The sequence below is a fragment of the Thunnus thynnus genome, chromosome 8 (assembly GCF_963924715.1).
Source record: "Thunnus thynnus chromosome 8, fThuThy2.1, whole genome shotgun sequence".
Lineage (NCBI taxonomy): Eukaryota > Metazoa > Chordata > Actinopteri > Scombriformes > Scombridae > Thunnus > Thunnus thynnus.
This window is the reverse complement of record NC_089524.1, coordinates 2,617,071-2,689,159: the sequence shown is the minus strand read 5'-3', so window position 1 is coordinate 2,689,159 and position 72,089 is coordinate 2,617,071. Positions and strand designations below refer to the sequence as shown.

General features: G+C 39.9%; 1 protein-coding gene across 1 annotated transcript; it reads right to left on the bottom strand.

Moving 5' to 3' along the window:
- Positions 1-14,893: 14,893 nt before the first annotated feature.
- pde4dip (phosphodiesterase 4D interacting protein) lies at positions 14,894-58,521 on the bottom strand. The gene is made up of 36 exons (XM_067596121.1): positions 56,047-58,521; positions 54,269-54,406; positions 54,004-54,123; positions 53,566-53,658; positions 52,657-52,866; positions 52,400-52,558; positions 52,187-52,282; positions 51,296-51,433; positions 50,991-51,170; positions 49,968-50,162; positions 49,628-49,882; positions 48,184-48,355; positions 45,109-45,221; positions 44,468-44,634; positions 43,919-44,243; positions 42,500-42,680; positions 42,226-42,342; positions 41,070-41,544; positions 38,213-38,448; positions 38,012-38,060; positions 28,744-29,009; positions 28,046-28,204; positions 27,678-27,881; positions 26,044-26,346; positions 25,447-25,578; positions 24,864-24,983; positions 24,572-24,761; positions 22,564-22,688; positions 22,311-22,445; positions 22,047-22,151; positions 20,990-21,177; positions 20,687-20,818; positions 20,256-20,394; positions 18,783-18,829; positions 18,518-18,629; positions 14,894-17,183 (listed from the first exon to the last, which is right to left on the bottom strand). The coding sequence occupies exons 1-36, from the start codon at positions 57,316-57,318 to the stop codon at positions 17,023-17,025; spliced, it is 7,209 nt and encodes a 2,402-aa protein (XP_067452222.1). The 5' UTR covers positions 57,319-58,521; the 3' UTR covers positions 14,894-17,022.
- Between the last annotated feature and the right edge of the window lie 13,568 nt (positions 58,522-72,089).

Here is a 72,089-nt window from a genome sequence, read left to right as displayed (position 1 = left end):
TAAGGCTATGTGCTTTACGACGCTGTTACTTTCTCACTTTATTACTTTATTACCCTCTCTCTGTCAAATTCCTACTAGGACATACTGTCCTGGCATGTAAGAGTAAAGAGAGAATCATCACTCTGTGTGTTAATTCTTCAGAGAACTTCAAGGAAATTCTTCTACATGTAAAGCTGACCTTTAAATAAACAAAGCTATCTCCGTCCAGACAGTGATGAAGGCTCCTGTGTAGTCGGTGTACATGCAAAAGGAAAATCATCATTCCAAAGGAAAGAGAATAAACATTTCAAGCTGTTATGAGCTTCAGTAGATCTGTAAAATATCACACAAGCTGAACGAATGAATTAATTTTTATTCAGTTTTAATCTGTAAGACAGACATTACAGGAATGTGGAGCAGGTGAAGACAGTACATCTGAACATCTGAACATGATTACATTTCATCCTTATTTCATTGTCTTAAAAACATACTTAAAGCTGAAGTGCAGGACTTTAATCTCCCCGTTCTGACAGTGACAGTAAAGAGAGATGCTTGGCTGTGATTGGCTGACACAGATATGCAGCAGCTCTCATATGAGCGCAGAGAGAGCCTGTAAAAACTGATGTTTTGACGGCCAACTGGCCGGGATTTGTCCCAGTATGCCTAATGGCCAGTACGCCAGTGGCCATAACCTACTGTTGCGGCTGTAAAATGGTGGATAAATGGTTTTGAGTGTCACACAAGCCCTGAAGATGACTCGTTTCACTATCAGAATTTGATCCATTTGGTCTGATAACAGTTGGAAAGTTTAGAAGAGCCGAATGGCCAACATGGGAATGTCACATCCAACATGAGATTTAAAAACTCCACATAATGTGAAATACAGAAATTTATCTGGCAGTGATCTGCTTTATCAGCACTGTTTGAACTGGTTTGGCTTGAATTTAACAGAAGTTCTGCACTGCAGGTTTAAAAAGTAGGAAATATGAAAAAAGTGAGGAATAACTTGTTCAGTCGTCATCCTTGATGTTGTTTTCACCACCTTCCTCCATCAAGACCTGAGTTGTTCCATCTGGACGGATCGTCTGCATGTTGAACCTGTGAACACAGGAGAATTATTGATGAGCTACTTATTGAATCAAAGTCAGACAATATTAAATGTAAACTAGACAAACTTACAGGGACAAAGAAAAAAGCCTTTTGACAAATCCACTGTAGGAAAACATTATTGTAACAATATCTACTTTATATAATTGATAGTGTTAACATAACAGGAACATTCAGTTTAAAGTTCGATCAATGAAACACATTTGGATCATGACGTGTGGTGTTAAAGGAGTTTTCTAATTCATCTGTTCAGGGCTGTGGAGGAACGTCAGACAAATAAAAAGGTGGATTTGTAGGGAGAGACATAAAGCAGAGATACTGCAGCATGCTGGTGGTCTAAAAGCAACAAGTTAGTTATTGTAGTTAGTTGCTGAGTTGGTCGCTTATCAATACGTTCTGCAGTTGCAGCTAAAATAAAAAAATGACAGACATGATACACACTGTTTATGTTGAAGGTAACTAACACTTTACAATGATTTCATTATATTGATTCTGATTCTTTAGCATCAAAGAATCCAGTGACAGCTGTCTGTACATCTACAGCTACACTGCAAACAGCAGCTGCTAATAGTTCATTCAGCATCATTTTAATGGTGCCAATATACTAAAATGAAAACAAATAAAAGGCTTTAAAAAAAACAAAAAAAAACAGGAGGCTCAAGTTGTAACCCACAGCATAACTCCATAACATTATACTTTTTAACTCCCTCAAAGCATTATGGGAACTGTAGTTCCAAAAACGTCAGACTTTGAAAACCCAAACTTTAGGCTTTATGTGCATTGACCAAAACATTAATTAATATTATTTCCTCATTAAATTGCTGGATTTTTCATCACCTTGTCTAAAGGACGAGTTCACAGTTTTTCAAGTGTCTTAAAAGCAACAGTCAGGAGCCAAAATGAACATTAAAGCTGTTTTTCTTGCTGTAATCATTCCTCCTGTTCATACTGACCATTAGAAGATCCCTTCATAATGACCTTACAATGGAAGTGATGGAGGACAAAATCCACAGTCCTCCTTCTGTGCAAAAATGTATTTAAAAGTTTATCTGAAGCTAATATGAAGCTTCGGCGTCCAAATGAGTCAAATCAAGCAGATATCTTTCAACGTTACAGTCTTTTTAGTGACAAAGTCCCTCTTTTTGTTACTATACTTCCACCTGCAGCTCAACAGGGAAACACTGTCCGAGGAAACACAAAGAGGGAATTTGATGCTAAAAAGACTGTAAATGTGTCAGATATCCACTTGATATGACTAACTCAGACTGCTGAAGCTGAATAGAAGCTTCACACAGACTTTTAAATGACTGTGTGGACACACTGTGGATTTTATCCTCCATCACTTCCATTGAAAGCACATTTAAAGGATCTTTTAATATCCAGTATGAACAGGAGGAATGATTACAGCGAGGAAAAACCTCTTTCAGTGTTCATATGGACACATGACTGCTGTTTTATGATAAACTTGAACATATGTTTTAAGACATTTATGTTGGACTAACATTACATATCTGGAACTAAAGATGGTGCCAGTTTTGGGGTCTGAATGACAAACATGAAAAAAGAAAAGATGTATACTGACAATAATGTAATAACATTCTTGTTTTGCCTTTCAGGCAATTTGTTTTCTAAATATTTCTTTGTGTGTTTTATGTAGTGTAGTGCTTTCTACTGTTCAGTCAGATTGCATCACTTCCTGTGTAGACTGGAAGTAGAAAGTTGGTCTAGTTGAAGGCGTTCTTCCCAACAGAAGCATTGCTTGTAAGTTGCTCCTATGTATACTTAACAATTTCCTTCAGATATTAACAAGTATTTTTGCTAATGTTAGAAGTGTAAGGTTTATTTTGCCACCTAACTGCCAACCATTCAGCCTAGTTGTGAGTGATACCTGCTCACATGTGACAGTTGTATTGTGCACATCTGCGGAGTAATTATTTATACTGTATTATAAATCTACTGTGTTATTGATTTTAATATATCAAAATATCACTGACTGCAACTTTCAACACCTACTCATTCAGCTCGTTTTGAGTTTGTGAGCGTTTGCGATATTTGTAGCCAACCACCCCTGCTATGATGATGAAGATGAGGATGAACACAACGACGATGGCAGCGATGACTCCATCAGGCAGCTGTCCTGAGTGAACACAGAGGGAACAACAAACAGTGAGAGATGAGGGGAACAGCACTACAAAGCAAGTTCAACATACCGGGGATAACTTTGTCTGGCTTCACTGAACCATTCAGATAACTATGAAGCCGGTTAAGAGACAGCAAAAAGTCATATTCAACCAAGTGGAATGTAAACGAGCCTGTAATCATACAACAGAATAAGAAGATGTAGAAACACTAGAAATAATTTCCACATATTAAAAGTAGACTATGGCCTAAAATACATGTAGGAATTATTATATATGACTGAGGTATAGAGGGAGTATTATTTACTGTTCAGTTGGATGATGAAGATACCATCTGAATATGTCACATGAAGAAAAAAAACTTAAAAAGTTATGTCAGACTGTTTCTGCTACTGATGCAAAGAATGTAAAAGTAGTTATGACTGATGAGGTCTATCAAACCCAAAAGTTGCATTTATAATCATGGAGCCATTTAACAGTGTTGATTATTTCTTTTAATAAAAGACAATCTGTGTTTGTTTTAATTTCCAGTTATCATCACACAGTCATCTAATGTTATTCTGAGCTGCAGTGATGGAATCAGAGTGTAAAATCATCCACATTGTCAGCTTCACTCCGGGGATAAAATAAACTTTGTACTGTTAAAATGCAGCTAAAATCATCAGTATGTGATTAGTATCGTTAACGATCTCTTTGTTTGTTAGAAGCTCTGTTTTAAAACCAGAGTGGAAATAGAAAGTCTGAAACAATAAAATTCTTCTACTGATCTATAAAAATATATATATCGCTCTTTCACTTCATTGTAAACTCAGGACTTTTGTCCATGTCGGGATCTTGTAGGAATGATGACTCCAGTGATCTGGTTGTTCAGTGGTCGGAGTGTTAGCAGGTTGTGATCTGATGACCGTTCAGCATAAGTTACCATGGTGATGTACCCCCCGTAAGAAGTGAACCAGCGTCATATGACTGAAAACCCAGTTAAACCTGAAGTTACCTCGCTAACCCCAAATCCTGCTTTGCAGTACAGGCCTCAGAGCTCAGACACTAAACACAAAATGTAAATAAAACCTTTGAGAGGTTTTTAGATGTTATCTGGAGTGAAGAAGATGAAGATGAGAACTTGTTGTAGCTGTAATATATGAAGACTGGGACTCTAGTGTTTCCCTGAATTATTTAATTCAATTCAGTTTTATTTATATAGCGCCAAATTACACCAAAACTCATCTCAGGACACTTTTCACATAGAGCAGGTCCAGACGTACTCCTTTATCTACAAAGACCCAACATTCCTCCACCAGCAGCACTTGGTGCCAAAAGCAAGAAAAAACTCCCCCTTAACAGGAAGAAACCTCAAAAAGAAAAATTACTGATCCATTATGTTACAATAAGGAGTAACCGCTGCTAAAGTTTCACATCATTCATATCAACGGGCTATTATGATTTTCACCCTGTGAGAGCACGACAACACCCTACGTTACCATGGACATGGACAGACATCTATGTGAAAGGTAGTTATAAGAGTAGCGTAGCTCAGTTAAGGAACAGGGCAGTGTGTAATGTGTGTGCGTAGCAAGTGTATATTTGAGCGAGTGGCAGTAAAGTGGCAACGCAGTTGCCAGAAGAAAACGTTGGCATTGACAGTTTCTGCAAACCACAGAAACGTTGAATATCTACGTTTCAACACGTGAATTATCTATCATATCAACATTTCTACAAACGTAGCATTTTAACATTTCTACCTGTTGAATAATGATGTTTTATGATGTGACAACACTGTGGTTAAGGTCTGGTTAGGTTTAGGCACAAAGACCACTTGGTTAGGGTTAGGGGAAAGATCATGGTTTGGGTTCAAATAAAAATAAAAAATAGAATAAAAACGGCCGATGTCGCACTAAAAAAAAATCCATTTTTCTCGCCAGAAAAACAGCTGCAAATGTCCTGACGTCTCGCTAAAAAACACCCGCGTCTATCGGTTGAAACAGGAAGCGGACATTGGTCTCGAACCGTGTTCTCTGTAGATTTCCAACTTGCTGCCAAGAAACTTAAAAACCATCCACGTGCTCCTCCTCCTCCTATACAGGAAAGATCAACTCATATAGATCACATGTGAACTACGTCACTGTAGAAATGTTGATATAATACGTTTTGTTGACATTTTCATATGATACGTTTTGTTGAAATGTTAATATGCTACGTATTTCAGGTGTTGAAACGTAGATATTCAGCGTTTCTGTGGTTTGCAGAAACGTACAGTGTCAACGTTTTATTCTGGCGACCAGGCTGATGAGAAGCAGATGAGCAGGAAGTTGTCAGTCTGGCAGTAAATGTACAGCACAGACTGCAGTGTGTCAGTTAATAAATGCTGCAGCTTCTCAAGACCAAGAAAATACTCGTCTAATGAAGGGTGTTAGCCCCGAAGTTAGCTACAACACGTTAGCCATATCTGACCAGGCTTACTTCGTATTATAGCAGATTAATGTGGAAACAGGAAGAAAAACATATTTTTGAGTGGAGGAGAACTTTAAGTGGACCTGAATATTTCCCCCACTACTGTCTGTCACACATCCTTGTTACCTGACAAGAAAACTGTTCAAGAATAATAAATATAAATGACACTTACCATCAGAGAGATCAGTCAGTTTTGGGCATTCTGTAATAAAAAAGAGCTCATAGTTAGTAAGGAAATAGTAAAATAAGGCAGAAATCTGAAAGATAAAACAGGAACACAGGAGAGAAAGTAAACTAAAACCAGAAATTTAGTCAGAAGCCATAAAAGTAACAAGAACTGACCACAGAGACACTTTACAGATAGTTTTCTCTCTGCCAGCAGCAGCGCAGCTCATCATGTTATCACTGCTGTGAGGCTGCAGTGAACAAAGTGCTGGTTGGCTTTTTACTCACACAGGTTTTATTGCACTTTTATTGCACATTTCATCTGGTTTGCTGTTCATCTTATACTGAACAGACACTAAGACATTTCACTGCGGTCAAGTCAGCCGCCACTCCGGAGTCAAACTAGCCGCCACGTAATTTCCTACAGCACGTACGCTTCTGTTATTACGGTACTGAGGCTTTTCTGCTGGGAGGACACAAGTTACTTTACATTCGACCAATAATGTTACAGTTTGATTCAAACAGTGAATTGAAAAAATGCACTATTTACTTCACTTGTTCACCAAGGAGGTTATGACGGGGAGAATTCACTGTGGAATTAAAATCTACAGTCTTGACTTTACAATATAGATTAGCAATGTCTCATATTCGGCATATCATGAAAAGGAACCTGTCTGTTTCCAATCAGTGATTCCACTTCTCTACATCCTACAGGACCACAGCTAGATGCACAACTTCTTCCAGAACATTTCACTGGCAAATTTCACGATAAAGGCCCATTGAAAATATTATATACCAAAATATGTTCAAAAACTTATTTTAAAAAAATCTCTCTTGTTTCCAGTAAATGATTCCACTCCTCACACACCCTACAGGACCCCGGCTAGCTGCACAAAAATATCCAGAACATTTCACTGGCGAATACCCAGAGTGGCGGCTGACTTGACCGCAGTGACATTTTTTACTGGAATAAAACTTTCAGGCTTCTTACCGCTCTCTGAGATTTTGATGTTGCCATCACCCTCCATCACCATTTCAACACCAGCTTTCAGGTTACGGCAGACAGCGTAGACTTTCTGCTCCAGACAGACCAGGCAGCTGCCGTCCTGAGGGGGAGAGATGGAGGAACAGAGGGGGAGAGAGTTCTGACCATCTCTCATCCACAGATTGCCTTTATTAATGTTGAAATCGTACAGCTGATCGGCGTTCACGGCACGTGGATCAGATGAGTTGAAACAACTGAACTCCATCTGGACAAACAGGATGAAAAACAAAAGAGAAGTTAACCATAATTTTTCATTTGACATTTTAACATTTACAATACTTAACTATGTCAGTTTTTATTTATTAAGTAGTCAACATGTTACTAAACTCATGTTTGGTAAATCAATTATGCTTTAACACAATTATGTTTATATAACACAATTTCTATCTTACAACAATAAAATGGATGTTGAGAGGTGGTTAGTACCCCACAACTCCTCCTGCCTGGCCAGAGAGTCAGTGACTCAAAGTTCCCCAGTGCCTTTTTCCATGTCTAAACACAGAACAGCAAACAGACCAACTGCTGCATCACATCACAGCACCAGTTTGATATTCCAGTGAATAGATACACTCAGACCAGTCGACTACTCTGTTACAGTTAGTCTAATAAAACACTGATTATTCTAAACTGTTTATAAAATCACATCTTCAAACAATTTATTATAATGGATGAACGCCACAAAGATTATATTATTATTAATCATGTTTAATAACATATTAAACATTATTGCAGATTATATTATTATTGACCAACATGTGTCTTAGATTAAATGTCAAACCTGAAGTGATTTTAACATGTTTCTCCTCCTAACTGTCCCACCTGACAAGAAACATTTCTCTCTGCAAACTGCATCACTTTCAAATGTTTTTTTTTAAACCAGAAGCTTCAGTTTTAAGTTAAACAAGGAGACATTTTTACTCACCTTTTGTATGATAGTTGTTGACCAAACTTCTCCACTGTGCCGGATCTTGCTGTGTGACGTTATTTATACAGCAGCAGTGGAATGAAGGGAGGAGCTGCCCCTCTTACTTCATTTGGCGTCTTATCCTCATCAAAGATCTTTTAATCCATGAATCCGTCACGGCACCAACAGCATTTTACACCGCGCACTGGATGGATGGGAGGGAGGGAGCCCTATATATAAAATGATGTACAACAGTGGCTTTTCACATTGATTCATGGTTAATCAATGACTCTTGGTTAAGGTATAATCAGTGATTCTAACCTAATACACTTTTTGTCAAATTCAGTGATGATCTCCTCACAGTCCTCTAGCTGTCTGTTCTGTGTGTGTGCGGTGTTCATACACAGCCCCAGCTCTGTAAATAGGTATATGAATGGAACGCACCAGGACACACACAGCAGCAGGGTACATTGTGATGGTGCACAGGATAAGGGGAACTCAGGCGGAGAGTGTGGATAGACTGTTGCGTTCACATTAGATGATTTTTTTTTTTTTGCCGTTCGTGATACGAGTGTGAGAGGAACCTAAGAGGTTAAGATATTGCTTTCTCCAGAATGGCTGACTATACCGTTAACGATAGTCATGGATCATAGCGCTCACACATGGAAAGACTGAGAATGACAATGATAGGAGTGTAATGTTTCTTTTACTTTTCTCCCTCAAAGTTTAAGTTTTCTGTTCATGGGTTCTGTCTGTTGCTGGCACCTTGTTCTCTTTTCCTGTCTGCACCCTGTAGGTCAGAGGTTTTCTAAGTGGGAGGTGGGCCTCCAAACAATTTCAGAGGAGGCTCAGTAAATGGAAGTGAAAAAATATTACATTAGTTATCAAAAGCAGATCACGTAGAGTAGCCTAAATGTGTGATTTGGTTAAAGAGATAGTTAAGTAGTTTTGGGGAATTTTATTGTTTTTCTTTCTTTCCTAGAGTCAGAAACTAATAAATACCTTTAGACAAACATTTTTTATGTATTTGGTGTAGTATGAAGTTATGTCAAACAGCAATATCAGGCTGTCTTGGCTCAACAGGTGAGTGTTTATGGGATCAATTAACATAATCATGATCCCAAAGGCGCCTTTTTCCTAAGCTTTGTCTGAGGAGAGGTCCACAGTCAGACTTTAAGAACCCCTGCTGGAGGGGTATGTAGTTTTAATTAATGATTGTCTTTTTCAGTTGTATGAAGCAGATAATCTGCAGAATATAACTGTGCATGAAATACTTGCTGTGTGTTTCATCAGGCTGCACGTTCCTCAGTGGTGGAGTCTCCTCCCTGCAGAAAGGAGGAGTTTCAGGACATTTAAGACACATAAAAAAAATTGTGAATCTGTCCTTTAAGTAAGTAAAATTTATTGATATAGTGCTTTTCATAGACATTAATTACAAAGTGTTTTACATGAGCATGATGCAACATACAAAAGAAAGAAATCCTAACAAATGAGGTGACCTTAAAAAGTGCAAAAGTAAAAAACACCATAGTAAAAAAACAAACTACATACAGCTAGCTCCCACCGACCGTTGATAAAGGCTCCTGTGTAGTCGGTGTACATGCAAAAGGAAAATCATCATTCCAAAGAAAAGAGAATAAACATTTTCAGGTGTTATGAGCTTCAGTAGATCTGTAAAATATCACACTAGCTGAATGAATATCCAGCATTTCACTGCACTGATAAAAAGAGCAGTGAAATGCTGGGTATTCCTTCAACTTGTGTGAATCACTGAATCACTGCTGTTTGCAAAATAATTTATCGCACATCATTTGCATACATGCAGCAGTCAAACAGACAAAAAAAAGATACAGTGTAGATTAGTTAGAAAAGTTATTTATTAGCATTAACCCTGATAACAAGTCAGGTAAAGCAATATTTTAGTGGTTTTAGGGAATGTACTGATATAACACATATTCTTTGTTGCGTCCATTTTGTTTCCACATTACAACTTTAAAGCTCATGAACGCACCGAAGTGAGAATAACGACTTCCCAAATTCAGGGAAATGGGACCAGCAGCACCGCTGTGAATCTGTCCATTATGTTATCGGGTTCATTCAAACAGTGCAACAGCCTGTCATCTGGTTTCTCTGTGCTCCTCTCATTGATGACTTCCTTTGTCATTTTTGTGAGATGCTGCTCTGACAGTGTTTTTTGTTATCATTCATACTGACATGTGCAACACATGCTTATTTTAAAAAAAGATAAGTTCAAAACTGAAGGTAGCTATAATAAAGGCTGTAAATCCACCTTAAAAATGTTGGAAACTGTCTCCCAATACATTATTAGACCACAACTTGAAATTGCATATGTAGCATCCATGCTTTTTTCCTTGTGAAGGTGTCGTTTGTAGATCTAATTTTTCTTCTCTAAATATTAAGACCCCAACAGTCAGTCTATGTTCAACAAAATACAGGTCGAAGGGAACAAAGAGCAAAAAGCAGAGATAATATAAGAGGGACCTCAATATGAGTAAAGCTTTGCAATGGTTTACAAATGTTTTTTTTGGGTTTTTTTAGCAATAGGTGAGAGATGTGTGAAAGACTGGGATTTGAAGACTCAACAGTTCAACCAAGGCTACACTGGCTGCTGGCTCCATGACCTTACGAAGCAGTGTAAATAAACTATAAAAAAATGTACGGAATGAATAACAGAACTGCGGTGCACAATTGCTAAATTCCAGGGGAATACACAGCGCAACAATGGGTGCATCCCAAGTCTCTTAAATTGCATCCACGTTTCCCTCACTTGTGTCTTTTCCTTGCGTCTTAGTACCTCCCACCGTGGATGCAGGAGAGACGCAAGGAAACCAAGCGAGGAGAGAGGAAACAAGGAAATTTGTTTTAACAGACATGAGACGTCCTCTCCTCTGAAGCGTCATGTGAAGCAACGTCCGTGTCTGATGACAGTGACAGCTGATCACAGCTGGATCAGCTGTCAGTACAGCAGTAACAGCATTAGAAACTTCTGATGGAGTTTGTGTCTGTACACATGTGCACTGTGCTAATACTAATAAAGGTTCAAAGCTAGAGGAGCTGTTTCCTCTCTGCAGCTTGTTACCTATTTGACAAACACCTAAATAAAAACCTGCATTCTGCATTTATACTGTGTCCTGCTCAGAGGCACAGGAACCATTTCTACTCGCAGAATGCATTTATACTATTTATTGATTATTTGCATCTGTAATTTTTGATAATCCTGATAGTGAATTCATCATCCAATAACCCAGAATATGATCAGGGTGTCTTCTGAACACTGGAAAATATGTATTTGGCTAAATGTTTCAGGGCAAATGGAAATGATTTAACTCACATCAAACCCCACGCTGAGGAATTTTCACCCTCACATGTGACTGAATGGAAATGACGATAAATGATGTGAAATATAAATGTGTTGAACTGTCATTATGGATCAAATTAAAGTCAGGAAGAGTCTGTCTGTCAGCAAGAAACAGTTTAATGGAGGAAATAACATCATGGGAAAGAAAAATCTTTCTTATAAATGAAGAAAGTTGTTTATGGTAAGTATTTTAATCATGGTAATTACTATTTGAAGTTTGCACCCCCCAGCCTCTTCCTGAGTTGTTTTGCATCACAGGCACAGCCTTCACATACAGCCTGCATGGTTATTGGAAGGTTCTGGGCCTCAACATCCCCATGGTCATACCCAGCCTCACCACCCTGCAGGAGGGCGTTCTCAGCCAGGGGAAAGCCAAGTGGAGTTTAAGGAACTGCTTCTGGGTGATACACTGCATGACCCAGGCCTACTTTCTGTTTACAAGGTGTGTGCACTAGCTCACTCATTATATATATCAGTGGCTAAACCGCACTGTCACGTTGGAACTATTGCATGACAAAGGGCTAGGTAGAGAGAGCGCGATGAAAACTGGAGGACATGTCAACACTAACGCACCTCAGAAGCGCTGTTTGTAAGAATTTTGGATTTTACTCGATCAATGGCAAAATTATTGATAAAGATAAGGCTGTTTGCTGACTTTGTATGAAGCAACTACTTTACAGTAATATTACCACAACAACAAATGGAGTCACCTGTTAGCTTCTCACCCAAGCAAGGCTAAAGAATCAGAGCACCAGCAGCTACACAACCTCGCCCAACTTCCTATTTTTTGCCTATAAATGACATAATATAATGTTCTATATAATTTGAACAAATTCCATAGCACAGTGAATTCATTCGAACTTTGTTTTGGGAAAAAGTGACAGCCATAGCGCGTATGCTGCACAGGAGATGGACCTGCTTTTCCGCTGCTCTGTTCGTTTAAGCTTCAAGTCTATGTTCTCCCAACCCTGGGTGTCAGTGAAGCATGGATATACATACTTTGACTGCTTTGTAAATAAATTATATTTTCACAATAAAGAAATCCATACATAATTATGTTAAACTAATTTTGCCCATCTGCACCAAGATTTCAGTTTCTACTGATAGGCTAGATGATCAGTAATTTAGAGAATTTTCACTGTATTGATGATAGGGATTTAATCATGTTATTTTATATATAATGTGTATATTTGTTGTTTGGTTTTTTATTTTAAACTGTATATTCTGTATAATTCAATCATTATATTGCAAGTCAAAAACTGAAAATCACTCTCTTGCCTAAAGCTTGTGCAAAATACTGCACCAGAGTTTTAACTGGTTCCAAATGTAGAGACTACTACATCACTCCAAATTACGCATCCCAACACAGGATACCAGTCAGTTTTACATATGGTTTTAAGATTTTGTTGATCACATTTAAAGTACAGCTTTAAATTATCTAGTACAGCTTAATTTCAGACCATCTAAACCCGTAATGTCCCTGCACTAAAAGAGGCAAAGTTTGATCATGCTCAATTTCTGTTCAAGTGGCAAACTGCACTCCTTAAGAACGGTGGCCTCATGGCTCCCCTCTGCCGCTGCTGTGAGGGTCGGAGGCAAAGTTGCCATTGAAAAAAATACAGACAACAACGTTGACACCTGTTGGTGTGCAGGTACTTTTAAGAGCATGATACATATCTTCTCCTTTTGTATTCTCAGGACAAGGCTTGCTGAGGCTCATTGCAGAGGATCACAGCCATAGTGGCATCTGTAGCCAACTGATATAATGTTTGTAAAATTTGGTCTAAAATATTTTAATTTTGTCGCCCTGTGTCAGTTTTAATGTTTTATTTTGTAAGTAAACATGTGTTCTTCCTGTCTCAGGTTTCAACTTTACTGACCTACAAACTGATCACATTTTAAATAAAATGAAGAAATAAAGTGTTAAAAAAACACATAATTTGGATCAGTTTTTATTTATATTCAGTACCTGCCTGTGTGTGTGTGTGTGTGTGTGTGTGTGTGTGTGTGTGTGTCTTTACTTTTACTTTGTGCATGCTTTATATTTTTACCACTTTCTGAGCAGTGATGGAAGAAGTACTCAGATCCTTAACTGCAGTAAAAGTACCAAAACAGCAATGTAAAAATACTCCATTACCAGTAAAAGTCCTGCATGAAAAATCCTAGGTCCTCGCACTTCTGGCGCGTACGCTCCAGCTCCTTGGTCAGCAAAGTGATGGCATCAGAGTTGCCACTGGCGATGGCCTTCACTTCCTTCACGGTGCTTTCCTGCTCTCTACTTGCCGCCTGGAGGGCTCGGACAGCGGAAGTTGTCTCTTCGTGAAGTTTATTAGTGTCGTCGATGGTCTTTAATAGTTCAATTTTAAACGTGTTAATGTCCATCTGGACGCCCCGAATGGCCTCAAGGATGCTGCTGGTTTCGAGCTTCCCTGTCAGGCTGCTCTGTTCCTGGGCCTCTCTTCCAGCCATGCTGGAGCTCGGTGCTGGAGGGACGACTCCTTTCTCGCGTCTTGTTCAGACAGCAAAGTGGAAGTAATCCGTTCAACTTTGTAACAAGTAAGATGAAATAAATTTGTTTAAAGAAAGACGTGCTCTGGGCGATCCTACCGCCGACAATACTGTTCTCAAATGGCGTCTAACCTGACGCGCCAGGTAGTGTACGTGAGCCCAACCCGGAAGTCCAAGTTTTTTTTAATTGTATAAAATTCAAATACAAACTTTTATTGCATTTTTCAATAATACAAAACCTACATTGGTGTTGATACAGTACTAAAGACAAAATCAAAGGAATCCTGAATATGAAAAGGCTGACATAAGTTTCTTCTTTTCAAAAGAAGAAGTTGTTGTTTTTTGCTTTAGATCACAGAAGTTACAAAATGAATATGGAGTAATAAATAATGGCAGAACTTATAAATGTGTGTTAGGGCAGCGGTTCCCAAAGTGAGGGTTAGAAATGCTCTCAAGAGAGTCCCAAGAGAATTGTGTGGGAAACCAAAGCATATATATATATACATATACATATATAATATTGTTTTTTATTCTTGTAAAATACTGGATACTTGTTCAAGCTTATAAAAATCCTTCAAATGAAACTATCTGAGAAGGAAAGATCTTTTTTTTTTGGTTGGTCTGCTTACAACTCATCTCCATACTGAGGCCCTAACCTGTGACGAAGGGTCATGAGCAAACATTACTTAATTTACGGGGTCACAAGCAAAAAATTGTAGGAACCACTATTTCTGTAACATTGTGGGAGGCAGTTAAATATGGATGGACAAAACAAGAATCCTGAGAATTATTTAAAGGATAAGTTTAAATTTTCAGGTTTTTAAAAGTTGATGTGAAGCTTCTATTCAGCTTCAGCAGTCTGAGTTAGTCATATCAAGTGGATATCTGACACATTTACAGTCTTTTTAGCATCAAATTCCCTCTTTGTGTTTCCTCGGACAGTGTTTCGTATAGTATAGTATACATATTCCCAGACTTATTATCTTTGTTTTTAGGGACAAACAGTCAACAGACTGCTGCCGAATAACATGTGATTTACAATATAAGATCATTTGAAATGCTTGTCTCTGTATAAATCTCTAAATTTTTTATAAACACATTATAATAACTAATAAGTGTATCATTATTTGCAGGCTGCATTTTACTCAATTCCAGAGAAACAAAACGAAAGAAAAAGGAAAACACAGTCGATCCAAAGAAGACAACAAACAAGACAGACGTTGTTTTGTCCCCTTTTTATTGAAAAGGTTCTTTACTTTTTACCCCAAAACATTTTTAATAAAGAGAACATGCATAAAAATACAGCTGGCCTTTGTCTAAAGACCATCTCTTCTCTCACGGCAACAAAAAAACTTGCATTGATGTTCACACTCCCTTTAATATGTACATACATGAGACGTGGTTCCTAAAAACCACACAGACACTAAGAAAAGAAGTTTGACCTTTGACCTGTGGGGAATTACACACAAAAAAAAATATTATAATTTTTACACCTGATTTGACAACCTCACTTTGGTTGATCTTATTGCTTTATAAATATATCATTACAGTGATCTTTATGCTGTTACTTTACCTTTTTTTTCTTATGTAATATATAAAACTTTGAGTCATATTAAGCCAAAAAGGAGCATTTGGGCCGTTAAAACTGTGCTTCAGATTGATTGTCAATAACAGGACATATTCATCAAAAGTAAGTTTGTTTTAGTAAGAGCTAAAAACAGATGACATGGCACTTTAATAACCTAATAAAGCAACCGTAAAGGCTAGTATTGCACAGTAACCCAAAAATTGCATATTTCAGTAAAAGTATTAGAGGGCAGTGACTCCATAGTTCATGCACAAAGGGGGCGACAGGCAACCTACTGTACAGAGAAATAGATAAAAAGCAACAACTAAGGGATAAGCCAGTGTAAAAGACCCCAATTTCAGAAAAGTTCATTTCCACAGTGAGCGTCAAACAAATCCTGCAGAACTTTTGAGGAAACCATCCTTACATACAGATGTTCATCTTTTGAATAATTTTTTAAAATATGATTGTCATCTTGAGGGAAATTCAAACATAAAAAGATTAAAAAAAAAAAAAAAACATTTAAAGGATAAAAAATAATAAAAGTGTGGTCCATCTGTTTACAAAAATGAAATGTTATCTCTTTTGGACCGTGCACTAAAAATTCACTTCTGTCCAGATTATCAGACAGGTCATTGAAGGCATCGCACAGACTGCAGAGCAACATGTGCTTGTTTCTATTAACACTGGTTTTACTGAGATGCTGCACACGGCAGCTTAGTCAGAAGGCTTTCCGACGCTACAGATCTGTGTTTTCAGCAGGAAAAAAAAAACAAAAACAAAAAAAACTGGGTTGGACCCATATTATTTAAATATCTGCAAAGAACTGACTCCATCTTTAAAGCAGTTATAGTCAGGAGTTTGAGAATAAGAAGCTAAAATTTAGAATAAATGCAAGAGAACATCGTCCACCAGCCACCGGTAGTTCTGTTTTCTTTCTTATAATATCAGTAGTTGGCCATTTTTATGACATTATTAGTACAATTAGGACAAAACAAAAACATATCTACTGTACCGTCAGAGAGTATGGCTTTGTTTCCACAAGCTGCTCAAACCACATGCATCTATTCTATCGATCTTTCTACACGCTAACAGCAAACAGGAGCCTCAACAGAGGCTGAGAGGAAGCACTTTGCAGTTTGGTTTTGGCTTTTTCGAAGCCCCCCCCCCCACCACACACCCCCCCTTTTTTTCCTGCTGGCATCAAGTGGATTTTTGTTGCTTGAATCCCTGCTGAAGTACAAGACTAAAGTTGGATTCTGACTGGGAGCTTCTGATTCTTGAGTTAGTTATTCAGACAGGGACTAGAATATTTTATAAAAAGCACAAAGACGGTTTTAAACCCAGTTTAAGATTTGTGAAAAACGAAAACCGTTACTGTTTTTATCTGCCTAGAGGGTCTACATCTGAAACTGCTGTTAGACTAAACCGACACTGAGAGCTCAAAGACTTTAAAAAACAGTTTCATATCTGTTAAACTTTGACATTATTTGTGAGGATGGAAAAAAAAAAGGAAAAGCTAAATCAGAAGCTCTGAATCGTAAAACTAACTTCAGCCAAACTGGTCTCGTATGAACAAAGGGAAACACTTCGGTTGACGGTCTCGACTTCACATCGCTTTCCGACTTTATACCGTTATAATATAACAAAGACAATCATCCACATTCATAAACCAGCAGAAGAAGACACATTCATTTACACTCCGAACCAGTAAGAGAGCCAGAACTTGCAGCGTTTCCTGTCTGAACAGGAGATGACGGTGAGGATGGCGAGGCTGGTGCACTACAGGAGGGCTGCCTGGAGGGGGCGCAGGTGGTGTGCTGGTCCCAGGACAGCAGAGGAGGAAGAGGAGGAGGAGGAGGAGGAAGAAGAGGGAGTCCGGGGCGTCATGATACCCCAACCAGGAGAGAAGGCGAGTTCACAGAAGCCTCCTGTGATTTCACCTGAAACACAAAGCAGAATTATGTTGTTTCTGCAGAAACGACTTCATCAGCTGGTCCCTCAAACCGTGAATTTGTACCCTTAAATGACTCAATTAATCCCTCAAATTAACACAGTTATCAGCTTCATTGTGTTCAACCTCGTCTCCTCCAGTCGGCACTTCATTTAATATCACCTCAACGTGTTTTATGGCTTGTTTAGACATTTATTCCACTTCATACAAAGTCAGCCTGAAGATTCAGCAGTTCACTTTCATGCAGAGTGAGAAGACAAAACAGACAAAAGAGAGAGGCGACACGATGAGTGTTTACTCATGGAAACAAATTAAGGATGTGAGTCATTAGAATGATTTTCACTTCAGGTGGTTTTGGCGGTTTTGGTGGTTTTGGCTTTGCTTTCTCAGTTAAATAAACGTTCACATAACCACTTGCAGTCTTACCGTAAAAAAATATTTATTGTGTGAAGATACTCTGTAGAGTTTCTTTTAAATGAACACAGTTCTGTTCTTCTGCATCCAGTTTTATCTATCGGCAGGAATATGAATCATGTCAGCACCGTCCTCGTGTGTATTCTAGTAGAGTACAAGATCAGGGCTGCAACTGTCAGACGACTATTTCTCAATTAATTGATTCATCGTTTTGTTCTCAAAGTCTAAGTTAACATATTCAAAAGGGTTTTATTAATCGAAAACCAAAAAATATTCAGTTTCTTATCATATGTGACAAACAAAAGCATCAGAAAGTCACATCTGAGACGCTGGAACAAGTGAAATTTTTGGCATTTTTGATTTATCTCTTATCAAAATACCTGCTTCGTTGCATCTTTACACAAGATACAAACAAAACACGAACCCACACTGCTCACACAGTGTTACTGGTGGTCAGAAAACTCCACAGGTTACCTTTAAAGTCCAACTGAAGCTACAAAAGTGACTCTGAGTCATGTCAATGTCATTTTCAGGTCTTTGCAGATACACGAGAGACGCTCAGTTAGCCTCCGAGTCTCTGATGTTAGTGTTTGACAAGCACAATGTGAACAAACTGCTCTGGTAACTGTAGCTTACGAGTCAAGGACAGAAAGCTTTTCACCGGCGGTGTGGAGGATTAAGGAACAAAGAACTCTTTTTGTCCATGTTTGTAGATACGAAGGAGACTAGAAAGCTGAGCTCCTTTTCTGTATGAGGCTGCTGTCTGGCTACGATACAACACTGACGGTTAAGTTTAAAACAAATATTTAGTCTACATGCAAACACATCTCTTAATACCAAGACACAAGTAGCTTCAACACGTTATTGAGACTCTAAAATCGAGCACAGCAAAGCCAGGGGGGAGCGTACCTTTACCAGGCCAGGGGTGTGAGGAAGAGGGAGAGGAAAAAGAGAAGGAGGAGGAAGGAGGAGGAAGAGAGGAAGAAGCATGACGAAGGGAAGAAATCCTGAGCTCGTTCTCCTGAGGTGACTCAGCGAGAGTCAGAGGAGAGAAACAGGAGGAGAGAGACGGTGTTAAAGAGAGGAAACGAGGATTTACGCTGTTTTTCCTTCTGTTCAGTTAAATCTAAAGTCGCTGGAAGAGATTTATTATGTGTCGGGCGTATGAACCCACCTGCAGGTTTGTCTTGGCTTTCTTCAAGACGTCTCTGGTTCTCGACACTGTAAGCAAACACACACACACACACACAGAGAATGTAGATTATCCTTTATTCATTCATCAGTGTAAGAATCTCTGCTCTGGGTTAGATTAAAAAAAAACTAGAAAAGAGTGGGAGGAAGAGGAAGGGAAAGACGGTGAAACAGATGTAGATGATGATGATGATAATAACTATTGGAACTACTGCAGTAAAACTTGAGCCAGAAAGATTTACAGCAACAGAAAAGATTCCTTAGTTTTATTTTGGAGCATACAGAAGCTCTTTTTACAACATCAGCCATTCTCAGTGTTTGCCAATATTAATAAGCTTCAGGTTGTTCAGATTATTTGTTGTTATTTCAGTATTTTTAGCACCAGACACCAGAACAGTCCTCAGCTTCAGCCTGCATTTTAAAAGAACTTCAAACACCGATGTAGAGTTGCTAATAGAGATGCTAATTCTGTTAAACCTGCAGTGCAGAACTTTTACATATAAATGAACGTCTGTTACTGATAAATCTCTCTGTATTTCACAGTATACATATATATTTTAATCTGGTGTCGGGTTTGACGTGCCCACACTGGCTGGATGAATGCATACTGAGCGTGTGCACCAGAGACTTCCACCGACCGGCTAACGGCTGCTAACGTCCAGTTAGCACTCTGCTAACCTGAATGGGGATGAAATAATTGAATTGTGCGGCTCTTCTAGACTTTCCAAATGTTATCGGACTGAATGGATCAAATTCTAATGGCGAAATGATTCATTTAACGTCCAAAACAATTTATCCACCGTTTCACAGCCGCAACAGTAGCGACGGAGCAGGCTACAGCGGAGCGTTTCACGTAAACGCGTGTTGACAGTGTTTTTAATAATTACTCTCACTGCCAAAATATGTAAGAAATCCCTCATTGTCATCTCTACTTTGAACAATATTGTAGATTCTGGTTTGCATAGATCAGCACGTGGATACTTTGCTCCTGAAATATGATGTTATGATGATGAAAATGTGATAAAATTACAGCAAATGTCAAATAAAAAGCTAATTTAGATTCAGTTATTAATGCATTACTTAATATAAAATGACCAATAAATAGATTTCATTTTTCCTGCTTTTGAATCATTAAAATTAACAAATTAAAGGGATTAAAAATGACTTTTTATAATATGTTGTGACGATGAAATGTGCCACATGATAAGCGTTTTTGGCTCCGCCTGCACATCTCATACGATTATATGAATATTTCCTTCCACTTATGAGTTTTTATCTGAATTTTTATACTTTATCTTCTATTTGATATTATACAAATAAACAAAACAAACATTTAAAGATCAGCTGTGACTGAGAGATTTAAAAAAATGCGTTTTGTTTTTTTTATTGGTGGTTATGTTTTAATTTACTAAATGTTATATATATATAAGTATACATATATATAAGACTGACTCACGTTGGTTGACTATAAAGTGCTCCATGCTATCTTTGGTGCGGTTGGAGCTCTTCACTCTCTCCATGGCGTCCCTCAGAGCCTCCTCTTTCTCTGACAGCTTCAGACGAAGAGAAACGACCTCTTCCCTCAGAGACTGATCCTAAAACACGCAAAGCTAGTGAGTGTCACATTATATCCACAAATACAGACGCCAAAAATCCAAAACACAAGTGATTCTTGGCCCGCAGTGAGTCAGCTCTTACTTCCTGGATCTACATTTGGCTGCCAAGAACTACATATAGCCAGTGTCTCATAGTGAAAAATGAAGTGACTTTACGAACTTGCAGAAACACAAAGATTAATCACAAAGAGAGAACTATTTCTAATGTTAAATGTTAAATACTGGTGGTCTACTCCTGGATCTTTGAGGTTTTCCATCTGGTTTCTCTGACCTGTTTGGTTTCCTCAGAGTTGGGCAGAGCTGCTCTCCAGAACATCCGCAGCAGCGAGTCGGCCTCCTCCAGGATCTGTCTCAGGGTTTTAGTGTCGACCAGCAGCTTCCTGACAGAACCGGAGTCTGACGGCTGAGACACATAAAACACACGCAGTAGAAATGTTAACCCAATGAGATAGCATTAAATATAATAAAAATAAGTAGGGGCTTTTCGTCATGTGACACATTACTGGCTGGCTGCTTCACACACGTGTCTGGATTTGGACACTTTGATGGTGTTTTCGGTCCCTGAACCTCTCACCTGATGACGGCTGAACTCCTGCGAGGCGTTCAGGGAACAGACGGCGGTCTCCATCCTGCGGAGGAGAGCGCCGCCCTCCAGGATCTGCTGCTGCAGAGCCTTGAAGTCATCCACGTGGCCGACAGCGTGGCGGCCATGACGGTTAGCAAAGGAACCGTCCGGAGCCTGCCCCTGCAGCGCAGAGGCTGCTGGGAAGGGAAACAAGGGAATTAAGCATATATTATTATTTATTCATTTATTGCATTTTTTCATTAATTATACTGTATGTATTTAAATATGTAATTATTATTTTTAATGTTATATATGTACTGTATGTGTACATATATATGTGTATTTGGTATTTTATTCTGATCTTTCTTCTTTTTATGCCTCATCTATGCCTGTAAAGTGCTTTATAAATAAACATTATTATTATTATATAGGGGTAGAAGACAGGAGGGAGGTTCCACATGAGTTAATGTTATCTCTCTAAAAAGATAAATAGAAACCTAAAATAGTTAATAGATAAAATAGATATAATAGATAAAAATACCATATTCTTAATAAAAGATAAACAGAAGATTGCAGGATATGAAGTGTGTGGATAAGGTGTAAATTGTCAAATAAAAGCTGGTATTCAAATAATAGTCATGAACAAATAACAGCCTGTTATTATTGCTAATTAAAGCTGGATAAAAAACATTGAGGGAAGCTAAAAAAACTAACAGCTCACATTTTAATTAGACTATTACGGTAGCTCCACACCAAACGAAAAAAACGTTAAACTAGAAGCAACTGGAATTAATTTGTGTAAACAAACTATAAAATATAGTTATAAAACAGGGGAAGTTGGTTATAAATGACAATTAGAAATAAAGATTTCCCTTAAATATACATGTTTCTCTATTAAAATAAAGGGCCTCTGTCCAAGAATTACCCATAGACACTGTGCTAAATTCATCCTGAGACATGTAGAGACAAAGGGTGTATAACCAGAGAATCTGATAAATGGACGACCGCGGATGAGACGGACGTTACAAGTGTAGCGTCCGGCGGTAAAGACGACTGTTTTTCTCACCTTGATCGACAGCTCTGGTGTCTCCTGCATGTTTGTGTGCGGCGTGCAGCGGAGACGAAGGACTGACGAGTCCCGTATCTCTCACAGGCGGAGAAGGAACGTTGTCTGTGGAGACGAGTTTCCGTTAGTGCTGCGCTGCGGACGTTCTCACTCTTATTCTTTACTTGACTTTATTAAGGACGCAGCTCATTGGGGCTCCATAGAACAATAAAATACAATGAAAAATAAATAATATTCCCGGTGTTATATCCCAGACATACTGACCGTTGAAGAGCTGCCTCCTGGATCGAGGCTGCGTCTCCACCTGTCCGCTCAGCTGCTGCTCCAGCTGAATGTGGAGCTCTCTGGGGTCAAAGGTCGCGGTGTTGTGACCCGGCTGAGCGCTGTCGCTGGCCTGACCTGCTTAGAAACAAACAAAAAAACCTCCAATTCAAGATATTTTTTTTCCCCGGGATGTTTGTCACTGATCTCCGTTTAAACGACAGGAAAACAGCTGAGTGATGCAGCAGTGTGTTACCTGACGGTGTGTTTGCGGTGACTCCGCACACTCTGTGATACATCTGCAGCTCACACTGCAGAGAGCAAACCAGACTGCGACTCTCACACAGCTGCTGCTGGAGGACGCTCACCTCATGCTGCAGCCTGTCAACACACACATACACATCAGATCACAAGTTATTTAGGCTGTTATTGTTGTATCTGTCTCTGTTTATATGAAGCAACTGATCAAAAATGTCTGATGACCGTAACAGATATAATAAACTCCCTGACCCCCTAACATTAACCTTACAGCCAGGCAGAGGATGTATGCATTAAGCCAGATTTTACACCGACTTGGTCGCCCCCTCTGACTTTCTGCTAGATCGTCATTTAACGTGCAGTCTGAGGTCACGACGCCTGATTAACTGCCTGAACCATCAACAGTCTGGCTCTCGGATGATCAGTTGGATTTCTGGCATGTCTGAAAGTTTGGTCGGCTGTCTTGCGGCATGATACACGGTCTGATTTCCCAACACGCCTGCTGTTTGTTCTGATATTATTGGAGTAAACACTAGTATGTGTTGTGGCTAAAACTGTCAGACTCATATTGCCCATTGTCTCATATACCCTAACCCTAACCCTGTATCTTTCAGCCCTCTGCAACTCCACATTTGTCTTTTTTTTTTTAAATTACTCTCTGTTGTGACGACCACTCAGCTCCACTAGGTGCTCTTGCGTTCTGTTTGCTGGTTTTCCTTTTTTACTCTTGCAGGATCCGGGGCAGGGCGGAGGATCGTCATCGCCATCATGAGCCACACCTGGGTCCATGTGTGGTCGTGACTATAAAGCTTGGCCGTCTACAGAGGGTGCATCCAAAGTCTCTTAAATTGCATCCACGTTTCCCTCACTTGCGTCTTTTCCTTGGGTCTTACTCCCTCCCAACCGTGGATGCAGGAGAGACGCAAGGAAACCGAGCGAGGAGAGAGGAAACGAGGAAATTTGTTTTAAGAGAACGAGATGTTCTACTCCTCTAAAGCTGATCCAGCTGTGATCAGCTGTCAGTCGGCTTTGACAGCTGTAGAAATAGTTTATACTATTTATTGTTTATTTGCATCTGTAATTTTTGATAATCCTGATAGTGAATTCATCATTCAATAAGCCAGAATATGATCAGGGTGTCTTCTGAACACTGGAAAATATGTATTTGGCTAAATGTTTCAGGGCAAATGGAAATGATTTAACTGTTTCTCTCTCCTCCTTCATCACATCTTGTCCTCCTTTTTTCCCACATTTTTTCCCACTCTCATATATCATTTTGTGAAAATAAACATTTATCCTAAATTACAAAACTAATCTGGTTTCCCATATTTTGTTGCAGCCTATGAGTCAGGCTCATAGTAAAACTGCCAATATATCTTATAACATTGTTTGAATAAACTTTATTGGAATTGTTTACTGGATAAAACTGAGCTGAGTTAATTTGTTTGTTTAAAGTGAGCAGATTCATGTGCACTGAAAGCAAGATTAAACTTGTCAACTGTGAAATAAAAACACAGTGTCGTCAAGTGTGTCTGAAGAGCAGTTTGGTCATAAAAGTGATCTGTTGCACCTGTAACTGCATCCAACAGTGATTCACGTCTACGTGACTGCAGCGAGTTTAACCACCGGAGGGCACCAAAGCAACATTTTAACCTTTAACTCTTTTAATCTTAACCGTCGAGCAAAGTCTCCTCACTTTGCAAAAATGTCTTCATGTTACAAAAATGTTTTAAATAAGAAAACAAATTCAGACAAAATGACTATAATTAGTTGTTTTTTATTTAATGCTTATAGGAGAGATCTTTGAATAAGCTTTTAGTTTCAAATCATATTTTTGAATGTGTGAACCAATACTTTATATAAAATGATCTATAAATAGATTTCATGTGTTTCTAGTCTATGATGAACAAATTCTTGCAAAATGTCACTTTCTAAAAACTTTCCAAAACTTTATTCACTCTCAAGGTTTCAAAGTGCAACACACACGCACGCAGAGAAACACACACCTGTTGATGGTTTCCTGGTTCCTCAGTCTGTCCTGTTTCAGCTGTGTGGTCTCCTGACTGTGAGCGTCAGCATCAGCTTGCAGCTTCCTGCTTTGCTCCGCCCACCTCTCCGCCTCAAGCTCCGCCTCTTTCAGCCGGGCTCGCTCCAGCAGCGCCGCCTCCCTCAGCTGCTCCGCCTCCTTACTGCCCTCTGTAAGGGGGACCAATGAGAGCACAGAGCTGAGCGGATATTTTTTTTTTACCTTAACGTCTTGTCTTGGTTCTGACTCAGTCCGTGAACATCAGATCGTACCTCTCGCGGTTTGCTTCAGCTGGTTCTGCAGACTGACGTTCTCCTCCTTCAGCAGCCGGATCTCACTGGACAGCTGACCGACCGAGTCCAGACCCTGGATGTAGATGTTGGTAGGAGCTCCTGGAGGAGGAGGAGGAGGAGACGGAGGAGGAGGAAGAGGAGGAGGGAGAAAAGAAGTGACCAACTCACACAAATCATCTTTTTTATAATATTCATTAATGCTTAATAATTACGAAGCAGTGACAGCAAATGTCAAATAAAAAGCTAATTTAAACTCAATTATTAATGCATTAATTTATATAAAATGATCTATAAATAGATTTTGGCACTCTTCAGCCTCCATATATATTATAGATTTTTTTCCTGTCTTTGATGAATAAATTAAAGGCTTATAAATGTTACTTCCTGTTATTAACTTTAACCACACACAAGGACACAATAACTTTATAATAAGATTTGTTATATATGCATTAATTCATTTATTGATTATAAATAACTTCTGAAGAGGTGTGTAGTTATTGTGTCGGCACTCCTCAGCCTCCGTATATATATGTTACTTCCTGTGTTTATGTGTGTGTGTTACCTTTCTCGGTGGCGGTGCGAGCCAGTCTCTCCTCCAGCTGCTGTCGCAGGCGGTCGTTGGTCTGGATGGAGTCCTCCAGTCTCTCCCTCAGACTCCTGATCTCCCTCAGATGCTCCTTCATCAGGTCTGAACCTACACAGAAGCACAAACAGGAGAAACGTCACACTCTGTTTTGACGATTTACTACAAAATACTTTACATTACAGTTAATTACATCCCAAAGCATGAACAGAATCATTAATCAACAACTATTACATAATCAATTCATAGTTTATGTCATTTACCAAGCAAATATAGCAAACAGATTCTGGTTTCAGCTTCTTAAATGTGAAGATTTGTTGCTTTTCTCTGTTTGATATCACTGTGAATGGAATATTTTTGGGATTCGGACTGATTGTGTTTGACATGTTTCAGTATTTTCAGATATTTTAACTAAACAATTAATCAAAAAAGAATCAAGAGACTAACTAGTAATGGAAACAATCGTTAGTTGCAGTCCTATTCCGATTCTCTTGTCGTCATAGTTACAGGATTATTTTGGGGTAAAGCAAAACAAAGTCGAGTGAGACATCCGACGCCTCCAGCTTGCGTGTCTACCTGTGTGGCTGGTGCCCGACTGGTACCCCGAGGATCCCGACGACAGGTCGGCTCCGACTCTCATTGGTCGGGTACCGTAGGCCATATCCCACAATGCACTGCTCTCCAGCAGGCTGGCCCCGGCTTTCATGGCCAAGCTGGCGTCCAGGCTGCCGCCACTGGTGGTGGTGGTGGTGGTGGCGCTGCCAAAGGGAGACGGCTGGTATCCGTGGTAGAAGGAGGGCAGGAAGCCGGAGGAGTCGGCCTGCTGGTGGGACAACAACGGCAAACCCTGAAGAGGTTTGGACTGAGGAGTGGAGAACCCTGCAGGAGAAGATAAAGAAACATAAAATGAGTAAATAAAATAACATACATGTGCATACATACATATTAACAAGATCCTTTCTCTTGCAAACAGAATAATGAAAACAGAAACACAACACGAGCAGGCGACAGTGACGCAGAGTTTGTTAATCAGCCTACAGAAATCCGTCTCGTTCTGGGTTTCTCAAATCTCCGTCCTTCATCAGTGTTTAAAGATCACAGCAAATCCTCCTCCAGCTGGGCGCTCTGGGTTCACGAGGCGTCAAGTGAGGAACAGTTATTTAATGAGAAAGAAAGTACAGCGTGTTAAAGATAAAGGCAAAGAGACGAAGGGAAGAGAGGCCGAGGCGGTTCGTCGGGGAGATTATTAAAGCCGGTCAGCTCTCACTCCACTTCACACCCTGTGTATCTGCACGCAGCAGCGACGTAACCATCACTAACTCTAGTTCACAGTGAAATACTGACGGTGAGGCAGCTACAGCGGAACAGAGAGAGCAGGGATGCATCTTAGAAATTCAAAAACTATGAAGCATTAACGAGGTTTGTCTTCAGCTGGTTCAAACAATGATTTCAGTGCAAAACTGATGAAAAATGTGTGTTTTCTAAAGTGTATAATAGAGAAACAACAGAGAACACAAGCTCCTTATTGTGTAATAAGTAAAGTATGTCACAACAAAATGTTTTCAACAATTATGTTTTCTAGTCTTGTATTTCAGTAAAAGTCATTTTGGAAAAGAGTTTTCAACATAACTGGGACAAAAAAAATCAACCTGAACGCATTAATGGCCCAATATTAAGTGTAGCTTTTCTTCAGCAGAGTAAAGCATCACATTATTTGATGTCTCATCCTTTTTTAGATGAAAGGATGTAAATTATCTCTTCTTTTCACAGTGGATCTGATTCATTACTTTGTAGCCACCCGGTGGTTTTAAACTGCACCAGTTTCACCAGAACTGTCTCATTTTTCAAGCAACAATCCCTCGATCATCACTAAACTATCATCTTTTATTTCTTTTGCTTATATTTTTCTTCTCTTTTTTCCATTTTCTAACAAACTGTGAATGTGATGATGTCACAAATCCTTTTTTTTTTTTTTTTTTTTTTAAAGTTTGAACCGTTGCTGTTGAGAATCTGGGGAAGATAAACCTCAAACGCTCATCATCTTCTTCACTTTTCCTCCAAAGTTTATTAGCCAGCGATAGATTGATTCTGTGCTACTGAAACTCTTGTTATTCTACATGATTATTATTATTATTGAGCTTCAAACACACAGTTAGTTAGTTCATGTTAGGCTTTTAACACACTCTCATACGCAGACTCATGCGACGCACTGTCACTGTCTCCCAGCTGTCTCTGCAACATCTGCAGCTCCTGATGCACATCAGCCATGGAGAAACCCACTCCCCCGTTGCCTTGGTAACGGGTTCGCAGGGTTGCAGGGTTGGGATGAAAGGGCAAAGGTGCGCTCTGGGTGGTGGTGGTGGTGGAGGAGGGGGGAGGGTGGTAGGGGGCAGAGGTGAAGACTGAGGCTGGAGCTGGGAGAGAAGAAGAAGAAGAAGAAGGACGAGGAGGAGGAGGAGGAGGAGGAGGAGGAGGAGAAGGAAAATAAAACAACGGGATACGAAGCGGAGATGAAGGAGACAAAAGGAGAAATCAGAGCAGCTGAAGATCTGCACGAAGCCTGGCTCACACCTCCTACCTGTCTGACTCTGCATGTCCGCAGCTCTGTGCGGTGAGCTTTGTGAACCGGGACAATGCAAACTGGGACAGCTGAGGCAGGACTGGGTTCTGTGGGATGAGGTGATGGATGGAGGGACAGACGGGTGGCGTGACATGGAGCCACTGCGAGAGTGGCGGTCTGGAAATCGAAAGGGTCGAGAGGACATGAGAGATGGAGCGTTCAGGCTTATTAAAGGATCATTTAGGTTTATTACACCTCATGGCCGAATGTATGTGGACACTTGAACATAATCTGCTGTTGTTACAGTTTCATTGGGTTTTCCAGAAGATGTTGGAATCTGGCTGCAGGAATTTTGCTCCCATTCAGCCGCAGGAACATTAGTGAAGTCTGACACTGATTTTTTTGGGTGATTAAGTCTGGCTTGTTGGATTCAAAGATTAAAGGATCATTTACTTGCCAAGTATAAGAATACAAGGACTTTGATGACGTTGAGATCAGGACTCAACAGACCAGTCAAGTTCTTCCACAGCAAACTGGGAAAACTGTTTCTTTATGGAGCTGCTTTGTGCACGGAGGTGTTGTCACATTGAAACTATTGCCACAAAAACACACTATCGTCTAAAATATCAATGTATAATCATGGGTGTCCACATACTTTTGGCCAAATACTACAACTAATACAACAACGTAATCCAAGCCGGACGTCGTCTCCTCACCTGTGCCGACTCTTGCAGAAGTGTGCGTCTCCTCCTGACCGAGCTCGCTGGCGGCGTCCACGTCGGAGCAAAGCTCCAGGTCCTCGTTGGTGGAGCCCTGCTCATCGGACACGTAGGAGATGCGATCCGATTGGTCGGTGGTCTCGGAGAGGGCGTGGCTGCTGCAGGGCGTGTTGGAGCGATGAGAGTGATGATGGTGATGCTGGTTTAGTTTGGCGCGCAGAGACTCGATGATCTTGTCCTTCTGCTGCAGCTCCTTGCTGAGCCTGTACACACACACACACACACACAAACACACACACACACACACACACACACACACACACACGGATGAACACACACACACACACACGGTTAATTATCAGTCAAGTCAAACTTTATTCAAAGTCTTATTCAAGTCCATGTTTAGGGTTTAGGTTTCAGTCCCTGGACCGGTTGGATATATCCAGGTGGGAAAGTGAAGGTTCAGTGCTCGCCGCTGCCTCGTTACCACCGCTGAGGCCTTTGAGCAAGGCGTCAAACATCCAGCTGTTCAGTGGATCAGACTGATGTTCAGCTTCCAGGAGTGAAGATGTGTGACTGTAGTTTATTTCCTGTCTCTCAGTGATGCTCAGAAGAGATTCTGCTTCAATAACTCTGCTTTTTTCCCCTTTAACTTATATTTTATCTTATTTTTTCATTCCCATCATACACTTCAGTTCTGATGCAGTTTCACTTTTCATTTTCTTTACAAAGTTTTCAGCTGCCTTGAAATCTCTCCACTTTTAATTAACTTTAATTACAATAAACTGTATATAAAATCTGAGGCAACAACTCTGTTTTAAGATGTTAATCAGTTTTCCATTAATGGATTTATTTATTTATAAACAACATAGCAAAGTAAATAAACTATAAAAAATATCATAAGAAGCAGTTTGAACACTTTAATGAACAGCATTTAAATCACCAGCTGTTTCCAAATTCAAAGAACTTGAAAATGTTCATTTTAGTTGTAGCACTTATATTTGTTTCTGTTCACTCTGTTAGTATTTTAACCATTAATTAAGTCATTTTTTATCATGTGTGTTTTGTTGAAATGTGTGTGTCTGTGTGTTCTTTGCTACATAAACGTCTTAATTACAGAACAGATCTGCTGTTTGTTTAATTATTGATTGAAACAGTGATTTGATTCAAAGATTAAATGGATCATAAATTCTTTCAGTCTGATCACAATTTGATTTAATTCAATTTGATGTTATTAATTTCTATATTTAAAGGTGCTTTAAACGTAAACTGTGAAAAGAAACTAAACTGATTGAGTCAAAAATAAGCAGAACTAGATTAATGAATGATTGGACTTTTCAAATTGATAAGATAAAGTTTAGTTTCACACTTTTTTTGATGCATGGAAACATAAAAATAAATATGTAAATAATCAGCCTGGTAGTTTTAAAATGAAAATCTGTAAAAACTCAAAACAATTGATCTTTAACTGCTCCGAGAGAATCTGAACAGCTTCATCAGCCGCCTTGTGACTTAGAGGATAACGAGCATTAATGAGTAATGAAGCACCAGGTGTGTGAGTCACCTGCCTGCTGATCTGTCCTGTTCAGTACACTCACTGAGAAGCCTCTTAGTGACTCACACACACACACACACACACACACACACACACACACACACACACACAATGCATCACCTCAAACAGGTGAAAATGCAGATTCATACGTCCATAAATATAAAGACATAACGAGTTAAATATTTTTACACACATCCGTTCTTCTTCTCTGACCTCGTTAACACACGTCGTCTATGCAGCTTCTCTCCGACTGTTCAGCTGATTTAATTAATGGTGACGTGTTGGTACACAGACGCCGAGGTGAAGGTCACTCACATCATGATACACACACACACACACACACACACACACACACACGGAATAAATACACACACACAATACGTGCATGTGACCACACACACATATTCACATTAAAGTTAATCTACAGTCATTTGTTATCTGTTGATGTTCACGTCACGTCTTCTTTCTTATATTTCTTTCCAAACAGATGCATCTTAAAACAGTAAAATTTAACGTTAATATCCCTATTTTGCATTTATATATGTATACAAACATTTAATTTATGGTTATAACATACTTTAATGTAATTTTAAGCAGACATGAGGACATTTTAGGTGTAATTAATTCAGTGTGTATTGGTCAAAAATGACATCTTCTCCTATAAAGACATATTTCATATCATTACAACTGTGTTTTACTATATTGTCATTATCTGTTTATACACCAGTGGCCACATGAATAAACACTTAAATCTGTTTACAACTACATTATTACATTATTGTTTATTATTCAGAATGTTTTAAATGTTTATATATAGCTTATAGATGTGAAATGGGGGGGGGGGGTTAAAGCTGGAGTCAGGATGTGGTTAGCCTAGCTTAGCATAAAGACTGGAAGCAGGTGGAAACAGCTAGCATGGCTCTAGCTCACTAATTAACACGTTCTGTCTAATTTGATTAAAACAGATATAATCGATGTAACAATGTATAAAATGACGATGTGTAACGTGAGAGTTTTATCAGAGACTCTGCAGCTCCTCTCGGCTTTACGGAGTTTTATAGTTACACTACCGCTACTCAGCATCTGTCTTCAACCTTTACTGAAAGTGTGTTTATCTCGTTGTGTACTAGTGAGGACAGAGGATGCATTAACTAATAACTAAGTAATGAATGCTTGAATAAAAAACACTTAACGTATGTGATTTCTCTCTCAGAGTGAGATGAGGATGATATAGTTTAGCATAAAAACTGGAAACAGCTTGTCGAACTCTATTAAAGTCCAGATGAAACAGCATTTAGAGTGAAACAGGACAGACAGGCGGGTCGTAACATTGGGAGGAATGTTACATGAACATTGAGAAGTGGGCGTCATAATGAATCTTCGCTCTGTGCTGCTAAAAGTTGATTGATAGATGGGTAGATGTCATGATATTATTGGTTATCGTTGGTTCAAGCCTACGTAAACACACGTCATATTTTGTTGGATTTTGATATAAGATACAAAGAAATGGATTTTTTGGCATATATTGTTAGATAGGTGCAGAATATGACCGGTAGATGTGATCTAAAAGGATTAAAAAGACATTTTTCATTTCATCTTGATTTTAAGTGAAAAACATGCCAATCAATACATCAAAAACTTGCTGAGTAACATTCAGAATCTAGTTTGTTTGATCTGTACATAAACAGAAATGTATTTGCCGTCTTCAACAGTCAGTGACTGTGTGCAGCTTCCTGACGTCTTATTATCACAGTGAAGTTTTCTAGTTTGGTACCATCAACCAGGTCTGTGCTCGCCGACTGTATCTAAGTGCAGGGAGGATGGATACACACAACAAATAGTTCCTGCATGTAACTCCCCCTAAAACCACAAATTGTCATTTTTACATTTCTATCTGTGTGAGGCTTTAAGAAACAAATAAAATCTGTAAATAAAACAGCTTCAGAGTTTGTTTGTTCACTTTCAGAGAGAGTCAGGCTAACGGTTTCCCTCTGCTTCCAGTCTTTATGCTAAGCTAAGCTATACTATACTTTCTAGTTTGATTGTAAAGAAGTAATTTGTAATATTGCTACTTTATAACTATACAGAATTTTGTTGTTTTTTTCTCCGTCTTACTTGTCGAGTTGTGCGAACAGCGCTCTCCTCTCTCTGTCGGTGTGTTTCTTCAGAAGCAGCAGCTCTCTCTCCTGAGCTTTCCATTCCCACAGAGAGAAGGAGAACAGAGAGTCTCTGTACAGCGGGCTGCTCTTTGACAGCATGGCCTTCCACAGAGGAGCCATCAGCCTCCTTCAGCTCCCTCTGCTCCCCCCCGGCCGACGGCCCTCCGCCCGGGCTACTGACTGACCATCCCCCCCTCCCCACCTCAGTCTTCTCAGTTGTTAAAAACTTTCTCCGTTGCAGTTTTCTCCCTCTTCTGTGACTTCCAGAGGTAACTGAGCGTGGCTCATTAGCTTGCTAGCCAAGGTCCTGACCCCCAAAGAGAGTGTGTGACAGCAGGTACAGGCTGAGCGTGAGCGAGGGATAAAAGGGATGGAGGAATGACTGAGCGTGTGGGCGATTAGATGAAAAGCACAGCAAATCCTCCGATTAGGTTTGGGCTTCCCGGGGAGCTGGATTTCGGTGGCGCGCACACACACACACACACTGAGGGGACTATCAGATGGGACTACAGGTGCTAGCTCAAATAAATCCCAAATCTGATTCTTTGGTTGCCAAGAAAACCATGTGGCGGGTGCAGACTGAAGCCGGAAAAAAAGTTGGTTCACACAGCACATTTAAAGGATTTGTGCATTTGCTGTAACAGGAGGATGACACTCCTTGACATCCTAGCTTTTACATCCAGCCACAGGAAGAGGATCAGCAGAAATGAAGAAAACTGTATCCTGAGTGCAGCTCAAATAGTTTTTAGTCCAGCCAGCAGCGTGTGATGAGCTGAAGCATGAATTTAAATGCTAAAAAACACAAAACTAGTGGTTTCAGCTCTATGTTGAACCAAAAATCATGACTCAACCGCCCGAGGAGACCTACAGCAGTTTTTTTTCTCTTTATCTGCAATTCTGTTTAACTTCTCAAAAGGAAAAGCCTGTTATTACCTCCCTGGATATAACCTCTCATACCACCAGCAAACACTCATACAGCAGCAGCAGCAGCAGCAGCAGCAGCAGCAGCAGCAGCCCCGAGGGAGAGATGTAGTAACGAAAGAGCAACACAAAGAGGGATGAGAGAGAAAAGAGAGGGGTAATAAAAACAAACGGATGTCCGGGTCCCCGGGGAGAGGGCTTGTGTGTGTTTCACGCTGCGCTGATCATCACAGAAAGAAAGAGAGAGAAACAGAAGCTTGAATGAGTGATCATCCACAAAGCAGCACTTCCTCTTTCTTTTTGCTGTTTTGTGTGCGTTCAGGAAAGATTTGTGTCCATCCGCAAAAAAAAAACACACGCAAGCTTCCACTCTGATGCAAGACTGAAATCATAAGTAAGTTCTTCTTTTCAGGATCTGCTGAGGAGGTTGAAGAAGAAGAAGAAACTTTACATCCAGCTTTAAAAGCTTGAAGGAAACAAACTGATACTACAGTAAAAGCAGCAAATTCATATCTAGTGTCCACGAAAACACAGGTTTTTTACGATGAGTAAATCTTACATAATAGAGATCAAAGCGCTGCTGGATGTTTAGCAGCATGTGCTGCTGCTGCTGCAGATACACTGAAGCAAAGCGATGCTCTCTCTGCCGAGCTGCATCCCTCTGCTGCTGCTTTCCCTCACGTTTTCTCTCTCTCTCTCTTTTTCTGCTCTCTCTCTCTCTTTTTCTGCTCTCTCTCTCTCTTTCTGCTCTCTCTCTCTCTCTTTCTGCTCTCTCTCTCTCTCTCTCTCTCTCTCTCTCTCTCTCTCTCTCTCTCATTGCGTTTAGCTGCTCCTGACCTATTTCCCTCCCCATTCGAGGTCTTAATAACTTAACCTGATTAGACGCCATGTCAACATGCGCCCTGAGCCAAACGCAGCCAGCAAAAAGCCTCAGTAGCGTTACGCCATCAGTGCAGTCACACTGTACAGAATATATGTCCACATAAATGTATATTATTATTATTTTAATACCAAAAAAATATTTGTTTTTGTGATTTGATGGCAAGTGCCTGTTAAAATCATGATTATTTTGAGGTTTCAGGGTCATATAAATGGTTTGAAATCTATTATAGATTAAAATATTGGAAAAGAACACAAAATGGACTATTAAATTAACTCTATTTAATAATTATTCAAGTCTTTATTTTGACTTTTTCTAGTAGGTTGCAATTCTATGTTGTTTTTTAGTAATTTTGTAGACATGAAGTATCTTTGGACACAATAATAATAAAGCTTTTATAGAAAATACTGTGTGTTTTGCCTCCATCTCATCCATTATCATCCATTATTATCTGATAATGGGAAACGTTATCAACATTACAATATGTCACACAGTCTTTAGGGTGAATTAAGTTAATGCAGAGGTTAATACGCGGATTACAAACATCCTCCGACTCTCCCGTACACTCAGAATCAGAAGGACATCCTGAACGAGATGGCTGTCGTGGAATAAAAACACGATAATTCTCCATCACATCTGGTGGGCCATCTGTGCTGCAACAACATGATGTTAGATTACTGCAGGCCTCTCTCTCTCTCTCTCTCTCTCTCTATCTCTGTTTCTCTCTATGTCTCTCTATCTCTAATCAGAAAGCATTGTTTCTTTATCAGGGTTTGACCCAACGCTCACCTTCCTCTACCCAACACCAGCGGTCCAACTCAAAGGACCAAACTGGTGTTTTAGCTCGTTATCTAAAAAAAAATCATGTTTCATTTATGACTACGAGGTTTACAAAGTGTCGTATTATTTCCGTTGTACAGGCAGCTGTTTGTTTTCTGTTCACCATCACTGAGTCGTGTTATGAAACAGAATCAGGTGTCGTGTTATTAGCGAGTGAACATCCAGGACATCCGTCACTACTCATCCGTGAAGAAAGAAATGGCCACAAGCTTTCAGCCTGAAATACACCTGAACGTACAGTCATCTGCAATATTCATGACATTTCATCAAAAATGACTGAAGAGACAGTTTGAAGAATTATTTACGCTCAACAACTTTGTGCTGAAGAAAACTTCACACGGAGGTTTAAATATATAACTATAATAAAAAAAATGACATATTATATAAGATAATTATAAATATTATAAATATGTGAAAGTGTCGGCAGGAAAAACTGAAACTATTGATGCACAGCTGGATACAAAGAGGAGAAAATATGAGTTTTTTGTAAATTAGATGAAATCCTCCTTTAACAGTAAACATAAAAGTTAAATCCTCTGCCAGTTAATTTATTTCTTAAACTTTAAAACAGATTTAAATGAGTTTTTGGAGACTCAGAAACAAAAGAACAAGCTGGAAACACAACAGCGAGTTCACCTAATTAATATTTATTTCTCTCTTTTAAACAGAAACAGATGAATTGTGTTTTCAATTTCTACATTTTCATCTGCAAAATAATTTTACTCATTTTCAGATTTATGTTTTAATTTTTCAACCTTTTTTCCCCCCAATAATACAGTGTGATTTTAAATCATTTTTCATTTTTGTTATTATTATTTTGTGTTTTGACTTTATTAATCCCTAGAGGGAAATTAAATCATCACAGCAGCCAAATACATTAAATTATAACAGTAACATAGACGCAGATATTTAAATATAGTCAAATATTAAGTTAAATATTACAGTGTGCAAAGAGTAAAGTGATTAAAATAGTAAATAAATAAATAATTCCTTATATTCAAGTGTTCTGATAGAGCAGAGATGAGATTTATTAAAATTATCATTAAAATAAAGTTAAGTTTAGTCCACAAGCAGATCAATGTCAGGACTGACTTCCTGTTTCACTCCTAACCGGCTGACATGTTGTGTAATTACGGAGATCCAAATACAGAATTAAACATTTTAAAAATATTCTCCTTTCAGCTCTTTAGTTACTGAATGTGACACGAAACCAAAACAACAAGCTGAAAGAGGCTAAAAAGCTCCAGAGAGCTGCAGAGTCGACACTTGTCACATGTTACATAATGATTTAATTTATTGAATGACAACACGGCGTTTCCCCCTTCAGCTCTAACGATAACAAATCACTTGAACAAAGATCTCTGCAGCAGGACGTCAGACTTTTTGTTCCTCTTGTATAACTACTGATCTCACTCGTGTTGTTTGTCCTTCATCGTCATCATCGTCTCTCTCTTTCTCTCTTTTCACCGTCTGCCTAATTAGCTGACCGATCGACCGGACAGTGAAGGTCCTCGCTGGGACATCAGCTGTGCCCTGCTGGTCACGACTACCCGCCACAAATTAATGAGTTGTAGGGTTTGGAAGAGCCAGTGTGTTGGTGGTGGTGAAGAGGAGGAGGAGGAGGAGGAGGAGGAGGAGGAGGAGGAGGAGGAGGGTGGTCCAATCATGGCTCTGCCCTGCAGGGTGGTGACGCCAGAGGACTCTATGGTTTTATAATGATGCGGTGACATCACAGCAGCTTCCCCTAACGTCATAACAAGTTGCTTTGGGGCCCGACGAGAGCGACCAGCAGCAGGAAACGAGACGTGACATCGTTTATAAGCAAAAAGACGAATAAAAGACTCTAAAATAAAGCTGCAAGAGGCAGAAAAGAGAGAAATTTTCTCATTTTTTTCTCCCTCATTAGCAGAGAATTACACGACACAAACATTATTGTGTTGATGTGTGTTGTAATCATGGCGTTAGCAATGACTGCTGGGTAATGAAGTGATGGGTGGAGGTTTATTCTATGAACTACAGTTTCCTACAGTTTCCTAGAAGGAACTGATGTGAGTTACTGTAAATTCATCGGAAGGCTCCCGGAAAAGAATATTTAATTAGCTACTAATTATAGATATGGACAATGTTCAGCTGGTACACTTCCAATTAATTAACTCCAATTAATTGCGAGTGTAATCTAGAGAGAAATCTGTCTGTAGGCGAATGTTGACATGTTGAGTCTGTTACTTTATTATGTGTTGTAATATTGTTTATTTCTTATTTATATGGTAGCAGGTATAAGCAGTCTGTTAGAGATATGGCCGACTAGATAAAAGCTTTTCATACAACTTAGTCTGAGGACTGTTTTCTTTCATTTTCAGTGATAAATTATTAATTATTATTATTATTATTTACTTAAATGGAGCCGTTCTTCCAAGAAAATTCACCTCTGAAAATCAACAACTGCATTTAAACTCAATGCAAACACCTAAACTCACATAACAGTCTATATTTTTTTACCTATAATTATTACCAAAATGATAAATTCCTAGAAAATGATTAAAAAAATTACAGATCTGTAAAACAAAGCGTCTAAAAATGCAAAACATGCAGACAGACATGTAGAGTGACATCTATCTGTTTTGTTGAGTCTATCCAGCACTCTCCTCTCCTCATTAATTAACCAATTAGCTCTCTCATTAATTGGCCGGTGGGACCTTCGTTGGTTCGTTATCGGATCAGCGTTTGATTACTCTGCCCCGAGGAGCAAAACATCGGCCGTACTTTCCATTGACCGACATGTGAGTCTGCTGTTATGCAAAAAAAATTTGACACCGCGCCAGAAATCGAACACAGACACACACGACACAGACACACAAATAAATAAATAAATAAATAAATAAATGAATAAATAAATGAATGAGCACTGACCGGATGGCCAGCAGCTCTGTCTTCTCGTCTGGATCTTCAGGGTGATCTCCTGTTGGGAAAAGCAACATTTATATAATTAATTTACTGAAGCTCGTTATATAATTTATTCACATATTCAATTACACGTTAGATTCATCTCCAGACAGCCTGTTAGTGACTGTCACCGTCCACCAGTGAAGAAAGATAAATAATAAAACTCACGTCCGCTGATCTTGGCGCTGACTCGCTGCGCTAACGCGCTGCTCTGAGCCAGCTGGTCCCTGAAGCTCTGGCCCATGTAGTAGTCGATGTCGTTGGCTCTCAGCAGCTCCTCGAAGGCCTTGGTGGTGTCTCCCAGGTGCTGGGTGAGGATGTGGCAGACGCCCCGACCTTCTCGCAGCCGCTGGCGGAGGTGAGACAGCTCTCTGGCCTGAGACTTGATCAGAGAGTCGAATTGACTGCAGAGAGAGAAAGACACAAATATCAGTCACATAATGAAGGCAAAATGAATGAATGAGTCGCTGTAATTGATGTTTTTGTGAATATTTATTTATCTGAATCCCTATTAGCCTACAAAACACACAAACAGCAACACATTTCCTCATTTCTATTCTACGACTCGTTGGAAATCTCTTCAACTGTTTGGTAAAGTATTTTTTTCCTGATTTTTTCTGATAAAAATGGTAAATTGTTCCAATGAAAGAGTCTTTATGACATTTGCTCAATTGTCAGTCGTTTGTCTTGTCTTGTTTTTTAATATTATGTATTTCATGTAAAGGTTCTCACTGTTTAGAAGTTTTACACACATGGTTTAAAGACTACTGACTATCTGAAAATCCTTTTTTTCCACATGTGGACAGGAAAACCTGCTTCAATGTGTTTGGAAAATGAATAATGCCTGATGATAGCAGATTTCCCTCTGCCCAATTAAATATAATTGTGTCTACATAAACAGTCTAAGACATTTTTAATTCAGTGTCTGTAACTCACTCTGCAGTATCATCCTGAAATGTGAGGAACAAATGAGAAAACAAATTCTTTATTTAAAGATCATCTCCTGACATGTTGGAGGTGGATGGTGACATGGTTTTTCCACAAAAATAGTTCAATTACCCTTTAATTACTCCTTCCTGCTGGACACAAGATGTTTTCTCCTTCACTTTAAAGTGAGGCTTCAAGTTTCCACATCACACTTGTGTTAAGTTGCACTATTGGCTCCAAACTAGTTATGATGCCACAAACGACACGTTGGTGACTCGTTGGTGAGATTTAGCTCAGAGAAATTTTCCTCTCGAGAGACGAGAACAACATCCATCTGAAGGACTTTAATATATTAGAATCAACAGTTCAACAGTTTCAGACAGCTGATGTAATGGACTGATGTGTTTTTAGGACCTGATGCAATAAAAGATTTTTAAAATATTCTCTTTTTCCAGCTATTTCCAAACTAGTCATCACCCAGAAGGGTTAACGTGAAATGTGACAAACACATGTTATAGATACAAAATGAAGAAATTCTGGAGATTTTCAGACTTTTCTGTCACACATGCAACCTCTTAACAAGCGCTGACTTGTTTTGTGTACAAGCCAGGAAACAACGTACCAAAAATAAATCATTGTTTCAATGACAGTCTGGTCTCGTGTGAAATAGAACTCCATCAAAAAGTCAGAATTATACTGAACTGATTTATAGAGACTCAAACATTGTAAAGATATAAGTTTTTTTAAGCCTTTTTTTTTAAAAGAATTTCATTGGTTTTTATGGACTCATGTTACAAAATTTACAACTGGGATCCTAAAATAGTTCCCACAGATAGATTATGATTATATTTTGTCAAGTTTGAGAAAGAATTTAACTGGATTTCATCCCAAAAGGTGAAAAAAGCTTGTATTGAGGATGCTGCTTGTTAAGATTTCTGCATTTTGGTGAATATCAGGTTAGTTATCAGTATTTATCGGTTATATTTTGTATTTTTTTTCTTAAAATGATATCTCCTCCCTCTCTTTCCTCTGCTTTACTTCCACATCACACTTTTTTACAAACTAGTCGTGATGTCACAAATGATGCTCTTAAATGTGTTAAACTGAGATTTAAAAGTGAGCTCAGAGAAACTTTCCTCCTTCAGCAGATGACTCTGTTTCAGGCCGGTGATGTGTTTTTTAGGACCTGATTCAGCATCTAAATGAGTGATGAAGCTTCACTGTAGCTACAGTTTTGGTCACACATGGCAAACGGGACAGCGTGTTCCCGAACCTCGTGTCAGTTAATCCCCTCTGACCGTCGGGCGGCCGAGTGTACATGAAAACATCTGCGGCTCCGCTTGATTAACACAGACTGATGCTGATGGAGACAGACAGCGTTTAATGCCTGCAGTGATTAATGGATCACTGTGCAGACATGTTATCTACTGTAAAAGTTCGTTTTTTTCTTTATTATGGTCTTTATTAAATGTGACAGAGCAGCTTCATATGTGAAACTGACTTGATTTTTTAGTATATTTGATCATATTTCAGTACAAATGTCCCTATTTTGACCTTATTTTGTTATCAGCTTGTTTTAATATAATCATAATAACGTACATTTCTACAGCACTAACACTCTTTTCCATTTTTAACAGTCATATTATTTTTTATTCACTATAATCATCTTTTTGGTTGCTGTTAAGATACCATCAGTACAACTCAACGCTTCAGTCACATTAACATCCAGCAGCTTAAAGGACATAATCCCTCCATTTCCCAGGAGGCTTTTAATGTGAAATATCTGCAGAGAATTACACCCTTTACTCTATTTATTTATATATATTATTTATTATTTATTTATTTATATATATATTTTACTCTATTTATAAAATGTCATTTACTTATTCATTAATTAACAGAATTAAGTATCTAATCTTGTCATGAATATGTTCACATGAGGAATTTCTTCGTTTTTTTCTATATTTTTTTTTTTAAATGTAATAATTTGTTGTATTAGAATATTTTTGGTCTTTTTAAAAACTTTTTTCTTGACTTAAAAGATTGACAGTAATGTAAAAATGAGCTGCTGTATTTCCTGTAATTATGTAACACTCACCCCGGCCAGGTGGCAGACTTTCCCTCCTCGCCGACGGTCTTCTTGCCTCCTTTCCTCAGCTGGTCCTCCAGCGCGTCCACGCGGGACACCAGCTCCTGGAGGTTCTTGTCCGGGTGAGGGTGACGAGGCGAAGCCAGCGGACCTCCGTCGGATGACTGCCAGCCCTCGTCGTCCTCAGCCCCGCTTTGGGAGGGCGAAGCCTGGAAGGACCAGTTGACCTTGCGGGGTGTGGAGGGTCCGTAGTCGCTGGAGGTGGAGAGGGAGCGGATGCGGCTCTGGAGGCCGCGGATCACGCTCTGAGAGCGGGACAGCTGAGAGCGAAGGTCTTCCACCAGGCGCTGGAGGGACGACGCCTCGTCTCCGTAACCTGAGGTCTGGGTGGTGGTCTTGGTGAAGGTGGAGCTGCTGCTGCTGCTGGTGGGCCACCACTGGGACCCGCAGTCCAGAGACGTGCACATCTCCAGGTCATCAAACTCTGTCAGGGAACAAACAGCCAGTTAAAGTCAATATCTTCCATGTTCTCTTATATTATCACTTACTTTTTAAATTATTCTTTGACACATATAAATCAATATCAGTTATAGTATATTTAATGCTATTTTATTTTTTAGTGGGATTTCTGACATAAAAAGAAAAAAGAAAAAGTTTCTGAGCAGAACAAGGAACAAAAAGGGACAAAAATTAGTTTCTTGCATTTGTTTAAATGCTTTTTTTTTCATTTTATAAAAAGTAATTTGAGCTGCCTCTGATGTATAAAAGGTGTTATGCAAATTAAGTTTGTTACCGTTATTATTTTTCTGATTTCTTTATGTGAAAGAACCCTCAACCCTTGTAGTTGAGTTTACACTTTGTGTTGCTCACTTGAAAAATACTATTAACAAAAAGATGATTATTATAAACAACTCAGAGAGTGGGGATGAAAATAAAGGTTCAGTATGAAGGAAAAGTCGATCATGTAGTTGATGCTGCTGCTGACTTTTCCTCTGCTGCCCTCTAGTGCCCTCTACTAATAACTACAACAACCCAGCAGCAGAAGTACCTGTTTTCTTATTATGTGTTTGGATGAATTTCTTTGTGTGAAGTTGATATAAATCAGAGTCTTTAGAGACATGAAACAGTCCACAGACTCTCTGTAGACAGTGTGAGAGGAGGATACCTGGGCTGCTGGTGTCTTCCCTCTCGGCCTCATTCTCACTGCGGCCGCAGGTCTCGTAGCCCAGATCCTGCAGGTCCACCTGGATCTGCTTACTGTCCTGCTGCACGGCCGTCTCAGCTGCAGAGACACCGAAGAAGAAGAAGAAGAAGAAGAAGAATGAGCTTTACTCCAGTGTTTCAGCCAGTTAAAGGCCTTGTTTGGATCACTGATATGTTTGTTTTGAATAGTTTATAGAAATAAGTCTTTTAAAATGAGTCTTTATCTGTGCACTCACTGAGCAGCTCTCTGTAGTCTTTGAGCTGCTCGGCCTGAGCCTGAACTGTGGCTTCAGACACCATCAGTCTCTCCTGCAGCTCTTTGCTCTGCTGCTGCAGACGAACCGCCTTCTCCACCGTCACCGAGGCAACGGCGGCCTGCTGCCGACCGGCCGACCGCTCGCTGTCCAGGTCTTCCTCCTGGATGACAAACAGGAAGAGACAGAAACACTGTGACATATGTATCTTATATCAATACTCACATCCTACTTTTTAACTTTCTGTACTTTGGTTCAAAGCAACAACATCTCAACAACTACAGAAAACGATGTCATGATATTTCATACGGATATTCAGGCGCCTCAGGATCAGCACTGTCTGACCTTTCATCTACAGCAACATGAGGTCAAACTCTCCCCTTGAACCACACTTTGGCCTTAACACTTGAAAATGAACAGTCAGATTTAGATCAAATGTTGGTTTGTGGGGATGAGTGACCACTGCTGTATCAGTGACAGTTTTTCCATTAAAACTTTCACATAATGTATTTGGTTTCCTTTGCTCAACAATTTAATGACGTCAACAAAAACTACGACTGTGTCTTCGCTCCCTCATGTGTTTCTGAGTTGATTATTTACACTATGCTTTTATTTATTTATTCATTTAAAGGTACTTATTGTCTTTAATATTATTTTTCTGCTGACATTCTCTGTCTGACATACAGTTTCTGTGATATAAACTTAACAAATAATTGTTCACAGACAAAGAACTGTGCTTTTGTGAAAGTTCATTTGATTACATTTCTATCTTTCTTGTGATTTATTGCATTGATTGTTAATTTATGTATTTGTTTGTTTAATTATACTGCAAAAAAAAAACTGAAGGGAGGCAATAAATAGACAACTGAACTGCATTTTGCTGTCAACAACTCTTATATTTGGAGATCTTAAAGTCTTCTTCAAGCTGTCTTATGTGGACAATCGCCTCCCTTATTATTTCCTGTTATGACATCACACTGAGGCGAAATAGTGAAATTCATGAAACGTAAGTAACAGTTTCATGCTTTAAAGGGGAACTCCACCAATTTCCCACCTCGGCTTGTGTTTCCAGTTGTCATGTGTGTAAAAACTAGTATAAAGCCTTTCGCATGTCCAGAGGGAGCTGATGATGTCATTGATGATGTCACTGATGATGTCACTTGAGTCAGTGTCGGTTGGGGCTGAAGTTTGATAAGTAAAAAAAAAAAAAATCTGAGGGTGTGGAGTGCTGCTCGAAGCTACATTAGCCTCTACTAGCATCACATACACCAATCTCCAGTTGCATTGTGGGTAATGTAGGCAGAAGCAGTATGTGTGAAATAAAACATGATATCTCTGCTTCTGCTGCATTGATTTTGATATTTAAAAAATATTTATATTTAAAAAAACGTCCATCTGTACCTGTGAGGAGGTGGTGAGCAGGTGCAGTGGTTCAGGTCTGTCGGCTCTCTTCGTCCTCTGCTCCTCATCGGTCTGGATTTTGTTCAGGGACTGTTTCCCCTCAGACAGAGACAGCTCACCATCCCAGGTTTCCCACAGCTCAGAGATTTCCTCCTCTTCTTCCTCTATGGTCACATCCAACTCCTCCTCGTCTTCCTCCTCCTCATCCTCCTCTTCGCCGTCCAGCACCTTCTGCTCATCAGTCTGTCTACTGTCAGGCTGCAGTCCTTCAGTCAGCTGATGCTTTAAATCTTCGTTCTCCAAACGCAGACTGAACAGAGCTTTCCTTTAAAACAGAAGGACGGAGACGGACAGTTAAAATATTTTCCTTATTGTAAACAAATAATGTTTAGTCCATCTGTGACACTCAGCTACAAGCTCATTGGTTCCTGTAGTTGTAAATCTTTAAAAACAGCTCACAAACATATAGTTGAATTTTATTTACTTTACAGTAATTTACTAAAACAGCTGGTTGCTGCGGTTTTTGAGCCTTTGACTGAATGTTTTTACCTCATCTGTGACAGCGAGGAGAAGCCGGTCTTCTCCAGCTGAGCCTTCAGCTCTCCCAGCTCTCTCTCCACCGCCCTCTTCTGCTCCACCAGCTGTTTGACCTCCATCAACCCCTGACCTTCAAACAACAGATCCTGGGACGAAGCTTTTCCTGGACCTCCAGAACCCTGATCACACAGAGTCAGAACTATTGATGAGTTATAAGTCCAGAACCCCCGGAGTTCTTACTTTACTACACAAGCACAATTAAAGTTACTGGATGCATCATCTGTCATCTTTAATTGAATCTTTAATTGAAAGTTCATCACACTCACTGTAAATTTCATAGCTGCACAATTACATCAATCAGCATTTAATGTCTAATACTAAAACTACAATTTTTACAAGACCTAATTATAATAATGATAACAATTAAGTCCAAAGAGTTTGAAGAAAACCCAGCTGCTAACATTCCAGGTTCAAGGTTCAGTTGTAGCCTCCTCAACGCCACTCACACAGCCAAATATTAAAATATTTAAAATTAGAAGAAAACAATCAACTTGTCAATATGAAAGAAGCACGGAAGTAGAAATTCAAAGGGTGTTTAAAATAAATGACTGAGACATAAGATTAAACATCAGTGCTGATCCAGATGTTCGTACCTTGTTGTTTGCCAGTGACTGAACCCTCAGCTTGGACTCCTCTTCATCAACGCTCTCAGTGTACTCGCTGTTCAGATCGTCGTCAGCCTCGTCTTCGTCCTCTGAGGTCAGCTCTACTACGGGAAGCAGAAGAAAGTTAGAGAAAGATGAAGAAATAATAAACAACCGAAATCATATAAAAAAACAGCTGATTTTAACATTGAACTTGTTTATTTTGTGACTTTGTGCAGTTCAGCAACCAGTTTAATGAGCAACACTGTCACACGGAGAAAACATCTGTTTATTTCTGAAACAGTCCTCACACAGTCCAGCTGACATTCTTCACTTTCATTATCATCTTGGTAGTTTGTATAGGCCTTAGTATAGTATAAATATAAATATATATAGTTTAACTGTATGTACATACAAACAGCTTGTTCACTGATCTGCTAAACATTACATGTTAGTTAATTATTTTGGTCTAAACTGTAATATAATGAACAGACATCTGAACCCAAACACAGAGCAACGTGTTAAATCATAACTAGGATTTAATTTTATATAAGAAGCTGCTGAAAAGGCTTTTGGGACTGAATGATGTGAACAGAACAGAAGAGGATTGTGGGTGATTTCCTGAACATATAACTGTCTGTGAGATTTTACATATTTGTGATGAAGTTAATCCTGATCTTGAAGTTTCTTGGATGTGCTGTTGATCGTCATGTTAATAGTTAATAGTGTTTTTCATGTTCTTGGGCTCTATAACAGCCTACCGTAGGTCACATTACTACCTGGATTTAGTCTCATATCAATCATGAGGTCGTCTTATCTCTGTTGTTGTTTCTGTGAATTTTAGGTTGATAACTTGAGAAGAAGTAAACAGTCTATAGTTAAACTGAAATCACACATGGTGGGTTTTTAAAAGGTTAATTCTGATATTCCTCAATATCAGCATCTTTAAATGTGACCGTTTTTAGCTGAACATTTGGTGGATTTCTAAATATAAAGTGATTTTCTCTACCAGAATGAATTATTCCTAACAGCATGAAGAATTCTTTGAAACTGCATCTAGACCATCATGTATGAAAATGACATTTAAAGTAAATATATAACTGAGCAGCTGGTTGTGCTGCGAGGTTTGACGTTGTGTTTGGGGGAATTCATGAACTCATGTTTTAAATATTTGTAAAATCCTGTCGCTGTGACTGTGAGGTGAAGCATAACAATATGATTAATTTTGTGTAGTTTTTGTGCTTTAGAATGAATGTTCCTCTGAAACTGGACTTTGTGCTTAAGTTACTGTGGTTTTTAGGGGTTTTTTTTGGTGTGTGTTCATTCACATAGTGGAGAGAGATGCAGCATGAGGATGTAACTATATAAGAGGGGAAGAAGGGAAACTTGGGCAACTTGAACTGTATAAACCATGGAAACATCCTGAAATCACACATGCATAATACAACAGGTATATTTATTGAACTGTTCAGTAACATTTTGGGGTCTAAACGTTTATAAAAATCCAATAAAATGTGCAGGAATGTCAGCGATGCAACAAACATGGCTGAACTTTCTTTTAATATTTGTCAAACCTGTCAGGGAGTCTGTGCAGAAACACAGTTTACATTCCTCTGTTCTGAGGAAAAAAAACATTCATACTTACTGTACTTGTTCTCCAGTGTGACACTTGTTTTTTTATGATTATATTCATGAATATTGAACCAGAAAGATGCAACTGATGGTTGCTGAACTGCACCGAGTCTCATAAAATCACAGAAGCAAACAGAAAACATTCATCTAGACAGCTGAAAACTGGATATTGGTACAGAATTATATTAATAAAAGCAGTGTGGAATATGCTTGTATATTTATATTCTCCAGTAATTGTCATACAGTTTTACAGCATTCAAAAAAAAAAAAGGCTCGTTCATGCTGTTGAACATGCAAACACACTAATATATTAAGACTGACACACATAAACATATATCTTAACAAAATACAAAGCATGACCACATCTGTCATACAAAATAGAAAATATGTTGGGATACTTTTAACAAAGCAAATGAATAAATTGTGCAAAAATCACATTTAACTGCACTGAAATATTCTATTTTTCCAGCTGTTTCCAAACTGGTCGTCACCCAGGAGGGTTAACGTGAAGAGCATTGATCCAAAATGAGACAAACACACGTTATACTTACAAAATTAATTAAAAAAAAAGAAATTCTGCAGTTTTTCAGACTTTAAGTCTCTGATGGAAACAAGTTTTACAGATTTGATGTACAGATTTCTGCAATATCAGGTAATTAGTTATCAGTATTTATATTTTGTATTTATTTTTATGTTTTTTCTCCAAACCCCAAACATGATGCTACATCCTGTTTGGTTTGTTGATTTTTTCTTTTTTTTAACTGAACACACATGCAACCCCTTAACAAGCACTAACTGTTTTTGTGCACAAGCCAGTAAAAGACGTACCGAAAATAAAATAATTATTATTCTTGTGCTGTTTCAATTACAGTCGTAATTCTGGTCTCCCCTGAAATAGAACTCTATCTAAAAAGTTGATTTTACTATCAAAAAGTCAGAATTATACTGAACCAATTTACAGAGACTCAAACATTGTAAAGATAGATTATAAAGATTTTTTTAAGCCTTTTTTTTTAGAATTTCATTGGTTTCTATGGATTCCTGTTACAAAATATACAACTGGGATCCTAAAATAGTTTCCACAGATAGATTATGATTATATTTTGTCAAGTTTGAATAAAGAATTTAACTGGATATCATCCCAAAACATGGGGATGCTGCTTGTTAAGGGTTTCAACAAACATTTCTGTCATCAGTGTTAAGAAGCAACGTTAACTGTTTCGAGTTAGAAGCCAAACACCAGGCGAATTCCCCAAAATCCATCATGTTTCCATCACTTGTTACAATAAAAATGTTCAGTGTTAGTATTTCACCCATTAGTTCTCCTTGGTTCAGTTATAAATTAGTACAAACACCAACACCACAGTGATTCGCTCCACTCGGACGCCAACACCACCGCCACCGCTCCCAGTTGCTGTTACAGATACTGTCCCATGCTTCTCTGATGCCCACCTCCCAACTCAGGCTGCCTGCCGCTGTTGGGTCGGTCCCGGCCCAGGACGGGGCCTCTGGCAGGGGGACCGCCGTCCAGCTGGACCAGGCTCTCCCTCAGCTCCTGGACCTCCTGGGTGAGACGTTCGACCAGCGGGAGGCCGGCGGGCTCCACCAGCTGCCTCTGGAAGTCCTGGAGAACGCCCAGAGGAACGCCAACAACATGACAGATACACACACATACATGAGTACAAGTACAAGTACAACACAAAATACTGCTGAAGCAGACGATAATCAGTGGAGACGTTGTGTTGTCAAAACAGCCTTTTTGACTTTATATCAACTAATTCTGTTCTCATACTGTAGTAAATATGTTGGTTGAAGGTATTTTGAATGCGAGTAAAAACTAGAAAAGTCTGTCATGTGAATCTACCTGCAAAAACTGTCGACTGTTGGTTAATTACAATTAAAAATCAGTGTAGTTTTGTTTATTTTAGACAATAAAAGTCAATTATCAAATAAACCTTTATTACAGTTGCAGAGAAAACACAGCTTTTATTTCTAATTTACCGTATTTATTCATTATCATATTTTTATTCTTACTGGTTTTAACAGACGACATCACATCACCCCGATTCTGGCTTCTCTCCGTTGGCTCCCTGCTCGTTTTAGAATTGATTTTGAGATTTTACTGATCACTTTTAAAGCACGTCTGGGTCTGAATCTCCGTGCTACATAACGGGTATGCTGACCCCCGTACGAGCGAGCCAGCCTGCAGCCTTAGATCCTCAGGGTGGGGCCCTTCTGAGGCTTAAATCTAAAGGTCGCTTTTTCCATCAGGGCCCCTCGACTTAGAGATAAGGCTTCAGAATCAGTAACTTCTTTTAAATCACTTCTTAAAACCCACTTTTACAGACTTGCTTTTATGTAAACGTTGTCTTTAGATCATCTTTCTTTTAAACTTTTTTGCCTTCGGCCGCCATCTTTTTTAAGGTCAGATCTGTTATTGTTTTCTGTTTCATTGTTCTGCTTTTGCCTTGTCTAACATGTTTTTAAAAAGGTGCTATATAAATAAAGTTATTATTATTATTTTAGATATTTGTTTGTGTTTTGCCACTTCCTTTCATTAACTTGAATATGAGTCTAGTATTCAAGTATTGAAAGTAATCATAGTAGCTTAACACCATTAGAATTGCAATGTAGAAATGGTTGGAATTTATGTATTTTAAACAGTATTAATGTTAAAAAGTGAAGCAGTGATTGTGACATGACTGTTGTTGTACTGATGGAAATGTTCACTATGTTTCTATGTAGCTGTTCTACTGTAGTCCAGGTAATTCCTCCCTCTTACTGGTGTTATTTCTCATTTTTAAATACTGCCTTTTATTTCAGACTTTCCAGTTAAATCACTCTCATGATACACATTCAAACATTCCTCCGTCTCTCCTCTTCTTCTCACACTGACCCTGATCATCTCCTCCTTCACGTGCAGCGTCCTGGTGAGCGAGTCCAGCGTGGCGGCCTGACTCCTGCTCAGCTCCCGGCTCTCCTTCTCCCTCCTGAGAACCAGACTCAGCTCCTCCTGCGCCGCCTGAAGCTCCGCTGCCAAGTCCGGATCGGAGTCAGACCTCGACCCGTAACTTGAGCTCAGCTGTTTGCGGAGCTCCTGGAGCCTGGCTGTCTGCTCTGACATCACCTCGCCGAGCCGGCTGGCCGAGTCCTGCAGGGAGACTGCTGTTATTTTTTTTCCACACATACGACTCTTATATTGAGTCTAAATATTTACTGACGCTCCCCTGCCGTACCTGAATGTACTGATCTCTGGAGCTGATGGTTCTACGTAGATCCTGGACCTGCTCCTGGTGCTCCTGGGCCTGACGTGTCCGGTCACCAAGCACCTCCTGGAAGAGGCGGTCTTTGAGCTGGAGGCGGACCTTCAGCTCCTCCAGAATGTCGCCGGGAGTCGATTGGATCTGAGATAGCAGCGAGCAGCGCAGATCCTGCAGCCGAGGGAAGAAGAAGAAGAAGAAGAAACATGAATCCAACAAGGAGGAAATAAACAAAGATTTGCTGTTTTCTGTGTTGTTTCCAACGTGTGATGCAAAGCTGATCTGCGATGTTCAACCTGACAAGAAAGCTGCAAAATTCTCCACCAGTCCTTCTAATGTGACTTAACTAACACATGCTAATGTTGCTAATATGCTAAAATGATCCTGTTAATTATAATCCAGCAGTTTGGTTCTTTAAACACAGTTAGAGGATTGATTGACTGTATTTTCCTGCTTCTTTACATCTTTTTCTCATAGTTGTAACCATTCTGACTATGGGTCAGGCTAAATTTATACTCGCCACCTCTGCTGCAGATATTCTGGAAATGTGATGCAAATGCTATATAGTCAACACAGAAATGAACCATGTGGATTAGCTGCACAGAGATCTAGCCGCCTATTCATCTGCAGTAATAAACATTCATTACTTATTATAACTTTACCTTATATTCAGTCAGAATGGCCTCAATTATGAGGAGATTATGTCCTTGCTTTTAATGTACACCCTTATTGTGTGGATTGCATGTAGAGTAGCAACACTTTTAATGTCTTTTACTGTCTTCTTGTGTTTTTATTGTGCTTGTTTTCATGGTTTTGTGTTTTTATGTTGCCTTTCTGCAAAAACTGATCTGAGCTGAACTGTTTAATTTAAGTTAAATGCAACATGAGTAGAGAGGAAAACATGAAGTGCTGATCATATGACTGTAGTTGTCGTCATTTAAAGCTGAGAAGTCAAATATAACAGATATGAATGTTTCAGTAAATCTGTCTTTTCGGTACCTGGGCCTCCTGCGTGCGAGCGTGCAGCGCCGCCTGCAGCTGGCTGATGATGGTGTCTCTCTCTCTCAGGATGTAGATCTGTCTCTCCTCGCTGTCCTGCTGCTGCCGCTGGACGTTCCTCCAGGCGTCACACACCTGCTCCAGCTCCAGAGCTTTACCTCGCACCAGCACCTCCAGGCTCTGACACACACACACACACACACACACACACACACATACACACACACACACACACACGAGCGGCCGATAAGGAGGCTGGGACAATCGGGGAGAAGGAAGGTGTGTATTATTGTGTGTTTTCTCACAGTGATGGTCTCCTCGTTGTTATCCAGGACACATCGCTGCCTCTCCAGGTCTCTCTCCTTCTCTCGGAGGAGCAGCTGTAGTCGACGTGTTTCCTCCTCTTTCGCCTCCACGCAGCGGAACTTTTCGTCCACCGCTCGCTGCAGATCGGACAGAAAAAAAAGACAAATAAATCCTCCCCAGGGCTGCTATGTAGACGAGAGAGTTGGGAGTTGTTGTTGGAGTTGTTTTACTAGGAGGAATCGTCTTAAATGGCACTAAAAGTTTATCTGATGGTGGATTTTTGAGGTGATACTGATCTGGGATTTGGAGTTTAACATTCAAATAACAAACATTTCTGTACTGCAGTTATTTTGTTACTTACTGGCCGACATATACACCGATACTGATATACAGTATCTGTAAAAAGCTCGTGTAAGCACATCTATCCGTCCGGCTCTAGTTTCCTCTTATGGTCAATCTAAAAAGCTACCGAGAATAACTTTCTCTCTGGAACGGTTGACACTTTTTTTTGGCAAAGGATGGATGTGATCGTGTTTCATAAACACGCTCTCTTATATGTACACAGTGACTGGTTACCAGACAGGAAGTGAGTCTGTGTCAGAGGAATAAATTCTCAGTGAAGTAAATGATGGTTGTAGACACGTCTTGGGTTGTTTTAAGGTGTTATTTAACTTGTTTCATTCATCATTTAGTGATTGTATTTCAGTTTAGTTCTTATTTATGGGATATTTTGTGGGATTTGTCTTACGCAGTTTGTAACTCATTGCTATCGCTGCTTGTTGAAGAGTAAACACTGATGTGTGTGTGTGTGTGTGTGTGTGTGTGTGTGTGTGTGTGTGTGTGTGTGTGTGTGTGTGTGTGTGTGTGTGTGTGTGTGTGTGTGTGTTTACCTCCAGAGCTCGGTCTCTCTCCTGAATACGCTGTCGGAGTTTCTGAAGCAGAGAGTCTCTCTTCTCCTTCGGATCATCCAACAGCTCGCAGTAATCCTGGTGGACGATAAACACACAGAGTCAGTGTACGGCAGTGTGTGTGTGTGTGTGAATGTTTGTGAGTGTATGAACTTGAGTTAAAGCATCATACGAGGTGTTTACTGTGTGTCTGACCTGCACCAGCTGCTCTTTAGTCTGCAGGGACGTCTTCAGCTCTCTGATGATCTTCTCTCTCTCCTCCTCCTTCCTCTGCCTCTCTCGCTCGTCGTTACTCAGCTGCTCCTCTCTCTCCTGCAGGGCCGAGCGAGCCTTCTCCAGAGCTAGCTGCAGATCCTGAACGCCACACATATATATGACTTTATACAGCACAGAGATCTGTAAACTCTAAACTCTAAACCAGTCAAATCACAACTCATCCCTCCCGTTCTCACCTGGTTGTGTCTCTCCGTCTCCCTCCTGTGCTGCAGCGCCCCCTGCAGGTCTTTCTCCAGACGCTGCAGGGCCCGGTTCAGGTCCTCCTGCGTCCTCGCCGACTGCCGCTGCGTCCGCTGGCCGGCCTGAAGCTCCAGCTGAGCCTGGAAGAGAGACGCCTGCAGAGCCAGCACCTCACCCTGACCCCGGATACTCTCCGCCCCAGAAACCTGCAGGTAAACACCCAGAGAGACACGTCAGTGAGGAGGAATTAAAAAATGTCACTTAAATATGTGAGTGGAACTATTTAAAGGTGACCTCACATTTATTTACAAGGAATAAAAGCACTATTACAAAACTAGACACATGATAATAAATACTCACAACCCAAAACTAACACTTTAAAGAAAACTGTTGTATCGAGAGCAGCCAATCAGTGGAATAATTTACCATCGTTTATCAGAAAATCCCTTTAAGATTACCTTTAAAAAAACAGTTGAGGATTTTCCTTATGTGTCAAATATAGATCTAAAGGTCTGACGGGGTTTATTTAGTTTGTAGAGAAGCTTATTACTCAATATTATATTTGGAAGACTGGGTTATTCTGGACATTCAAGTGCAGTGTGTATATATACTATATTATTGTACTATTACTATATTACAAACTAAGACTTTTTACTCCTTTTATTACCTGTTTTATATGTAAGTACATGTACTTATGTTTGTGCATACATATGTGAGTATGGTAGTATCATTATTATTCCTTTTTTCTAAGGACGCCAGGAAGAGCAGCTGTTGCTCTGGTAACAAATAACAGAGATCCAAATGAAATAAATATCTGATCCAATTAAATAAATAAATAAATAAATAAATGAATAAATAAATGAGAATCTAAGACACAGAAAGCAGAAACAGGAGCAGCTACAAACCTGCAGCTGCTGCAGCTGGTTGCGGTTGGCGAGCTCTTTGAGAGAACACAACATCTTATTCTGCTCCTCGATCACCCGGTACAGCTCTGCAGCCTGCATGCACACACACACACACACACACACGCACACACACGCACGCGCACACACACACGCACGCACATGCACGCGCGCACACACACACACACACACACACACACACACACACACACACACACACACACACACACACACACACACACGCACACACACACACAAAGACACACATAAACACTATTCAAGTCTGAAACTGTGCATCCTTTTCACACTTAATCTCAGTCTCGCTCTTGTGTTTTTCTTCCTCTCTCTGCTGTGTTCAGACTTTTTATTCTCTGTATGAATGTTTAGTTCCTTCCTTCTCTCCTCCTTTTTCTATCTATCTATTCATCCATCCCTCTCTACCTCTGCCTCCTTGGAGTTGACGGTATCGCTGATGTTCTGGATGTTTCGCTCCTGCTGTTGTGCTTCCTCTCGTGCCGACCGCAGCTCCAGCTCCATCTCACCGAGACGCTCCTGCAGCTTCTGCACACACACACACACACACACACACAATCACAGAAACGACTGAGTGGAAAAAATGATACAACGACGTCTTTAATAACTTCAACCTGTTTCCTGTTTATTAAACAGCTTTCAGACGCAGGTGTGCGAGGTGACGTGTTCCTACCTGGTTCCTGCTCTCGCTCTCTCTGATCTTGGCCTGCAGCGAGCGGACCTGGTCCTGGGCCTTCTGCAGCTCATCGACACACTCGCCTGCAGCGCTCTCGTACTGGCTCAGCTGATCCTGCTGCTGGTCAATCACCCGCTGAAAAACACAAGAGGAATCATGTTAGAGCAGATCAATAACAGTTGTCATGGTGTGATAGAGGCATTTGGGATGAAACAGAAGATATAAAACTTTGGAATAATTTACTAGAACACTAGTTGACGGATTAATCAGTGTAGAGAGTTTTCCTGTCTAAACACACACACACACACACACACACACACACACACACACACACACACGCGGTTCAGCGCTCCGTCCTCGCAGCTGTTGTGTGGGTGATTGAGTGAAAGTGGAAAGTGATGTCAGCTCAGCTCGCAGTTGGACGACTTCCTGGGGAAACAGACGGCTGTTGCCACGGCAGCGTGTTGTTGACTTCCTTGTTTGTGTTTTTTATGGATCTGTATAAAGATGTGATGTCACTCGACCCCCTCTTCTGGGATGCCTTTGAGATGTACGTGTAACTTGCTGCATCTCAACATAATAATAGGCTCAAATTATAGGATGGAGACACAAAAATAGAAAAGAAAATAATGGTTAGACTATAATGGTTCCACATAAGCTTTTCTGGAATGACCTGCTGTATGTAACTGTATGAAAATCATTTATTTTAGTTTTTAAGAGAAACTGAGGAAGTCTGTCAGCCTCTATGAGCTAGAGAGATAGAATTAGGTGGTTGTTGATTTATAGACTAAAGCCCTTTGAAAGAACTGCTCCATTTAAACCAGTGCATGAATGACTGGGGTGTAAATTTCCCCATTCATACCAGTAAAGAGGTCCACTGTGCAGCCTCAATGCCACCATAATAACAGAGCATTCTTGTCTGCGTTTGGTTTGCTGCTGGCACGCCGAGCCACTAATCATTAACATAACAATAGAAGTTATGAAGCCGGATCAGACCGAGCGCTGACGGGCCGCTGCAGCGCTTGGGAGACTGTTCCCATGGCAACTGGAGTGTTGCTAGGATACGGGCGAAGAAGGGTATTTATGCTCCCCTGAGAGGCTTTGTCAGCGTCGAAGGAGATGAGTAGACAGAACAACCAGTGAGATTTGACCTTGTTCGGCAGGTCGATGTCGTTCTGAGGTGATGTTTAGTTTTGCATCATTGTCTTGTGATGTAAATGTGAAATTTGTGCATCTGGGTTTTAAACCAGCTGCAGCTTTTTCACTTTATTACTTTATTTGAAATGCTGGAAAAAAAATCTGAGATGTTGCTGATGATTAAGAGGTTTGGAAGAAAGCAGGTTCTGCTTCCAGCTGAGAGACAAGAGACGTGTTTTATTGTTAACAGGCCTCAGAATACGACGCTACTAACGGAGAGAGAAGGAAAAAATGTGAGAAGAGTTTCTGATTATATCTGAGGGTTAGGGATTTTAAAAATGTATTAATTTACTGAATGTTTCTTTGTATAGGGACGAGTATATAGCATGAACTAATGCCACATACCACTGCATTTATACTCTAAGCTAGTTGTCACCATGACATCATCAAGGTTTCTGCCTAGATTTTAATGGTCACCTGAGATCCACAGAAGACGACGACAGATGAACTAAAAAAAGTTTTACAGATTTCCAATAATAATCAGATCAATGTTTTAACCGTCCTGCCTAAATGAAAGCTACAGAATCTACACTGTGTGGATCATTTAAGGTCAAAGGTCATCCAGGTGCTGCAGCTACCTGCTGAAAGCGGAACGGCCCGCACTGAACATAATCATCCAACCACTGCTCCTCCAGCTCGGCCAGCTCTGCCTGCAGCTCCTGCTGGGGACAGGGGGTCACGACCTCCGGTACAGGCTGGTGGGGGTTCAGCTCACAGTCCCCTCCACGTGGCGCCCTCAGCGGGATGGGCAGCGGCAGCGACAGGCCCTGCTCTAGCTTGGCTTTGACCAGAACTGGGAGCTTGCTGCCTCTCCGAGGTTTCACCGGCCGGTACTCCCAGCCCTTCAGGAGGTTCAGCATCATCTCAAGCCCAGAGAGGGAGCTCTCGCTTGGGGGTTTGTCCCATGGAGCATCCCTTCTCACTGGAGCCTCCTCTGGATCTTTCTCTGGCTCAGGTTCCTCTCTCTCTTTGTGGGTTGCAGGATGGCAGCCCACATCCACGGCGGTGTCCAGAGATTCTACAGACGATGTCGGGCTCAGACTCGTTCTGTCACAAGTGGTTTTATCGGTCTCTAATCCAGCTGAAGGGGGCTCAAAGGGGACGGACGTAGCCTCAGACCCACCGGAGGTTCTGTTGGGGTCCTCGGCCCCTGGAGTTCCAGTTGAGTAGCGTGTAGACGGGCCGCAGGATGTGCTCCGGCGTCCAACCCTCCGAGGCACCTTACACACCGCCTCGTAGTCAGAGTCTGCCACACGGAGCGCCGCACAGCCCCTGCAGCGCCTGGGCTTCTGGCCAGGGAGGGGGTCCGCTCCGGTGCAATGATGGACGTGGTGTTGGTGGTCCAGGGCGGGGTCCTCCTTATCAGCCCATGACTCATACACAGAGTACACCAGATCATCCTGGACCATATCTGAGTATCTCACTTCCTGCAGGTCTGACAGATCCACCACAGGAGAGTCTTCAGACCCCGCCTCCACCCCGATGACTCCTACGCAGGACCCGGCCGGAGCCACGCCTCCGTCCTCCGCGTTGTTTTTGCGGTACAGGCCTCCGATACACTGCCGCAGCCGGTCTTTCTCCAGCAGCAGCTTGTGGAGGCGCTCCAGAGACAACGCCTCCACTCGGGCGATCACCGTGTCGAAGCGGTACATGCGGTCCAGCATGAAGGTGCACTTGGAGCAGGCGAACTCACCGCGGCCGTCCCGGGTCAGCTCGTGTCCCAGAGCGTGAGACAGCAGCACCTGCAGGTTGAGTTTGGCCGCCGGGTGGAAAATCCATCGCCGCTGGTTGCCGCAGAGTTCGCGGGCACAGATCCTGCACGCCTCCTTCATCTTTACGACGTCCAGCATCACAACAAAGTATCAATAACACAAAAGTCGCTTCTAAGAGGTTAAAGAGCTGCTTTATGGATTGTAGGTGAACTCACACCTGTGCAGAGTAAATTAAAGTGCTGGAGTTTTGTACAGGTGTGATCCAACTGCACTGATTTAAAAAGTTTTGATAGAATAAAATCACATTAAATAGTTCTCTTTAATTTCAAGTTTTGTCCTTCTTCAACTTCCGTACTTCATGTTCCAGTGCCAGTCCTGAGCTGCCATTAACTGTAACTTTAAAGTTATTATTTAAAAAAAAAACAAAAACAAACTACTTAAACTTAAAATTCAGTCTTTTGACAAGTGGGCAAACTCCATCTGCTGAGGAAGATCATCGGATAAGACAGAAAGCTCCAGAATAGCTGCTAAATAGACTTTTGTGCTGAAAATTGTTTTGGCAACTTTGTCAAGATTAAACTTTCAATCTCAAATCTGAAATTTAAAGATATCTGCTGCGTCGTATGTACATTTTTTTTTTTCAATTTTCATTAGGAGCTTTAATCAAACTTGGAGGCTTAATGAATCTCTACATCAAGACTTGTAGCCTAATCGATCATATATGATATTTTAATCGGCTTTTTCTCCTCTGATCATGAGTGAAAACAAGTCTCATGAGGGTGGAGCTCTAATGAGGAAGCAGCATCAGAATCTCTTCATTTCTCTTCGATGAATAAACCTCATGAAGCTCAGATCTCGTCGGATCACGCAGACATGACAGCGTGATGATCATCTGCGGAGATTTCCCTGCAGAGCGGATGTGAGAGATCTTCGCTGTCACGGGTCATAATTTCACTTCCTCGGTGTAGAAACGGAGACATGTCGAACAGATCGATTCCGTGTTTGAATCCTGTGTCCTCCGGTGGGAGTAGAAACGACCCTCCTCTGATGTCACCGCCGTATTTTCTTTCCTTTAAATCAATGACGTCTCTTTGCATGACAGCATCCCCCCGCTGCTGCTGCTGCTGCTGCTGCTGCCCCCCGGTACAACCGGACACGAACACGGAAAAAAACCCAACAAATCTCCCTTCATCGACGGTTTAGTTTAGTGAAAACATCCACCGGTGTCTCTCCGAGTCCTCCGGGCAGCTTTCTGTCCAGCGGCAGCGGCTTCATCAGCGGAGGATGGAGGGAGCGGCTGTCAGACGCTCCGCCGCTTTCATAACGAGGCAACGTTGACAGAAAGCAAAGATCGTCTATATGAGATGATGCCTCACACCGAGACTCTAAAAGTGAGCTTAATCCTCCCATTACAAAATATATGATTCATTAAATTACATTAAATTATAAGAGAACCTCCACATACATTGTACTTGATGATGTTTCCCAACTTTCACTTTCTTTAGTATAAATTATTTAATTAAAGGACAGGACATGTTTTCAATTATGTCTGGATATTAAAAGATCCTTCAAATCTGCTTTTTAATGGAAGTGATGGAGGCCAAAATCCACAGTGTGTCCACACAGTCATTTATAAGTTGATGTGAAGCTTATATTCAGCTTCAGCAGTCTGAGTTAGTCATATCAAGTGGATATCTGACACATTTACAGTCTTTTTAGCATCAAATTCCCTCTTTGTGTTTCCTCGGACAGTGTTTCCCTGTTGAGCTGCAGGTGGAAGTATAGTAACAAAAAGAGGAACTTTGGCACTAAAAAGACTGTAACGTTGAAAGATATCTACTTGATTTGACTCATTTGAAGCTTCATATTAGCTTCAGATAAACTTTTAAATACATTTTTTTGCACAGAAGGAGGACTGTGGATTTTGTCCTCCATCACTTCCATTGTAAGGTCATTATGAAGGGATCTTCTAATGGTCAGTATGAACAGGAGGAATGATTACAGCAAGAAAAAACTCATAAACTAGAGTCATTCAAGGTAATATATCTATTTATACTCATAGTGCAGAATGCCACCTTCCATACAGGTCCATTAATATGCATATATTATTCATATTGTATTATTTCTGTTGTAAACATCAGCATAAAACGAAACTGCCTAAATATAGCTGAGAGAAAACATACTGCGTTACTTTCCATCTCTGACAAGTGACGTCAAACTACATTCAGAGGACAATCTTTTTGTCGGTTTCGGTTCCTGATATCTGTGTAGGAGTGAGACCTCTATGTTGCTGCCTGGACTGAACCATTTCCAGGAAACAGGAGGGTCGCTGGATCTGTCCTTTAATACACTGACTCTCTTTCTAATAAACATTATAGTTTTATTTCCCTTAATTAATTATGAATTAAAAAAAGAATTAAAGGGCCAATCAGTCATTTTTTTTTAACATAATGATCAAATGTGCAGAAAATCGTGATTCTCAAATGATCATCACTGAAAATAAATCTCAGCCTGTTTACTGTTGTGTTTACAAACATTATTGATGTTAACAAGCTGTAAACAACATCAAAAACATCAAAACTGTTAATAATTTAATCTGTATCTACTTTTAGTCCACAGATTAAAGGTAGTTATTGCGAGGAGCTGCTGTACTCTCTTTTTAACTTAAAAAAAAAAAAGTATTTATTTTTAATTACATATTGAGGCTTCAAGATGATGAAATCTATAATAAAATTGGGTTTGAAAACATTATTTTAGAAAATTGTGTCAGTTAACTTAAAATATTGTTCAAATAAATCTAGATAAATTATATATTTTAATGACCTGAGAACTTTTTTGTACCTTTTTTTTTAAAAAAATTTCTCACTTAATTTATTTTGATTTTAATATATTTAATTAGTTTTTTAATTTAATTTTTATTTTCAATTTTTGTCACCTGTGACTGATGAATGATCTGCTTGTTGTCATCAGTTTGATTTATACGTATTATCATATATATTACATATATAATTAAAAGTTCCTCCAATGTGAGAAGTTTTATAACTGAATATGTTTTGTTTTTGAGATAAAATAAGAAATCTGCTTCTTCTGATGTTTTACAGACAAAACAATTTATCAGTTAATTCAAAAACTAATCACCAGATGAAAAGATAATGAGGATAATAATACTGTGAGTAACAGTTTGCTGCTATTTTTTAATGTATACTTGTTGGTCAGTTCTTCCTTTTGCATATTTTCTTTGTTTAATTAAACTTCAGCCTGCAGGCGTTGAAGCCAAAACGACTCTGTTACTGGAAAAAAACAGTTAATTCCTCTTCCCCTCCAGATCATTAATGTCAAAACACTGGGTGACAACTTGTACGTAATTCAAAATATTACACTTTCCACTTCCAAAAAGGCTTTTTGTGTGTGAGTGTGTGCAGGGTGTGAACTGAAAAAACCAGGCCTGTGTGTGTTTTCCATCAGCTTCATCAAATTCTCTGAATTGTCAACGTGGAATGAGTTCATGCCTTTCCCAGGGGGGGGGCACGCGGTCCCAGCTCGGCCTTCACATGCATATCACACTGAAGGCAGAGAGGAGGAGGAGGGAGGAGGAGGAGGAGGGAGGAAGGGGGAGCGTGCTCACATGACGCTTTAATCGTGCAGCAGCAGCAGCAGCAGCAGCAGGACTGTGATGTCATTCCCAACACGACGCTTTCAGGACTTTTTCCCACAGATACTCGAGTCTTCATCCGTCTTTCATTATCGCAGCAGGCTTGGATGTGTTGTTGATACAAATGTTCTCACATGTGATTTGTTTTCTTCCCCCCTCTCTCTCTCTCTCTCTCTCTCTCTCTCTCTCTCTTTTTTTCTCGGGACCACATTTGTCACCCTTACAAGGCCTCTGGAGACACGACACCAAAACACTGATCAAACACTGAGGCACGCAATCAAAAATCAATTAATCCTAATCAGAGATAAGTGCCAAACAGCGCTGACAGACTGCAGCGCCCCCGCTGTTTATTTGTCTTAAAGTGGCAGAAATACTAGAGAGTGACAGCGGAGAATTAACGTCCACGCGGACAGAAGAGGTGTCTCCGCTGATTTTCTTCTTTTTTTTTTTTTTTTGGTTTGCACCAAGTAAACAACTTCTCCCCTCTGTGCATGAAACGAGCTTCTATGTGGAGCAGCCTGCAGACAGTGAGCTGATTATAATTATAACTGGCGTCAGTGGGGAGAGTGGAGGCTGAATTAGCAGGACTGTACTGTACTGTACGTGTGAGATGACTCCGCAGTGACCCTGATACTGACTCTGCTGCTGCTGCTGCTGAATGTGACCTAATATTAGACAAGCAGGGGTGATATGAGGGCGCTTCTGATGGGACAAACTGTTCACATCAGACACTTTGATAAGACAGGAGAGAAAAAAAAAGATGTTTCTGTGTGTTTTAATAGTGGAGTAAATACTTATAATGAAATATTTATTGCTCTCTGAGGGTTTTATGTCAACAAGATGCATAGCAACAGATACAGAGAACACTGTATCCATCATGATAAGACTTCTCTGTCTGAATGTTTTGTGTCTTTTTGAATTTGTATAACTGTATATTATGATGTGTCATGTGATCTATCCCAGCTGTTGTTGCTGTCTAATGTCTTGTGAGCCCATGTAGGCTGATGCAGGACATTCATTCAGTTAAACAAATCAACCAGTGGAAACAAGAAATGACAGAAGTAAAGAATAAATTAAGAGGAGAGGAAAGTTGTGGATGCAGAGTAAGGATCTCTGGCACAACTTCACCTACTTCCAAGGTGCACGGAGAAGGGAAGGAAGTCTTTCGGCTTGCGGCCTTCATCAGGGTCATCGTCCATGAAGGCCACAAGCTGAAACACGTCGGTCGACTAATAAAGTTGTCCTTCATACTACACGTGTTGCTGGAGTTCTCATCTCTCAAGATTAGAAGAAAGGAAAGAATTGAAAGAAGGAACGAGGGAAGAAATGAGTGAAGGACGGATAGGAGATTGAAGAAAATAAAGAAAAGTAAAAGTAGTAAACTGGTCAAATACTTAACTACAAATAAAACTTCTGTATTTAAAGTTAAAGTATTTAATCTAATAACAGTAGAGAGTCTCCCAGACAGTACACCTCAAAATAAATGCATTTTTCATCTATGCAGTGCAGATTAGACGCCACTAGGTGGAGCTGCCTCTCTATGATCTGAGAAGAGGAAGAACTGGGAAGACTGGGACTCATATGGTGTTTTATCTGACGTCCAACTCACCAACAACAACAACAACAACAACAACAACAACAGAAACCAGTAAAACAAGTCTGTAAATGTGTTGTTGAGTAGATTGTGAGTCTATACTGTTAAATAAATAGAAACCAGGTGAATCTTCGTCTTACCTGCATCTCTGCGTGGACTCGGTGGTCGTTGTGATTCTGTTGGGAAAGAAGTGAACTTATGTTACAAAGATAAAACAAACTAAAGTGTGTTTTTCTTACTACGTCTCCTTTTTAAATTGAAAATAAGACAAAAGATGGTTTTGATATTTTGTGCAAAGTGATGAGTCATGAGCCCAAAACATATGAGCCGCCGTATCAGGTAGCGAGTACAGTATTTATTAAAACCAAAAATAACATACACGTGTTTTCATCTTAAGGGTAGCGTGCAGCTCGACCGCTTTGCCAAAGTTCCACTGACCCACATGTGGATATAAAAACAGTTTGATATCTAAGCCTGGTGGCCTGGTTGCAGCCTGAGCCAGAAACACTCAGAACACAGAGAGGAGGAGGAGGGAGGAAGAGGAGGAGGAGGAGGGCAACTGGTGTTTCAGGGTGAAATTTAAGACTTAATATAAAGATGGAAATAAAAAAAAGGCAAGTTTATGAATAAAATCTCTTTGTTTTTTAGCTCTAGAGGTCTTAAATTGGTTCAGATGAAGCTGTGTTGGTACAGTGTCATTTTATAAATATCAGACTTATTTATATAGTTGGAGGTTTTTTCATGTGTTAAATATCTAATGTGGATACTGAAGGTGTCAGACTTTATTTATACTTGATTTTCCTGCTATTTTATCTGTTCTGCACACAGAGGAACCCTCCTCTGCTGCTCCTCCTGAAGTTTATTTAGTTTCTTTCCCATTTAAAGGCTTTTTTGGGGAGTTTTTCTTTATCTGAATTGAAGATTTAAGTAAAGAAAGTGTCGCAATGTTTGCTATATGCTGTAAACCTCATGAAGAACTTTGTAACCTTGGCGATATTGGGATATATAAATACAATTAATCAGCAGTTACCTTAATAATTGAATTATAGTTTTAGACATTTAATAATAATAATAAATACCAGCTGGTTTGGCTGCTAGTTGCAGCTTCTCAAATGTGAAGATTAGAAGCTTTTCTGTATCATACATGATTATAAACTGAATATCTTTGGATTTTTGATTATTGGTGTAGTGACCGGTGGGCTCTTATTTTTATTTTTTGACATTTTATTGACAAACTGATTAAGAATTAATTGTTTAATTGAGAAAATAATGTTCAGATTAAAAGATAATAAAAATAATTGTTTGAATTTTGCAGAATAAAATCACTGAGAATGTGGGTTAAATCAATATATCTGATTGGTTCTTCATCTCTAAATATGAAGTACATATGATTATTTATACAATTATTAATTATAGCTGCTCTTTAAGATTTTTCTTACAGTTTTCTGTCAGTCAGAGTGAATCATGTGATAAACGTTTCCTCACTTGTATCATGTGATCTGATTGGAGGAACATGTGTTCGTACTGTGTGATTAAGTCTGACTTGTTTGGTCTGTAAGTTTATATCTGTGTATAGATGAAGAGGAGGTAAATATACCTCAGCTCCCAGCTCCTTCTTCCTGACAGAAGAGGAAAGGTTTTGAACTTTGACCTCGAGCTCCTCGACCTGCAGGCCCAGTGAACGTTTCTGCTGCTTCAACTCCTCGATCACCCTGAGAGAGAGAGAGAGAGAGAGAGAGAGAGAGAGACGGAGAACAACAGTTAAATTTTCTACACTCTACATATCTAACTGTGAGCCTCTACTGGGGTCAGATACAGTATGTAGGTCAGAGATGTGGCTCTTTGTTCCAGGCAGGAGACTGTTTTTGACAAGGTCAGTTGATAAAAGCGTCAGAGCCAACAGATCTGTCAGCGCCGCCGAGCTGTGAATAGCACAGATATCAACAGCAGACATCTTCCAGAACCTCAGAGCCAACTAATGATCATTTCCATTCCAGATTTCAATTAACTCATAAATTATTTAGTCTATAACTGGACAGAAAATGATAAAAATTTCCATCTCATCTCTTATTTTGTCCCACCAACAGTCCAAAACACGAAGATATTCAATTTATAATTATATAAAACTGATAGAAGCTGTCGGTTTTATGTTACTGACTAATTTATATATTAACTATTTCACCACTACTGTAAATACTTCAAACAAAAACCTATAAAACATCTGTCTACAGTCTATGAAATCCATTTTAAAGTATCAAATTGTGACTGTTTCAGCAAAAACAGACACATTTCTGATTCTCGGAGATGAGGGCAAAATCCAGAAGTCACCTGTCTTTATCCGCCAGGGCCTGCTGGGCGAGTCGTCCCACGTCGCCTCCACACTCCTCCATCCTCTTCACCATCTCTCTCTCCAGAGCCAGGCATCGCTGGGCCTCCGAGTCCGCCAGAGAGGCCATCTGCTCAGCCTCGCCTCGCGCCAGCAGGGCCTCCTGTGAACGCAGCACAGACGGGAGAAGAAGCTGCTTAATGTGTGATAAACATCGAACTAATGCAAACCTGCTCTGAGTCTTTTTGATGCCCTTTAAACGACATCAGCATGTTTGTGTGTGTTTGTGTGTGTTTGTTTGTGTTTGTGTGTTTGTACCTCTTGCAGTAGCTGAACTTTGGTTTCGAGGATTTCCTGCATGTGGCTGATCTCCTCCTGCCGCTCCGCCAAGCGACGCTGCAGCTCTGCTTCATTCTGATTGGACAGGCACTCTGCGGTTGACCTATGATGATGTCACATAGTTTGGAGAAAACACTTTAAAGCAGCAAAAATTAAAAGCTTACTTTAAGGGGAGTGAGATCAAGTCTGGAAACATTTGAGTAACTTAACAAGAGCCTTTTAAACGGAGTAGTTGACAGAAAAAACAAACATTTAAAGTAATGACAAGTGATGTTGTTTGAAGGTCAATGAAGAACCTTCAGATGACGTCTGAAAAAAGTAAAAGGGGAGCTTTAAGAAGATGTCTAGAAAGACTTTTAGCCCTTTAAAACCCTTTAAAAATGTTTGATTGTCTATGAGGAACTTTCAGAAGACGTCCTAAAACTTTCATTTAATTTCTAGATTGAATGTTAATAAAACTTTAATAAAAAGATGCTGTTGAAACATGTTATTCTGGCTCCTCATTGGTCATCTATTAAATGAATGTGAAAGGTGTTAATTGAACATCATAATGTGAAAATATGAGTAAAAAAAATAGTGTTTATATGTAAAAATCTCTCTTGTCAATGTCGAATGAACCTGCAGATATTTCGCAGCTTGAATGAAGTCAGTGTGTTTGCAGAAAGTCAGTGAATAATACATGTATGCAATAAAAACGCTGAATGCAGCAGCAGATGGGTTTTATTTCATTGACTTCTCTTCTCCCCGAAGACACCAAACATTCATGATTTATTCATGTCGGGTCACTTCGGTCAGACTGTCATTAACAGGAGTCCCAGTAGACTAATGATGTGCTGCATGTTTGTATGTATAAACACTTTGGATTGTATCCCACAAAATCTGATACGTCTCAGTTAGTTACTTTATATATCAGTGCGCTGCGAGTCTTATAGGATGTTATTCTTGAATGGTTTGGTGTCATCATGGCGAGAGAACTCTGTCACAGTAGAAGAGTCTTAAAAATATCACAAATCTGACGCTGTTTCTCTCTAGTCTGCTTCCTCAAATAGAGGAGACAGCACCTACTGTACCTTTTTATTATTTTAATAACGGGAAATGCTCTGCAAGCAGATCTGCATCAAAATAAACACTGTTATACCAACACGTTCTCACTCCCAACTTGTCACATATCGAAGCTTGGTCAGGACCCCCTGGCATCACTTTTTATTGCACAGGGTACCCCTTTAGCGTCATTTTTCAACGTGCAGTATCACGATAGTCACTGTTAAAAAATAATTATGTTTTATGGTGTGACAACACAGTGGTTATGGTCTGGTTAGGTTTAGGCACAAAAACCATTTGGTTAGGGTTAGGGAAAGATCATGGTTTGGGTTAAAGGGTTAGGGTTGGGGTTATAAAATAAATAAAAGCGGCAAGGTGGTCACAAACCGCACTCTGTGCTGATTTGCAACTTTCTGCCAATGACATTATAAGCCATCAACCAACCGATCCACCTCCTAATAAGAAAGTAAATCAGCTTATATAGATGTCATGTGAAGTCTCGTCACTTCAGAAATGTTGATATGATATGTATTACAGGTGTTGAAATGTACAAAATTCAACGTATCTGTGGTTTTGGAGAAACCTACAATGCCAACGTTTTGTTCTGGCGACCAGGCTGAAATTTGTCACCTTATATAGACGTCATCGGACTACCCTGCATGTTAAAAAAACGACGCTAAAGGGGTACCCAGTGCGTTAAAAAGTGACGCCATGGGGTCCTAACCAAGCGTCGATATATGACGAGTTGGGAGTAAGAACAGGCTGATGACCGCTGTAAAGACTTATGGTTGTTCAAAGATACCCTGTGGTGTTTTTGACCACTAGTAGTGCTATAGAGCAAAGTTTTAACAATTGGCCTCCTGTTTTGTTTGTATGTTACACATGTACATGAGCACACAGCAATGAGATACACAATCCTGCTTAAAGAAGCTTAAAGACACGTAGCATTGTGCCAACAAGGCCAGTGAAGAAGTAGCCTGCAAGCTAGCAAACATGGATGTAAACAATGCACAACTGTTAACATTTAAAAAGCATTTGTGTGTCTTTGTTGTATAAATAAAGCAAATACATTCAACATGTCGGTTACAGTAAGTCTCAAGGACGCACACAATGAATTTTGGTCATAAACACTGAACGTAAATGTGACTCCTAAGGGTGCCTTTAATCCTGTTAGCGTAGCAGCACCTGCAGATTAATCGCCATTCAGTTTCTCAGGATCGCTCAGCGTTGATATGATCGTTTGTCATGAGAAACTGGTTGCAACTGTACAATGTTTTCATGTCAACAAGAACGTTTTCAGGCTCATCTTAAGAGGACTGAATGTTAGATGGAACCTGTATTAAGTGATACAAAAGAATCACATGAAAAAGAATCACGTGAAAAAGAATCACATTAAAAACGTTGCATAAAATCTGTTTTGGTACAAATAGATGTTTCTTATGCAGAAATATTTGTCTTTATACAAGAAAACCAGGAAAAAAATAATTTTGATTGTATGTCTGACTAATGAATATGATCTAAAGTGCTGCCAGGGTTTCCACTCAGATCCTGATGCACCTTGTTTCATGATTGATTTAGTTAGTTGATGACAGACTAAACTATAATTACATTTACTAAATTCATGTTATTAAAGTGGCACCACCTCCACTATCAAACCCAGCTGTTATAAATACATATGATGCTACTGGATCTGGATCCAAACCAGAAACAAACCACTAGTTTCTTGGTCCACTTAATTAAATCACAATGTATTTACAGGCTTTTAAGATATCCTGCTAACAAACAAACACCTGAGACAGAGTTCATACCAACAGGTTTCTGCAGGGGGAAAAGGAAACATGGACTCCAGGAGTGGGGGGAAACATCTCCTGACCTCCTCTGAGGGACGGAGGTGGAGATTATTATGGTCTGTCGCTGCTCCACCACTCAGCAACTTCTACAGGCAGGAGGTCACACTCGGCTTTTCCTCCTCTCGTCCATCAGCCGGGCTCTGTTAATAGCTCTAATGATAAACTGTGGCCTGGGAGTTTATTTATGAAACAGCAGGAGATTGAGAGAGACTGAACTTCACCCAACATGAACACATTTACTCTCCTCAATGGCTGGAATTTCTGCCCTGTTTCATTATTTTGACAAAGTGCTTATTTGACTGACTTGATTATTGTCTATAAAACACTGAGCTAATGGTGCTGCTGTGACTTCCATCCATTACGGATAATGATCATTTACAAAGCTAACAGACATGCTGACTGCAAGTCTTGTCTTGAATTTCTTTTGGAATATGAAGCAACAAAATAAACAGATTTAAATGTCGATTCTGAAATCTGATGTCAAAAATGTCCAAAAACTGCACCAAAAAACATAATGTTTTTGGCCACGTGTGAGGAGAAGAAGTCTACAAAAAGCTGAAGAAACACAGTCAGCCCTGATATATTATCATCTCAAACAGCCGATCCAACAGATACAAAAGCAACATGATCAATATTTGCTCTTCTCTTAGCTCTGGTTCGGTCTCCAGAAACTCCTCCTTAGCTGCTAGATGCTAACTGTGTCTGTCTGCTGTTTGTTGCTGGGTATGTTGTGCACAGTGGGTTCATCAGAAAACAGCTGAACCAGACAGGAAATGTGCTGCAAAACCAAAACTACAAGCTAAAAGAGGCTAAAAAGCTCAGCAGGTATTTTAATTACTGCTACATTCATGCAATGGAGTAGGAGGACTTTTGAAGCATTTATGCATCATTGCTATAGACTTTGGATCTGGATATTGGTCCAGATACCCTGCTGCACTTTTCTAGACGGTAAGTCATTGGCAGGGTCTCCCTGAACTAAACAGCAAACCAGACAAAGTAAGTCTGATGCTTCCTCCAACCTGGCAACCCAAAAGTTATTCTTGTTAAATGCTTATAAATTATCTAAATGCTTTACTAACAGTAATAAAAACCCTTTATAAAGGGGGGACTTATCAGAAATGTTTCATATGACATTCATTCATATTTCATGGCAGCAGATAGTGGAGAAAGACGGGATACATGGGGGAAGAGAGAGACAGCTGACATACGGCTGTGGTTCAGGAGGTAGAGCGGGTCGTCCACTAATCGGAAGATCGGTGGTTCGATTCCCGGCTCCTCCAGTCCACATGCCGATGTGTCCTTGGGCAAGATAACCCTAACCCCGAATTGCTCCTGTTGGCTGTGCCGTCAGCGTATGAATGTGTGTAAAAGTGCTTTGAGTTGTCGGAAGACTAGAAAGGCGCTATACAAGTACAGTCCATTTCCCATTTACCATACAACTAATGTGCCTGTTGTCTCCTGTCCTGAAAGATATTTTTTTAAAATCTTGTGTGAAAAAGTTATTGTCTTTTATGCAAAACATGGATCTAATATCTTTTGTGCACAAGATAATAAATATATTTTGAGCACAAGACAAAGATCTTGTGGCTACAAGTTCATTATCTTTTTCACACAAAGTGATATGCTGTGCTCACAAGATATATGTCTTTATCATTTTTTCTTCATAATACAAAATAACATTATCCTCTGGGACACAGGGCTGTCAGTGTATGATTTGTAGGTCTTGATGAGACGAATAATTGAGTTTTGGTTCGATCTCTCTACGACATTCCTACGGGCTGTGGCGGCCATTTTAGTTACATAGGTGGCGCTAGAGAGCACATTTTGGCACTTTGGGGGTCACTTTTTACATTTTATCAAATGTTTCACCAGACCTAATGTGCATGCCAAATTTGGTGAGTTTTTGAGCATGTTTAGGGGGTCAAATTAAGGGTTTATTAAGTGGCATAATAATAAAGAAAGAAAGAAACAAACAAACATGGGCTCGGTCCCTAATTATCTTCTGGGACTGTGGGGGCTCAGTAAGATTCAACCAACATGTTTCTCCATTTCTTACAGTGGACTGGAGTATGTTAGGGGAGAATCAGCTCAGTATGGAGAGAAGGGAAGAATGGTCTAACTCTGTCAACGTTCATATTGTATTTAGAAGGACTTGAAACAGTTTGAATCTCGGCTCAGATGGAAAACACTATCAGAGAGCAAACTATCAGAAAGCACAAGCTGGGTTTGCAGGTCATTGTTCTGATCGCAGAGCGTGTTGGCAGAGAAGAGAGGAGTTTAAAAGAAACTGATACACTGACAGACAGCTGCTTCACATGCAGACAGGTGCTGGAGCTCAAATAGTTCCAGACTCAGCAACGCAATAAACCACAAGGCACCTCTGCCCTTTTACTCTCCCCTACTACTCCAAACCTCCCCCCTTCAAAACAAACCCACAGTCCGCCTCCCTTCACCTCCTCAACCTTATCCCCTCTCCATCCTCCGTCCCAGAACACAGAGCCACTTCATCCTCTTCAAAAGCATTTCGCTGCCGAGTCCATGCATGGCATTCCTCAGAGCTTAGTCTGTGTTGTGATAGCTAGGTGAGTCTACAGGCCAGCGGGCTCGCGTGTGATGAGAGGCCGCCATGTCCCCGACTGAGGGTGCCCGGGCCTCTGATTTGTGGACTCATGGGAAATAATCAAACTAGCGACAGCAAGAGTGTTTTTTTTTTGCAGTTCTCACTCAAGTTTCTCTAAATCTGAGCAGAAGTCGTACTCACAGTGCTTTGTCCAGAAACTGCTGTTTCTCCTCAAGCTCCTTTTTCAGACTCTCCACTTCAACCTTCAACTCGATGTTCTGAAAACGACAAGAAGACACATTAAACACAACGATAAGAACTCGCAGATAGGAAGTAAAGTTCAGTTTTAACAACAGTGATCGGCTCCATGGGATACTCAGTGGAAATGAACGTAGATTTAGCCGTCATAATGAAGAAGTCCCCCTATTTAGCATTCATGAGCAGTGAATAACAACATGTATAACTCCTGTGGACATCCATAAGTACAGGCTGCTGTATAAACAGATAATGAATGAAAATATAGTAAAACACAGTTGTGGAAACATAAAATATGTCTTCACAGCAGAAGACATATGCTGTACATTAATAAACGCTTAGAAATGTCCTTATATCTGCTAACAACTACATTATAGTGTGTTATAAACCATTTATTACATGTTATACACACTAAATAGTGGGGTTTTTTAAGTAGTATTTTAAGTAAGTGTTACCAAGACGACTAATAAAGGTGGATGATTGTGATTAAATCACATTTTATAGAGCTGGAAGCACTGAGACTGAACCATACAGTAAAGCTGTGGCCAGAAAACTAAAATAATGAGTTAAAAACAGCTAAAAAGCTCTATAGAATAGGAATAAATAATTAGGAATACATGGATTAAATATGAGGCTCATAATTTAACAGTACTGAGGGATTTATTCTAAAAAAAGAGGCAGATGCCGAGTTATAAAATAAGGATTCAGCCTTTAAGAGTTGAAGAGTAAAAGATGCATTAATCAAATCGATGTTAAAGGATCACTTAGTATAGATAAATGATAAATGAGTTAATCAATGAGCTTGTTTGATTCTTTTCTTTAGTTTTCCCCGCGTGTGTATGTGTGTAGATATGTATGTGTATATGTATAGTTTATCATACTACATTGTTTTTTCTTTACTATTATTATTGTTATTATTATTTATTTTCACTACAAAATACATAATATATATAAAATACTGTAAGAATGCTAGAATTATGAACGCTATATGTATATATATGTAAGCAAATGTAAATCTACGTAAAAAAGTATAAAAAAAACTGGTTCTGCAGTCTGTCAGTAGGACAGTTTACACATTTTCTGCTGTTAATATAAAACTATTAATTGTTACAGTTTTAAGGTAAATCAACAATGTCTGATGAGTAAAATCCCTGGTAACAGCTGGTGTTTTATTACATTAAATATATATATATATATATTGACATTAAATCAATTCACCAAGACTACAAAATATATTAACATCTGCTCGGCTGGAACAGCAGGCAGCCCAAACACTGTTTTTGTGTGTTATG

Coding starts and splice junctions, on each gene's coding strand:
- pde4dip (XM_067596121.1), bottom strand. CDS start 57,318: ATGCTGGACGTCGTAAAGATGAAGGAGGCGTGCAGGATCTGTGCCCGC. Junction 48,356..49,627: donor TGAAGGAGGAGATGATCAGG/GTCAGTGTGAGA, acceptor GGCGTTCTCCAG/GACTTCCAGAGGCAGCTGGT. Junction 44,244..44,467: donor TCCTCGCTGTCACAGATGAG/GTAAAAACATTC, acceptor TCTGTTTTAAAG/GAAAGCTCTGTTCAGTCTGC.